The sequence below is a fragment of the Balaenoptera ricei genome, chromosome 19, assembly GCF_028023285.1.
Source record: "Balaenoptera ricei isolate mBalRic1 chromosome 19, mBalRic1.hap2, whole genome shotgun sequence".
NCBI classification, from domain to species: Eukaryota; Metazoa; Chordata; class Mammalia; order Artiodactyla; family Balaenopteridae; genus Balaenoptera; species Balaenoptera ricei.
Window position 1 is genome coordinate 4,700,894 of NC_082657.1, and position 72,089 is coordinate 4,772,982.

Below are 72,089 nucleotides of genomic sequence, written 5' to 3' on the forward strand. Positions count from 1 at the left end.
GGAGCAACTAAGCCCATGCGCCACAACTACTAAGCCTGTGCTCTAGAGCCTGCAGACCGCAACTACTGAAGCCCACACGCCTAGAGTTTGTGCTCTACAACAAGAGAAGCCACCGCAATGAGAAGCCCATGCATCACAGCAAAGAGTAGCCCCTGCTCACCACAAGGAAAAGCCCACAGTCAGCAATGTAGACTGCATGCAGGCAAAAAAAAAAAAAAAGCACTGAGCTCAAAAAGGACAAAAACATTGTATGATTTTTAAATTTTCTAATATTTTGCATGTATTTACTATATTGCTATTTTCCCATCATGTAAATCAAGGTGCATGTCATGACATTTATGTAAAGGACAAATGTGAAATTGCATGATTTTTAAATTTTTAGTATTTTGCATACACTTACTACATTCCTATTTTCTCTTCATCTAAATCAAGGTGCAGGGGGCTTCCCTGGTGGCGCAGTGGTTAAGAATCTGCCTGCCAATGCAGGGGACAGGGGTTCGAGCCCTGGTCCACATGCCGCAGAGCAACTAAGCCCGAGCATCACAACTACTGAGCCTGTGTTCTAGAGGCCTCGAGCCACAACTACTGAGCCTGAGTACCACAACTACTGAAGCCCAAGTGCCTAGAGCCTGTGCTCTGCAACAAGAGAAGCCACCGCAATGAGAAGCCTGCGCATGGCAATGAAGAGTAGCCCCCGCTCGCCGCAACTAGAGAAAGCCCGTGCGCAGCAACGAAGACCCAACAGAGCCAACAAACAAATAAATAAATAAAAAAAATTAAATCAAGGTGCATACCATGACATTTATTTAGACACATGAAAGAACAAGAAAATATATTCATATACTGCATATTCAAGAATGGGGAGCAGGTATTAAGGAGTGTTAAAAAAATAATAAAACAGTCCCAAGGTGGAGAACAGCTGTAATGTTCTGTTCAGTATGGACTGTCTTATGATTAGTGAGATGTGAGCCCCGAGTAAAGTTTTCTCTCCCATTCATAACATTTGTGAAATAATCTCTAGAATGAATTCTTCGGTGAATAAATTCCTTGTTTAAAGGACAGGACACAATAATTACATTTATCTGGTTCCTAACCATAATGAATTTTCTAATAAAGCCTAAGGTGGGGACACCTGCTAAAAGCCTTGTCACATCAAAACATTATTAAAGTCTCTCACCAATATGGATTACCTGATGGTATTAACTTAGGCTTGAAAGCACACTGAAGAATTTGCCATGCTCATTATATCTGTAAGACTGCTCCCTAGTATGTAATCTCCAATGACTTGATAGGGTTGAACTTTGACTAAAGGCTTTGCCACACTCATTACATTTGTAAGGTTTCTCTCCAGTATGAATTCGTTGATGCCTTCTAAGGGCTGGCTTCTCATGAAAGGCTCTGCCACACTCATTACATTTGTAAGGTTTCTCTCCAGTATGAATTCGTTGATGCCTTCTAAGGGCTTGCTTCTCACGAAAGGCTCTGCCACACTCATTACATTTGTAAGGTTTCTCTCCAGTATGAATTCGTTGATGCCTTCTAAGAGCTGGCTTCTCACGAAAGACTTTGCCACAGCTGTTACATGTGTAAGGTTTTTCTTCAGTATGAATTCTCTGATGAGCTGCAAGGTTTCCTTTCATACTAAAAGCCTTGCCACACTCATTACATTTGTAAGGTTTTTCTCCAGTATGAACTTGTTGATGCCTTCTAAGGGTTTGCTTCTCACGAAAGAACTTGCCACACTCATTACATTTGTGAGGTTTCTCTCCAGTATGAATTCTCTGATGATGCACAAGGACTGATTTTTGATTGAAGACTTTGCCACATACATCACATTTATATGGTTTTGCTCCTGTATGGATTATCTCATGTTTCCTGAGGCCTGTTTTAAAAAAAAAGGTTTTCCCACACAAATTACATTTGTAAGGTTTCTCTCCAGTATGAATTCTCTGGTGATATTTAAGGTATGAATTTTGACCATAGACTTTGTCACATACATCACATTTATATGCTTTTGCTCCTGGATGGATTATCTCATGTTTCCTGAGGTCTGTGCCACAATGAAAGGTTTTCCCACAAAAACTACATTTGTAAGTTTTCTCTCCAGTATGAATTCCCTGATGACGTTGAAGGGATAGATTCTGACGATAGGCTTTGCCACATGTATCACATTTATATAATTTCTCTTGAATGTGTGTTATCTGATGTCTTTTGAGGTATGAGCCGATAGGAAAGGTTCTGCCACACTCATTGCATTTGTAAGGCTTCTCTCCAGTATGAATTCTCTGGTGAACTGCAAGACTTTCTTTCTTATCAAAGACCTTTCCACACTCATTACACTTGTAAGGTTTCTCTCCAGTATGAACTCTTCGATGAATTACAAGGTATGAATTTCGGCAAAAGACCTTGTCACATACATCACATTTATGCAATTTCTTTCCTATATGGATTCTCTGATGACTCCTGAGATTTGAGACCTGATGAAAGGTTTTGTCACACTCATTACACTTGTAAGGTACTTCCCTGTGTGGGCTCTGGTCTTGTGTCAGTATTGAAGGATGCATAAAATCACTCCCATATCTATTAGAAATGTTGTTTTGGACAGGAGGAGAAATTCCTTGAAGTGGTGAAAATGAGGAACTACTGCTGATACTCTTAACAGCTTTATTAAATTCATCAATTTTCTGTTTATTTTTAAACATATGCAGTTCATCCTGAAGGCTTAACACAAGTCTATTTCCAATAGGCTTGTTTTTTGCATCCCTTCCACCATGTGGACTTCTATCAGTGACATCTTGGTGACAGGATATAGGGATATTTTTGTAACTTCTTCCATCATCTCTCCACTGAAAACCATGGTCATACATATTTTCCTGAATTTCCAGGAGGTAAAAATGTTTGATTCTCTGGTTTTCATGTCTTCCCAACATCAATGTTTGGAATACTCCACCTCTATCGGTGTTTGACTTCAGTTGTAATTTCTTGATCACATGTATATGAGAAATAGCTACAAGACATAAAGAAACATACATGACCTACTCATTACAATGCATGAGTAAATGTTTCATGTTAAATACATATTATACCAAAAGTAATACTTATAAACAGTCAGTTACGAAACTGTGCAACCATGATGTTCAAATTTTTAGAAACACTAAATAGGATTACTTACTAAAGAAAGTGATAACACGTAATTCAAATTAAGTTTAGGGTAGCCTAGGGGATTGGGACTGACATATATACACTAATACATGTAAAACAGATAAGTAATAAGAACCTGATGTATAGAAGAAAAAAAAAAAGTTTAGGGTAGCCTTATTTGAAACACACTATGACAAAACATTCAAATTGGAAAAACTTTTATGAGCTCTCAAAAAAAGTGTTTTTCCACCATGACCACAAAGAACATAGCAATTAACATTAAACACACAAATACCAGGAGTTTAGAGAAAAAACTTTTGGGGAGATGCAAGAAGAAGTGACCCATGGAACTAAAAACATTATTCACTCATCCCTACTTGAAATGGTTTCTGAGTCATCATAACTGCACATAATGATTTAGGTTGTGTCCTGAGAAAGTTGTTCAATGGATGAATGGGGATCATTTTTACAGTGTGAGTAATGAGGCAACTGAAAATACTGAAGTTAAAAGAAAAGAACTGGCCTAGCAAATAACATAATACTGCTCCATTTTTAACAGTGGGAATTAATAGTATAGGTATGGAACAGAAACCGAAGACATTTAAAAAGGGAGAAAATGAAGCATTACAGAAACAAAGCAGGGTTACATCTACCACATAGTTTCCTATGTAAGGCATAAATTGAATATTCCATAAGTCCCATTTCCATGCATATATTCACAAAGAGCACACATAATATTCCGTAAGATGTACAAGAAAGTTCTTAGCTGAAACTTGAAGGAGAAGCCAGAAGAAGGCCATCAAAAACAGATGAATGAGTTTATGCTATACACAAACATACAGATATAAAGAAATCGAAAACTATTAAAAGCTCCTCAACATATTTTAAAAAGAACAAAACTATCATATAATGCAGCAATTACAGTGTTGGCAATATATCGAAAAAAATGAAATCACTGTCTTAGAAGATACCTGCACTCCCACATTCATCAGAGCAGTAATCACAATAGCCCAAGCATCAAAACAACCTAAGTGTCCAACAGATGAATGGGGGAAAACCCTGTGAGATATACAGAATGTAGTATCATTTACCCATACAGAAGAAAAACTTCCTACTATTCTTAACAATACAGATGGACAACAAGGGTATAGACTCAGTAAAATAATCCACAAAGAATAATACTCAATAATCTCACTTATGTGTAAAACATATCAAAAAAAAAAAAAAAAAAAAAAGGCCAAACTAAGAGCCACATAGAGTAGCATAGTGATTACCAAAGGTTAGGGGTTAGTAGAATGGGAAGATATTCGTCAAAGGAGTAAATTTACCATTTTAAGTTGAAAGATTTCTACATATTTAATGTACAGTATGGTAATTATAATTATCAATACTATACTATATGCCTGAAAGTTGATAAGATGGTAGACCTTAAATGTTCTCACCACACATAAAAAACTGTAATTATGTCACAGATGAATGTATTAAGTGACCTACTAAGGTAATCATTTTGCAATATAACTGGATCAAATCATTACCCTGTACACCTTAAACTGATAAAATGATATATATTAATTAAATTTTAATAAATCGAGAAAGAGAAAATACAAATAAGTAGACAAAAAAGGTCGTGGTTTACCAAGTAAATAAATTTCAAGAAACTTAAAAAATAAATGATTTAGAAGTAGAAAATATGCCAAAACTAGCAGATGTAAAAAGCATTAGATTACAAATCAATGAAATAGAGAATAAAAACTACATAAAATCACAAGCTCACAACTTGGTTCTTACCTACATCTAGAATAACTACCAAAAGGAGTAAAGACTCAAATTACTGAAATCAGAAATGAAAGAGAGGACATTACAACTGATTCGACAACAATCAAGAAAATTAGAACAAAATATTAAGACAATTCTATTCCTAAGTATTGGATAAACTAGAAGTGAATAAATTCTTAGAAAAACAACCTATCAACGCAAACCAAAGAAGAAATTAAAATCTGTATGAACTAGTAACAGAAAAAAGATGGTCCAAAAACCACAGTTACAGAAAGATAGAGAAGATGAAAAGGCAGAGGGCTATGTCGCAGATGAAGGAACAAGATAAAACCCCAGAAAAACAACTAAATGAAGTGGAGATAGGCAACCTTCCAGAAAAAGAATTCAGAATAATGATAGTGAAGATGATCCAGGACCTTGGAATAAGAATGGAGGCAAAGATTGAGAAGATGCAAGAAATGATTAACAAAGACCTAGAAGAATTAAAGAACAAACAAACAGAGATGACCAATACAATAACTGAAATGAAAACTACACTAGAAGGAATCAATAGCAGAATAACTGAGGCAGAAGAACGGATAAGTGACCTGGAAGACAGAATGATGGAATTCACTGCCGCGGAACAGACTAAAGAAAAAAGAATGAAAAGAAATGAAGACAGCCTAAGAGACCTCTGGGAAAACATTAAACGCAACAACATTCGCATTATAGGGGTCCCAGAAGGAGAAGAGAGAGAGAAAGGACCAGAGAAAATATTTGAAGAGATTATAGTCGAAAACTTCCCTAACATGGGAAAGGAAATAGCCACCCAAGTCCAGGAAGCGCAGAGAGTCCCATACAGGATAAACCCAAGGAGAAACACGCCGAGACACATAGTAATCAAAGTGGCAAAAATTAAAGACAAAGAAAAATTATTGAAAGCAGTAAGGGAAAAACGACAAATAACATACAAGGGAACTCCCATAAGGTTAACAGCTGATTTCTCAGCAGAAACTCTGCAAGCCAGAAGGGAGTGGCATGATATACTTAAAGTGATGAAAGGGAAGAACCTACAACCAAGATTACTCTACCCAGCAAGGATCTCATTTAGATTTGATGGAGAAATCAAAAGCTTTACAGACAAGCAAAAGCTAAGAGAATTCAGCACCACCAAACCAGCTCTACAACAAATGCTAAAGGAACTTCTCTAAGTGGGAAACACAAGAGAAGAAAAGGACCTACAAAAACAAACCCAAAACAATTAAGAAAATGGTCATAGGAACATACATATCGATTATTACCTTAAACGTGAATGGATTAAATGCCCCAACCAAAAGACATAGACTGGCTGAATGGATACAAAAACAAGACCCATATATATGCTGTCTACAAGAGACCCACTTTAGACCTAGGGACACATACAGACTGAAAGTGAGGGGATGGAAAAAGATATTCCATGCAAATGGAAATCAAAAGAAAGCTGGAGTAGCTATACTCATATCAGATAAAATAGACTTTAAAATAAAGAATGTTACAAGAGACAAGGAAGGACACTACATAATGATCCAGGGATCAATCCAAGAAGAAGATATAACAATTATAAATATATATGCACCCAACATAGGAGCACCTCAATACATAAGGCAACTGCTAACAGCTATAAAAGAGGAAATCGACAGTAACACAATAATAGTGGGGGACTTTAACACCTCACTTACACCAATGGACAGATCATCCAAAATGAAAATAAATAAGGAAACAGAAGCTTTAAATGACACAATAGACCAGATAGATTTAATTGATATATATCGGACATTCCATCCAAAAACAGCAGATTACACGTTCTTCTCAAGTGCGCACGGAACATTCTCCAAGATAGATCACATCTTGGGTCACAAATCAAGCCTCAGTAAATTTAAGAAAATTGAAATCATATCAAGCATCTTTTCTGACCACAACGCTATGAGATTAGAAATGAATTACAGGGAAAAAAACGTAAAAAGGACAAACACATGGAGGCTAAACAATACGTTACTAAATAACCAAGAGATCACTGAAGAAATCAAAGAGGAAATCAAAAAATACCTAGAGACAAATGACAATGAAAACACGACGACCCAAAACCTATGGGATGCAGCAAAAGCAGTTCTAAGAGGGAAGTTTATAGCTATACAAGCCTACCTAAAGAAACAAGAAAAAGCTCAAGTAAACAATCTAACCTTACACTTAAAGAAACTAGAGAAAGAAGAACAAACAAAACCCAAAGTTAGCAGAAGGAAAGAAATCATAAAGATCAGAGCAGAAATAAATGAAATAGAAACAAAGAAAACAATAGCAAAGATCAATAAAACTAAAAGTTGGTTCTTTGAGAAGATAAACAAAATTGATAAGCCATTAGCCAGGCTCATCAAGAAAAAGAGGGAGAGGACTCAAATCAATAAAATCAGAAATGAAAAAGGAGAAGTTACAACAGACACTGCAGAAATACAAAGCATCCTAAGAGACTACTACAAGCAACTTTATGCCAATAAAATGGACAACCTGGAAGAAATGGACAAATTCTTAGAAAGGTATAACCTTCCAAGACTGAACCAGGAAGAAATAGAAAATATGAACAGACCAATCACAAGTAATGAAATTGAAACTGTGATTAAAAATCTTCCAACAAACAAAAGTCCAGGACCAGACGGCTTCACAGGTGAATTCTATCAAACATTTAGAGAAGAGCTAACACCCATCCTTCTCAAACTCTTCCAAAAAATTGCAGAGGAAGGAACACTCCCAAACTCATTCTATGAGGCCACCATCACCCTGATACCAAAACCAGACAAAGACACTACAAAAAAAGAAAATTACAGACCAATATCACTGATGAATATAGATGCAAAAATCCTCAACAAAATACTAGCAAACAGAATCCAACAACACATTAAAAGGATCATACACCACGATCAAGTGGGATTTATCCCAGGGATGCAAGGATTCTTCAATATACGCAAATCAATCAATGTGATACACCATATTAACAAATTGAAGAATAAAAACCATATGATCATCTCAATAGATGCAGAAAAAGCTTTTGACAAAATTCAACACCCATTTCTGATAAAAACTCTCCAGAAAGTGGGCATAGAGGGAAGCTACCTCAACATAATAAAGGCCATATATGACAAACCCACAGCAAACATCATTCTCAATGGTGAAAAACTGAAAGCATTTCCTCTAAGATCAGGAACGAGACAAGGATGTCCACTCTCACCACTATTATTCAACATAGTTTTGGAAGTCCTAGCCACGGCAATCAGAGAAGAAAAAGAAATAAAAGGAATACAAATTGGAAAAGAAGAAGTAAAACTGTCACTGTTTGCGGATGACATGATACTATACATAGAGAATCCTAAAACTGCCACCAGAAAACTGCTAGAGCTAATTAATGAATATGGTAAAGTTGCAGGATACAAAATTAATGCACAGAAATCTCTTGCATTCCTATACACTAATGATGAAAAATCTGAAAGAGAAATTATGGAAACACTCCCATTTACCATTGCAACAAAAAGAATAAAATACCTAGGAATAAACCTACCTAGGGAGACAAAAGACCTGTATGCAGAAAACTATAAGACACTGATGAAAGAAATTAAAGATGATACCAACAGATGGAGAGATATACCATGTTCTTGGATTGGAAGAATCAACATTGTGAAAATGAGTATACTACCCAAAGCAATCTACAGATTCAATGCAATCCCTATCAAATTACCAATGGCATTTTTTACGGAGCTAGAACAAATCATCTTAAAATTTGTATGGAGACACAAAAGACCCCGAATACGCAAAGCAGTCTTGAGGCAAAAAAATGGAGCTGGAGGAATCAGACTCCCTGACTTCAGACTATACTACAAAGCTACAGTAATCAAGACAATATGGTACTGGCACAAAAACAGAAACATAGATCAATGGAACAAGATAGAAAGCCCAGACATTAACCCACGCACCTATGGTCAACTAATCTATGACAAAGGAGGCAAAGATATACAATGGAGAAAAGACAGTCTCTTCAATAAGTGGTGCTGGGAAAACTGGACAGCTACATGTAAAAGAATGAAATTAGAATACTCCCTAACACCATACACAAAAATAAACTCAAAATGGATTAGAGACCTAAATATAAGACTGGACACTATAAAACTCTTAGAGGAAAACATAGGAAGAACACTCTTTGACATAAATCACAGCAAGATCTTTTTTGATCCACCTCCTAGAGTAATGGAAATAAAAACAAAAATAAACAAGTGGGACCTAATGAAACTTCAAAGCTTTTGCACAGCAAAGGAAACCATAAACAAGACGAAAAGACAACCCTCAGAATGGGAGAAAATATTTGCAAATGAATCAACGGACAAAGGATTAATCTCCAAAATATATAAACAGCTCATTCAGCTCAATATCAAAGAAACAAACACCCCAATCCAAAAATGGGCAGAAGACCTAAATAGACATTTCTCCAAAGAAGACATACAAATGGCCACGAAGCACATGAAAAGATGCTCAACATCACTAATTATTAGAGAAATGCAAATCAAAACTACAATGAGGTATCACCTCACTCCTGTTAGAATGGGCATCATCAGAAAATCTACAAACAACAAATGCTGGAGAGGGTGTGGTGAAAAGGGAACCCTCTTGCACTGTTGGTGGGAATGTAAATTGATACAGCCACTATGGAGAACAATATGGAGGTTCCTTAAAAAACTAAAAATAGAATTACCATATGACCCAGCAATCCCACTACTGGGCATATACCCAGGGAAAACCGTAATTCAAAAAGACACATGCACCCGAATGTTCATTGCAGCACTATTTACAATAGCCAGGTCATGGAAGCAACCTAAATGCCCATCAACAGACGAATGGATAAAGAAGATGTGGTACATATATACAATGGAATATTACTCAGCCATAAAAAGGAACGAAATTGAGTCATTTGTTGAGACGTGGATGGATCTAGAGACTGTCATACAGAGTGAAGTAAGTCAGAAAGAGAAAAACAAATATCGTATATTAATGCATGTATGCGGAACCTAGAAAAATGGTACAGATGAGCCAGTTTGCAGGGCAGAAGTTGAGACACAGATGTAGAGAATGGACATATGGACACCAAGGGGGGAAAACTGCGGTGGGGTGGGGATGGTGGTGTGCTGAATTGGGCGATTGGGATTGACATGTATACACTGATGTGTATAAAACTGATGCCTAATAAGAACCTGCAGTATAAAAAAACAAACAAAACAACTAATACTAAACTTTCATTGGGTTATTTGTATGGAAATGTTAATATAAATGTTTCAGACATTACATGAAATTTCTAAAAATCTTATATTTGTATTTGTATGGAAATATGTATGGAAATATGTTAATATAAATGTTTCAGACATTACATGAAATTTCTAAAAATCATATTTGTATTTGTATGGAAATATGTATGGGAATATGTTAATATAAATGTTTCAGACATTACATGAAATTACTAAAAATCTTATATTTGTACTTGTATGGAAATATGTATGGAAATATGTTAATATAAATGTTTCAGACATTACATGAAATTTCTAAAAATCTTATATGTTCTGGTATAATGTTATAAGTAATAATCCTAGTTATTACTTTAAAATGTATATCTCAGAAATAACTAATTTTCTTGTCAACTGCATTATTATGAACTGTCATCAAATCTTTAACTGTGGTCATTGTTAAGTCTTTTGTCATTTACAGACAGTTCTGGGTGTACTCTGATGATTTTGCAAATATGTTCCTATAAAAGGGTTTCATCTTCAAGAAATACATGGAAAAGACTCTGACAAGTACAGGTTTCTGGTAACGGACTGTACTGCTGAACTGAATGAATAAGCATTTTCAGAACTCTAATGAAAAACTGATGAACTCATAAAAGTGCTAACAAAAGATCAAGACGAAAAAAAAAAAATTAATTACATGGGACTGAGTGAACTGATGAGGATGAGTATAATTTTTGTGACTTTCTGTCTGAATTAAAAAAAAAAAAAAAAAAAAAAAAAAAAATTCCACAAGGACTCAGAGGCAAAGAATATACAAATCAATTTTCACTGCAAAGTAAAGGAGCTGTTACAGTGGAGGATTACTGGACTGAATGTCAATACTATGACATAGTATGAGTGTGTTTCATGTTTGGTAATTGCAATCATTGTTGCTTTTGTTGTGGTCATCCATGTACAATGCTTGGTGTCAGTCGATTTATCTCTTGTAAAAATAAAATACAATGTGTGTGTGAAAAAAAAAAAAAAAAGAAAAAAGATGGAATCACTAATCAAAAACCATTCAACAAGGCCAGATACATTCACTGCAGAATTCTAGACAACATTTCCAAACAATTAAGAATAATCTTCCTTAAACTCTGCCCCCAAAGAAACACAGAGAAAGGAACAGTTGCAAACTCTATGACACTAGAATTACTCTAATAGCGCCAGACATTTAAAAAAAACACAGACTAAAATCTCTATAATGAATAATGATGCAAAAAGCATCAATACAGGGGCTTCCCTGGTGGCGCAGTGGTTGAGAATCTGCCTGCCAATGCAGGGGACACGGGTTCGAGCCCTGGTCTGGGAGGATCCCACATGCCGCGAAGCGACTGGGCCCGTGAGCCACAGCTGCTGAGCCTGCGCGTCTGGAGCCTGTGCTCCGCAGCAAGAGAGGCCGCGATAGTGAGAGGCCCGCGCACCGCGATGAAGAGTGGCCCTACTTGCCGCAACTAGAGAAAGCCCTCGCACAGAAACGAAGACCCAACACAGCCATAAATAAATAAATAAATAAAATGTTATTAAAAAAAAAAAAAAAAAAAAGCATCAATACAACAATAGTAAGCTAAACTTAACACCAAATTAAAAGGATTATAAACGATAAAAAAAGAGAATACGTTCTTGAAATGTCAGGATGCTTCAACATATGAAAACATTCAGTGTAAAACAATACATTGAGAATGAAAAGGAGCAACGCGGGTCCTGGGAGCGCGGCGGGTGGCATGAGCGGGGCAGGGGGCGCGGGCTGGGCACTGGCCACGCTGCTGCTGGCTGCGTCCGTGTTGAGCGCCGCACTGCTGGCCCCCGGCGGCTCCCCGACGCCAGACTTAGGAAAAAAAAAGGCACTTAGAGCTGAAGATGGACCAGGCTTTGCTGCTCATCCATAATGAACTGCCTGGGACAAACTTGACCGTCTACTGGAATTTCGATCGCTGTTATCATTGCCTGCTCCAGGTCCTGGTCGACGTCTCCCAGAGGAGGAAACCCGGGGAGCCCAGCATTGAGGTCGTGGCTGTGAGCACCCAGCACGGATCCATCCTGCAGCTTAATGACACCGCGGAGGAGAAGCAAGTTTGTAGGCTGGAATACAAATTTGGAGAATTTGGAAACTATTCTCTCTTGGTAAAGCACACCCATGATGGAGTCAATGGAATTGTGTGTGACCTGGTCGTTAATGAGAAGCCAGTTGACAGTAACCTTCCTGTGAGTATCGCGTTCCTTGTCGGCCTGGTGCTCACCATTGTGGTGTCCTTTCTAAGGTTCTCGCTGAGGGAAATTTATTAAAGAGAAACATTGACTGAAACCATTGAACACAGGGCATAACAACACACAGAAGAACTTCTAACGGCCACCGGATCCAACAGGTCCCGGCCCCCCATCCCAGGGTCCCCAACAAGGTGCCTCTGCTGCACCCCACCGGGCGGCCCTCCATCCCCCAAGTCTCCCTTCCTCAGGGCCCCACGGGTGGCCTCTTCGCCAGGACGATGGGCGCCGGCAATGCCCGCTCCCCCCGGGGCAGCCCCTCCCCCTCTGGCCCACATGCCCGGGGCCTGGCCCTGCCCTATGGCGGGCACAGGAAGGTCCCACAGCAGGGCACGCGCCACCGAGCCGAGGACGTGGAGTCCCGAGAAACAACGGGGTGGCCCAGCAGAGCACAGGCCCCGGGGTCCTCCCGCAGACCTCCTGCAGCCCCGGTCCAGGTCTTCCTTCCCAAGGTCCCAGGTGGGCTCCCAGGTCCTGGGGTGGGCGCTGGCTGTGACCTCGTCCATCCCATCCTCCCCGCCAGCTCCTGGGACTGGGCTCGGGGTCTCCGCACCGGGCCGGGGTGGGGGGAACTGCTCAGAGGAGAGCACACGCACATTTCCACAACAAGAAGCAGCGCTGGGCCTGAATCTACGCCCAGAAAGCACACGTTGAGCTCACGACACTGGCCCACAGAGACCAGAGCCTTGGCTGGCACGTGGCGTACCACAGGGCTCCGCAGGGGGACGATGGCTAGGGTGTGAGTGTTGGGGGGAGGGGAGCGGGGGCTGGGGGGCTCCTTGACACCTGGGTCCCTCTGGGGCCTACAGGGACACATTTGGGCTTGCCAGCACAGGAAGCAGCCTGCCCCAGAGGGGGGACACTGAATAGGGGTCCCCTCTCGGGAGGGAGGCCCTGGCACCTTGAGTGGCCCCTAACGTCTCCCAGGCCAGTGTGGGTGGCAGCCATCTGCAGGTGCCCCTCACCTAGGCCGGGGCTGGCCACTCAGGGCTGCTCCCAGGTGGCAGGCTTTGGGGGCTGGCCTTGGCATTGGCAGCTGGTGAGTTGTGGTTCTCCAGGCCAGTCCCAGGTCTCCAGTGGCCATGCACAAACCTAGGGAGAACAAAACACTCCTTCCTCCCGCTAACAAATTCTCTTGGACCCTGCCCGGACCCCCCTCCTCCTCCTGCCCCTCGTCCTCTTCTCCATGTCTCCCTCCTCCGTCTCCTCCTTTGGAACAAACGCTTCCCTGCACCCCCCACTCACACCAAAGCCAGTTGTGGGGTAACTGGGTCACCAGGTACTCAGCGCCCTGCCTGCCAAGCTGAGCCGACGCTCTCGCCTGGGATCGTCTCACAGCGTTTGCTGTCCTTGTCCCTATTGCCCTTGCAGGCTGCAGGGGGAAGAGACTGCCCCCGGCCCTCACTTGCGCAGAGGCTCCAGGGGGCTGCCTTCCTGGGGCGGGGCTCCCCTCGAGCGGTGTAGATGATCCTGAAGACGGGCTGGACCCTACGGTGTCCCCTCCGGAGCACCTCCTCTCTGCCCCACAGCTCTTCCTGGCCAGCACCAGCGCTAGCGCTGGCTCCTTCCGGTAGGGGCGGCCCCGGGGGAGGCGCCTCTAGGCCCCGCGTGGCCTGGGGGCCCATCAGCATCATTAGCTCAGAGCCCACAGGGTGGGCGTCTGAGGGTGGCCGGAAGACAGGGCTGATGCCAGAGCCCCCGACTATACCTTTCTCAGCCTCTGCTGTGTTGGGGTCTCTGTCTGAGGCTCGGGGACCCCTCGTGCTGGGTATGGCGGCTCCCCGCTTGTGTCGCCGGTGCCTCCCTGAGCTGACGTTGGCTTGGTTGGTGGAGTCCCTTCCAGCTGGTGGATGCCGAGGGGGCTGGGCCTGGGCCTGGCTGCCCTGCCCCTCTGCCCCAGTCAAGGCCCCCACTGTCCCTGCGGACGGCCCCTTCCCCTCGTTAAAGTATCTGGGTTGCCTGCTAGGGCAGGGGGTGCCTGGATATCCTGAGCCTGTGCTTCCTCGGGCTTGGGGTGGCTCATGGCCCCAGCCCCCATCTCGTTTCCCAACTCCTCTGCTGCAAGCTGAGGCTTCTGCTTTGCTGGGGGCTGGTTCTCGGCCCTAGGACACGCTGCCTGGCTGTGGCCTTCCTCCCCAGTCCCGCAGAGGCACGGCACCTGCCTGCGCTTCAGTGACAGGGTAGCCCCTGTCTGGACAGTCTCAGTGCTGCTCCCACGAAACAGCCGTGCCTGCACCATGACCGGACGGGCTGGCACACTGGTTTCTGCCAGTACCTGGGGGCCAGAGGCCCTGCGGCCCCTTCCCACTTGCCTCTGCTTCTCCCTGGCCACTGCCATGGTGGTCTCCACTCCTCCTCGTCTCGAATGAGCTTCAGTAACTCCAGGAAAGTGGGCGCACACCCTCGCTGCTCCAGGAGCTTGAGCTTGCCCTGGAGGGCGGTGCTCATGGAGGCCTGAGCCAGGACGTGTTTCAGGCGAATCATGTCTGCGCTTCTCACTGACCAGGGGCTGTGCTGCAGGGCGTTCTGCAGCAGGGGCTCTAACCGTAGCAAAAAATCAGAGACTTCTCTCCGGACTTCTGGCATGTCTGGAGGAAGTTTAAATGTGAGGTTCTATAGTCCTCTTTACTCCCGAAGATCTGCTTCAGGATGTCCAGGCACTGCTCCACAGTCATGGAGTCATTGTTGGCCCGCAGCACCTGTATGAGGGACAGCGCGGGGCCCTCTAAGCTTTCCAGGAAACGCCGCTGCTTCTCTACCTCAGGCACCTGCCACATCTGCATCATCTCAGTCACCTGCTCTAGCCAGCCTTCAAAGTTCTCTTCGCCTGGGCCTGGGAATGTGCTTCCCGAAAACACCTTCAGTTTTGGGTACCACATGCTTTCTTTCAGAGGCTGCGGGACTGGTGGCTCGACTTGAGCCAAGCCTTTTGGCTCTACCTCCTCAGGGTAAGTGCTATGCTCCAGGGTACTGACCACATTTACCATTCTCCGGCCCTCATCTTTCAGGAAGTAGTTCAGTCTGTTGATACGTTCATTATCTGGGCTACGGAGCTTCACCACCACTTCCCAGGTACCTCCCCTTCCTGGGATCTGATTGGGCATCGTAGCATAATTGACCTCGTCAGCCAATTCGATGAAAACTGCCTTAGAGTTGTCTTCCCATCTGAACATTCTGCCCAGCACACTGTAGGCACACAGGGGCTGTAAGCCCGCCTTCAGGGTCTCTGTCATTTCCTCTTCACTACAGTCCACAGGGATGCCCACGATCAGCACGGCCTTCCTGGCGTCCAGGTCCAGCCCCTTGCACCAATCCTCCAACAGATGCACAGCCATTGCTCCCACTACCTATGGACTGACCTAATGCTAGGGGCAGTAATCAGCTCACAGTGTTTGACCAGGACTCAAGGAATTCTGAGTCAATGCCAAGTATGAAGGCAGAATCGTTCCAGGTTTCCACAGCCTCTGCTTGCCGTGGCCTCCTCCTCACAGTCCAAGGACTCCTCTGTGTGTATTGGAGGCGCCTGCTGGAGACGCCTGCAGGCCGGGGCGCCTGTGCACCACGCCACCGCGCGTCCATGGGCACTGCTTGCGTGGCGCATTCCCCTGTAATTGATTTCTAATCTCATAGTGCTGTGGTCAGAAAAGATGCTTGATATGATTTCAATTTTCTTAAATTTACTGAGGCTTGATTAGTGACCCAAGGTGTGATCTATCCTGGAGAATGTTCCGTGTGCACTTGAGAAGAAAGTGTAATCTGCTGATTTTGGATGGAATGTCCTATAAATATCAATTAAATCTGAAAAAAAAAAAAAAAAGAGAATGAAAAAAGGACTTCTCTGGTGGCGGAGTGGTTAAAGACTCCGCCTGCCAATGCAGGGGACACGGGTTTGATCCCTGGTCCAGGAAGATCCCACGTGCCATGGAGCAACTAAGCCTGTGCACCACAACTACAGAGCCTGCGCTCTAGAGCTTGTGAGCCACAACTACTGAGCCCGAGTGCCACAACTACTGAAGCCCACACGCCTAGAGCCCGTGATCCGCAACAAGAGAAGCCACCGCAATGAGAAGCCCACGCACCACAATGAAAAGTAGCCCCTGCTCGCCGCAACTAGAGAAAGCCCGCACACACCAATGAAGACCACACAGCCAAAAATAAAGAAATAAAATAAATAAATGTATACAAAAAAGAGAATATATTAAAAAAAATCCTACATGATGGTCTCAATCGATGCTGGCAAAGCATTTGAAAAAAGTCAACAGCCTTTCATGATAAAGATACTCAATAAACCAAAAAAGTTTTAAAAAGCTACCTCAACACAATAAAGGACACGTATTGACAGCACACAGCTAACATTATGCGCAATGGTGAAAGACTGAAAGCATTCCCTCTAAGATCAGAAACAGGACAAGGATACTTGCTCTTACTTCTAAAAACTTATTCCTGGAAATCCTAGTAGGAACAAGAACAAGTAGGCAAAAAAAAGAGATAAAAGGTATCCAAATATAAAAAGGAAACAAAATTATCTGTTTAAAACCAATATGATCTAATTTGTAGAAATCCTGAAGATTCTGGAAAAAAAACAAAAAAACAAAAAACCCTGCTAGAAATACTAAATTACCAGACATTTAATCAACATGCAAAAATCAATGTATTTCTATACAACAAAAATTCCACCATGAGGGGGCTCTTCCCCAATCAAACACTCACATGGAAAATAGAAAACAAAAACACTAATTAGTAACATCAAATACATAGACCTGATGATAAAATTAATAAAATCAAGACCACTTGTTACCCATAGAAATGTACAAAATGAAAGCAGCAGTGCTGTAAACAAAAAAATGATAGCTCACCATTGATAAAGTATCACTCCACAAACTGTCTCATTAAGACGCTTCAAAATTAGCTGTGACGGTATAATGAACAATGGCATGCACAGGCAACAAAAAATATGGCATGACAGTTGAGTCAATAGCCTAACACGAGAATGTGAACTTGGACAATGTAATCCCTAGGAGAAATTCCTATACCATTTCTTGAGGCTCAAACGATGGTAATTATTACATGTGAGCAACATTGTCACAGTGCCTTTGAGACATGTTTCGGTGATATTCCTCAAAACCAGAAAAAGAACTGCAAAGACTTATCAGGATCTTACAACATAGGAGGGAAAGTATTCTCCATCAAAAATTTTCTGTTACACAGCAAACTCATTCCACAGTATCCACCAGAAGTTGTCCATTAACTACAGGTACATTATCAAGGAAAGAAACGAGATAAAATTTCAGTCCCTAGCAGCATGTCTTTCAAAAGCAACTTTCAAAGGCAAAATCATGCAAACTTAGGAGAATATTAAATCAGAAAGAATATATATTTCCTAAGTACAGCAGTAAGAAAGGAAAAAAATATAAGATATGGGGTTCAGATATTATGGGTCCTTGACACGGAATCATGAGCTCAACCCATAGATTCCAAGATAGAGCCAGAAAGATTCATATGTTCTCCCCATGTAGGACTGGGGATTAAAACGAGGATCTCTCTGTCCACCGTCTTTAGAGTTTCCCTAAGTTACAATAACAGAAGATCTAATGCACCTCCCTATTACACACATCCCTGATGGGTGTGGCAAAGTCAGAACAGAAGAAATGGCCGACGGATCTAAACAAGCAGACAGGGCTTGAGAAAGCTCCATGCAGGTTCTGAGGTGCCAGATGGAATGAAACAGCAAGCAGTGTTTTCCCATCTTATAATTAGATCTTCTAAGAAACATCAGATGGGGGTGTAATCCAGAAAGGCCCAGGGACTGGAGTCTGGAGGCATCAGCTCTGATCTATATGGACTGAAAACTGAGCATTCAAGAGAATCAAGCCCAAAAGGAGAGATGAGAGAGCAAGAGACCCCTTTATTTTAAAAGTTTCCAGTTGGGTGTTTTAAATACTTAAGCACCGGAAAAAACTCCTGGTGTATCATGAAGTGGGCAGACCATCTAAAGAAATGGCACATTTAAACTCCTGAGACCTGAGACATCAAGGCATTGAGTTCAGTTAAGCGAGGCATGGGATTCCAAAAGGCAAATAAGGGTAAATGCAAAGATACCCTCCCAACATTTGGAAGGAAGTTATCCTCACCCACAAAGATCAGGTTCCTGTAGGTCTCCAACATCACGTCCCTGTACAAGGCCCTCTGAGCAGGGTCCAGGCATTTCCACTCCTCCTGAGAGAATGTGATGACCACATCATTCAATGTCAACTGACCCTGAAAGAAAAAACACACTTCACCAAGTGTGAAAGAGTTTATTTATGTATTCCACTAATAAAACACTGATTCAGGGGTTTCCCTGGTGGTGCAGCGGTTAAGAATCCGCCTGTCAATGCAAGGGACACGGGTTTGCGCCCTGGTCCGGGAAGATCCCACAGGCCGTGGAGCAACTAAGCCAGTGCACCACAACTACTGAGCCTGTGCTCTAGAGCCCACGAGCCACAACTACTGAGCCCGCATGCCACAACTACTGAAGCCCACACGCCTAGAGCCCGTGCTCCACAACAAGAGAAGCCACCACAATGAGAAGCTCACACACAGCAACGAAGAGTAGTCCTCGCTCACTGCGACTAGTGAAAGCCCGTGTGCAGCAACGAAGACCCAGTGTAGCCAAAAATAAATAAATAAATTTATATATATAAAAAAATACTTATTTAAAATTAGAAAAGTTATTACTATTATACATTAACAGATTAAGAAAAAAATTATCACAATAATAAAGTTTAAAACTTACTGGAAAATTAAAAACCATTAAAAAAAAAAAGGAAAAAAATATTGCAATTAAGCAAGAACATTTCACCAAACATGATGATCAGAAGGAAACACTCGGAGAGAAGTTAACGCTCTTACACTGTTGATGGGAATATAAATTGATGCAGCCATTATGGAAACCAGTGTGGATGTTCCTCAATAAATTAAAAATGGAGTTGCCATATGTTCCAGCAATTCCACTCCTGGGCATATATCCAGACAAAACTATAATTCAAAAAGATACACGATCCCCTATGTTCACATGATCATCATTTACAAAATTCAAGACATGGAAACAACCTAAATGTCCACTGACAAATCAGTGGATAAAGAAAATGTGGTGTATATATACAATGGAATATTACTCAGCCATAAAAAAGAATGAAAGAATGTCATTTGCAGCCACATGGATGGACTTAGAGATTATCATACTAAGTGAAGTAAGTAAAAAGACAAATACCATGTTATCACTTATATGTGGAATCTAAAATACGACACAAATGAACATATTTACGAAACAGAAATACTCACAGAGAACAGACTTGTAGTTGCAGGATTGTGGTGGGGGGAGGATTTCAAGTTTGGGATCAGCAGATGCAAACTAGTATATACAGGATGGAGAAACTACAAGGTCCTACCGTAGAGGACAGGGAACTATATTCAATATCCTGTGATAAACCAGAATGGAAAAGAATATATATATATGTATAATTGAGTCACTTTGCTGCACAGCAGAAATTAACACAACATTGTAAATCAACTATACTTCAATAAAATTTAAGAAAAAAAAAAACAGAAGGAAATACTCAGTGCATTCCCACTGACATTACAGTGGAGGGAAGGGGGCTGGCCAGGGCTCCTGCCTTTCACCACTGTACAGGGTGCCTGCGCAGGGACCACTAGAGGAAGTAACAGGAGGAAAACAGAGAACAAGAGCAAGACACAGAGACAGCATGTCAGAGAGTTAAAACTGTTAACATTCACAAATCTAAGGACACAGAAAAGCTAAAAGTGAAAGGATGGAAAAAGATATTACGTCCCAAAGATAGCAGGGATGACTGCATAATATCAGACAAAATGAATTAAAGAGAAAAATTGACATAAGACAGAAAGGACATTATATTATCATAAAAAAGGGTAACTCTCAAAGATATAACAATTATAAATATTTAAACACCTAACAGAGTTCCCCTCAATACCCCAGTGTTAAGTACCAGTGGAAGCAAAGAGAAGACCAAAAGGAAACAGAGCACCTGAACAACACTATAGACTCACAAGACCACAGAGATCACCCCATCAAACAAAAGCAGAAAACACATGCTTCTCAAGCACACATGAAACATTCTCCATCACAGACTACATGTTAGGCCACAAAGCAAATCTTAGCAAATTCAAGAAGACTCAGATCATAAAATGTATTTCTCCAAACATAATGAAACCAAACTTCAAAAAGCCAGCAGAAGGAAAACAGAAAAATTTCAAAAATGTAGAAATGAAACAATTCATTTTTAAACCAATACTTGAAAGAAGACAAGGAAACTTTTAAAATATCTAAATGAAAGTAACAACACAACATACTAAAAATTATACCGTCAAGCAGTACAAAAAGGAAAGTCTACACTGCTAAACATCTACAACAAAAAAGAGAAGAGAACACAAATCAGGAATATATTCACTACAAGGAAGGAGAGAAAAAGAAAAAACTAAACAAAAAGTTACTAGAAAGAAACAGAGAAGAAAGGTTAGTTGAGAGATAAATGAAACAGAATGTAGGAAAACAAAATAAAAATCAAACAACCAAGAGTTGGTGTTTTAACACTAGGCAGGAAACAGATTGCAACTGGTGTCACAGAAATGTTTTTTAAAGGAAGATAAGGGAGAACTATGAACAGTAATGCCTACAAATTACATAATCTAGAAGATACAGGTAAGTTCTTACAAACGTCAAACCTAACCAGGCCTAATCATTACAAAATAAAAAATTTGAATAGAATTATAACTGGGAGATTCAAGCAGTAATCAAAAATCTCAAACAAGGAAAAACCCAGGACAAGATAGCCTCCCTACTGAATTGTACCAAACATGTGCAGAAGAATTGCCTGTAATCCTGCTAAAATCTTCTTGAATAGTCTCAGAGGGAACACTAGCAAATTCCTTCTACGGAGCCTGCTTAACTCTGATACCAAAGCCAGAAAAAGATGCAAGAAAAGAAAACTACAAATCCAATATCCCCCACACATACTGATGCAAAATCCTTAACAAAATACTACAAAATCAAATTCAACAGCACGTGAAAATGTATTCAAATCAACACCAAGTACATTTTATTCCTATAATGCAAGGCTGACTCAACATAGAAAAGTCAATTAATGTGATATAACATGTTGACAGAATAAAGGAAAAAACACATATGATCGTCTCAATTGATGCAGAAATAACCCACTTAACAAAATGCAGCAACCTTTCAAGATATAAACCCTCAACAAACCAGAAACAGTAAACTATCTCGACATAATAAACACCAAATATGAAAAGAACACAGCTAACATTATACTCTACAAAGACTAAAAGGTTTTCCTCTCACATCAGGAGGAAGGCAAGCGTGCACACTCTCTGCTATGCACACTTACTACTATTCAACAAAGTACTGAAAATCCTACCAAAGCCATTAAATGGAAAAAGAAATCAAAGATACTCAAACTAAAAAAGAATTATCTTTTTTTGTGGGTGACAAGTTTTATACGGACAAACCACAAAGACACTACAAGAAAACAACTATGTCGGGACTTCCCTGGTGGCGCAGTGCTTAAGAATCCACCTGCCAACGCAGGGGACACGGGTTCGAGCCCTGGTCCGGGAAGATCCCACATGCCGTGGAGCAACTAAGCCCGTGAGCCACAACTACTGAGCCTGTGCTCTAGACCCTGCGAGCCACAACTACTGAGCCTGTGTGCCACAGCTACTGAAGCCTGCGCGCTCTAGAGCCCGTGCTCCACAACAAGAGAAGCCATCGCAGTGAGAAGCCCAAGCACCTCAAGGAAGAGTAGCCCCTGCTCGCTGCAACTAGAGAAAGCCCATGCACAGCAACGAAGACCCAACACAGCCCAAAATAAATAAATAAATAAATAAATTTTTAAAAAGAAAAAGAAAACCCAACTATGTCAAAAAATTTTTTCAGAAAACTTGGATAAAAAAATTAACATGCAAAAATCAGTCAAATTTCTATATGGAATGAAAAATGTCAAAAAAAATTAAGAAAACAATCCCATTAACTACAGCATTAAAAAGTACAGAATACTTAGGAATAAATTAGCCAAGGAGGTGAAACACTTGTACACTGAAAACTACAAAACTTGTTAAAAGTAATCCAAGGAGATACACACAAATAGAAAGATATCCTGTACGCATGCACTGGAAGACTTAATATTCTTAAAATGACCACAGTCCCAAAGTGTTCTATAGATACAACAGAATCCCTGTCAAAATTCCAATGGCAATATTTGCAGTGACAGAAGAAACATGGTAAAAAAAACATGCTTTGCAGTAATACAAAAAAACATGGTAAAAAAACATGCTAAGAGAATCTCAAAGGACCCAAAATGGCCCAAATACTCTTGAAACAGGAGGGAGATGGAGAAGGCCCTTTTTGAATATCAAAACATATTACATACAAATTAATCAAGACGGTGTGGTACTGGCATGAACACAGACACATAAAGCAAAGGAACAGAACAGAATGCTCACAAATAATCCTTGGCATGTATGTAAAATGTACTCACAAGGGTGGTAATACTACTACACAACGGAAAAAGGACAGTCTCAGTAACAGATGCTGCTGGGAAACTGGATATCTACCAGCAAAAGAATAAAGTAGGGACCTTACTTGCATAAAGCAGAAAAACTTCTCTGTCATGAAAAAGGCAATCAACAGAGTGTAAAGACAACCCCTGAGAAATGGAGGGGAAGAAAATGACTTGAAGAATCCAGAGAATTTTGTTGATTTCATAGTTTAAAATCGATGATGGAATAAAACACCCTCTATCACTGATGTCTCTTTCTGGACTTTCCATTCCATTTTCCAATCACTCAGATTTTGAACTCAGTGACTCACTCATTTAGCTTCTAGTGTATTATAAAAAAAAATCAGAACAAATTTCTTGTTATTGTTCAGTTTTCCAGAATTTACTAAGTATTGTGCATATTCAGATGACTTCCACGAACAGGATAGGTCACAGAATTTACAGAGAGTGGACAGTGCATTCAGACGAAGCCCTTTAACAATACCTGCTGCCCAACAGCACTGAGACCCCATCCACAATCCATAGGTGTGAAGCCCTGCCTAAGACAATGTCCACTGGAACCTCAGGGGAGATGAAATCTAAGTGGACAGGACAGGGACTGAGGGAAGGCACTAGATAAAGGTGAATGTACAGGTGTCAGGAAGGATACCTCAGAGTGAGACAAGATTAGCAAGTCCAATTGAGGGCACTTCAGAAAGGAAAGACTGAAGAATCAACTGAGAATATGACTTTACCTCAGAAAGAGCCATTCCTGACTCCTTTTCTCTTCCCTCTCTTAAGGGCTTCTTTGTTAGACAACAGGACTCTTTAGAGGTCTATCCTGAGAGTTGGAAACAGGCTGTTTAATGCTTAGAATCAACACAGCCCCTTCCTGAGTCACCACCACGCACACAGGGAAGACCTCAGCATGTAGAACAGACAGTCCCCTGCTGCCCACTGTCCCAGGAGGGGCTCAGGACAGTAAACTTCCACACAGAGACCAACCAGGGAGCTTCCCCACACTTTCCTTCAGATCTCGCTCCCCTCCTGGTGAGGCCCCCACGTACACAGCAGCAGTGGGCACCTCAGCTGGACCCGACGACCCCCTGCAGGTCACAGACCAGCCCTGATCCATCCCCACGCAGAGCAGAGCCCCTCAGCCTCAGCCCAGATCTCAGCCCTCAGGAACGGGGGGACCCGGAGTCACAATGCTCAGTGAGGGATCCAGATTGGAACATCCTGGGGAACCTTAAGGATTACTGATGTTGGGCGCCATCCATACTACTGGAAAGCAAACCTCTTGTTGTATGAAGGGGATATATGACGATGCCTTACTCAAATCCATGTGAAGTCTGGGTGGAGCCCAGCACACCTCCCACGTTCTTTTTTTCCCAAGCTCTATTAACGTATAACTGATGAATAAACATGGTGTACATATAAGATAGACAATGTGATTATTTGGCAGATATATACACTGTGTAATAATTATCACAAAAATTACATGTGAAGACACCCAAGGACCCACTAAACCTAAGATACCATACTTTCATTTACAATGATTCCAGCCCCAACACTGTCATCTCCAAAACCTACTAATTAAAAAAGAGACATATGCAATAATGCACGTGCCACAGTCAGACCACAACCTCTCCCAATGAAATGGCCCAAATTCTCCACTGGATCTTTCAAAGTGTATCTGAAATGGTCTTCACTTACACAATAAAATGCTCAAAAATACCAAAGGTAACCCATAAAATATCTCTAAAATTTTCTGTGTATCACTTTAAGGGTTGCATGATGATTCTTCCACTCTCAAAAGACCCAACATGAGTCAATGTACAGAGTGGATTCTGTGGTGCACCCTGTAGATCCAGTCCCTCAGGACCATGGCGCCCATCCACCTGTACCCAGAGCGTGCTGTTCGCACAGCTCAGGTCATATCTCTAAGGGCACGGGAGGAAAACGTTTGTCTTTCTAAATCCTTCATCGCCTTCATTCGTACTCAGGTGTGACCATGAGTTATTCAATGTAACCAATGCATGCAATCCTCAGTCTCAGCATCTATGTCCCGGGGAACCTGAGCTAGGACTTTATGGCAATTCAGTTCGTGTAACGCAGCCCACAACTACACATACCACCTCCAGGTGCTCCGACCACAATTAAGACATTCCTTTCAAATAGGTCTCCAGATGCCTTGACCCCAAAAGGGACAGGTGCCCACACCATTCACCTGGCTCACCCTGAAGCCCACACTGGCTGCCACATCCCTCCTGAAGACCCCTACAGGCTGCCCTCCAGCTTCCCAACTGTTCTGCCTCTCCTCCACGCACTCATGGGCAGACAGGGCTAAAAGGCACAAGGACCTCTCAGCAAAGCCATCGCAACAGGAATACACACAAGCTGCCACCCAAAGGACACTGGCCATTCAGTATGAAGGTCAAGAAGTCGGCCATCCTGGGAAAACTGACCAACAATTGGGAACGTCATGAAGTCCAGTTACAAAGGCATGTGAGTTCATTTACGGAGACTCAAAGCAGACAGTCCCCGAGTTTCTTGACTCCTGTTCTACCCACTCACAGGTAATTAAAGGATACCCTAGCTCTTTGAGGGAGGCCTCCTTCATGCCCCACTGGGTTCTGGACTTCTGCTCACCCTTAGCAGAGTGAAATCACTAACCCTGACTCTGTGCAGATGACCTGCCGGAAGGCAAAGCTCCTGTCCAAGGGGGCAGCTGGTCACCTGACGCACACAGCCTGGAACACCTGGGGGCTACAGCAGAGCACTGACACAGCAGACTAAACGTGGGGACACGTCACCCACTGCTTGAGGACACCAGCTGTATAGGACTTTTTAGGCCTCCCTACATCTTTTTGCTCTTGAGTAATTAAACAGACACATAAGGTAAGGATCGATTAGAGTGGAAATGTCCAAAACAAGTGTGAGAACCATCCTCATTACCTGCCCTGGCACCTTGGTATTTCCTGAGGAGTACTCAGCCCAATCAACAATCCTAGCCTTGAAAACATCCCCAGAGTGAGGTGTTGCAGTGACCCTGGGAAGATGAGGAACACTGTATCCTTTGATGGAGGTTAAGCAGTAAAGACTAAAAATAATCAATACACAAGTACATTTCTGTTGAGGGTGACTGATACAGAGGCAATAAAACCTGGGTAATTTCACAGAGATTATCGGAGGAAGGGGAAGGGGACACATCTCTGAAGTAAGATGTGGAGGACAAGGGGCCTGAGCCATGGTGACTTAAAGGCCAACGGTAAGAACAGGAACTAAGATCTGAGACAGAAAACGTGTTGGGGTTTGGGAACAGAAAAAGGTGAATGTGTCCGGGGCAGAGTGAACCATGAGGAAACGGTCACTTCCCAAGATGAGGCTGGAGACACTGGCAGGGCCCTGAGCATGATACAGGGCTGTGTAGACACAGTGAGGAGACTGGACTTTGTCGTAAAGACAAATAACAGCCCGTGGAGATATGAGTGCCAGGACTGACATAAACTCTCTTCAAATTTAAACTTTCTGCAGAGAAATACATCTCACTATGGTCACTTTAACTCTGAGCCTATGTTCTTGTCTCCCTTCTAGGGTTTGTTTTACTTTTACATTCTGGGATGACTGTGACCCATTTAAATTTCTAAATACAACTAGACACTCTCTTCAAAAATAATTGCCACACACGGTGGGTGGGGGTGGGAGGTGGGGAGGGATGATGGGAGATTCAGATTGCCATATACACACTACAATGTATAAAATAGATAACTAATGAGAACATACTGTATAGCACCGGGAAGGCTATACAGTATGTTCTCAATACTCTGTGGTGACCCAAATGGGAAGGAAATCCAAAAAAGAGGGGATATGTATACATATGGCTGATTCACTTTGATGTACATCAGAATATGACAGTACAGCAATGTAAAGAAACTATACTCCAAATAAAAAGTGCTACTTATACTTTTTATTAAAACTTTATCCATAAATTAAGACTATAATGATATATACTAAAAGATTAATACCATCTTTTTTGAGTGGGATCAGAAATGATTTCCATTTTCTTCTTTTTGTCTGTATTTTCACATGGGCTTGATATTACCTTTGCAATAAATATATACTCAAAAAAAAAAGAACTGCCACACACAGACACACACCCAATTTCGCCAATGAATTCAGGGGTGAAGTGTTGCTCAGACTGAGAATTTCTGGTCTAGTCTCTCATCTCTATGTTACAAGTGGGCTCTCTGAGGCCCAGAGGGGGCACGTTTCGGAGAAGGTCTGAATTGACTGAACAGAATCAGGTGGAAATGAATTCCGAAAAGGTCACCCGAAGGGCCTCTTCCTTTCAAGAGGTACCATGTGCTGACAGTTATTTCTTACCCAGTCCTCTACCCCCTGACAAGAAATGTAAGAGGGTGAAGGACAACTGTCTGAGTCAAGTCACTGCCCCATGGCTGAACAGGAACTGGATATGGAAGTCATCTTATGATTCAAATAATTACAAAATGCACAAACCTTACAGCCAGTTTTTCAATTCTGATCCTTGTCTATGTAAGTCAAACAAACAAAATTTACATTCATTAGATTTTAAAGCCAGAAATCAATATATCACGACTTAATTGTCCACATCCAAAGAACTCACCACACATCTGGACCCCATTTCTCCCTTGTACCTGCACTACTACATCTTTACATTTCATTAGGTTTATCTGTCTCCCTATTTCTTTCTCTGTGTCCATCTTTTTCTTCCCTTCTGCTCTGCTGCTGTTCCTGCCCTCCTCTCTGTTTCCTTCCTCACGCCTGTGCTGCCCCACTCTGCGACCTGCTTCCCCTCTTGTTGCTCTCTCCGCCCAACCTTTCTGACTGTCCTGAATATCCGTATCTTTCTGCATCTTTCTTCCCGATCTCGGCCCCCTCTCTCATCCCCTGGTTACGGCGTTTCCATCCCGGCCACAGTCCCTTCCGCCCCACTCTGTGGCACCACCAGGTGGCTGTACTTCCCATCGGCTCGCTCTTCCTCTGCTCTTCTAGTTCCTAGTTGTTCCTCTCTTGCTCTCCCAGAGCCACGTGGCTCTGAAGGCCAAGGTTCAAACTCCATTCTCTCCGGCCACTCTCTGCGTGAAGCGCCTCGCCACTGTATTGTCCTCCATTCTACTGGTGATCCAGGGCCCCTCTTCCCACGCTGCTATGCCATGGGTTCTCCCCCATTCCTTCAACATCTCAGTTATTCCTACTTCTCTGTCAGTCGCTCCGTCTCTACTCCTCCTACTTCCCATCGCCCACGTGTCTCCAGAAATGGCGGCTGAGTAACATACCCGCCTACCGGAAAAGAGATATTTTCCAGCGGGTGGAATTCGGGAAGAAACAACACTGGGTGTCACACGTCTGGCCCAGGTCACCTCCCCCTACGCGGGGTGAGGAGAAGGGCTGACTACGAAGGGGAGGCCGGGGGAGCTGAAGGACCGGCCTGGAGACGCGAGGACAGAGGGGCGGGGAGGGAGGGAGGGGGTCTCAGGAGAGGGGCGGGCTCTCCAGAACCCCAGGACCGGGGAGAGGAGGCGGCCTCTCCGGGAGCGGGACGGCCGGCGCTGCCCTCCAGGGGCCGAGGGGGCGAGACTGGGGGCGCGAATCCACCTCAAGGAAGAGGACGCTACGCGGTGGGCCACTGAAGGTTTGAAGCAGGAAAACGGCGCTAAAGACCGTGTCCACGTGGACTGAAGGCCGTAAAGCGAAGGGCAGGGACCTCAAAGAGATTTCAAACCCAAAGGAAAACATACCCGACCTCTAACGGCGACGTCTGGATCTATTAGGTAGGAGGCCGGATGCTGGGATTTACGGTTCATCGTAACTCCGAAGCCAGTAGGTTTCAGTACGAGGAGCAGCGAAGCACAGATCTTCACTAGCGAAGCGCAGCTTACCTCTGCGTCTTACCTCGTACCGTGACCTTCGAAACATGGCCCCTGTTTCCGGTTCCGCAGGTAACTACTAATTCGGGGGAGAGGCGGGGCTTCCGGGGCGGGGCCTGCGCGGAGCGCTGTGTGCGAGGGGCGGGGCGAGGAGGGAGCCCAGACGCTCGGATGGCCGGAGGGCGGGCAGTCACTTTCCTCAAGAACTAAGACGTTTCCTCTTAACTTAAAAACGGTTTAAATAAAAAGCTCCGCCCCGCCCCTCCCCGCCTCACAACAGGTTGCTCTAAAGTCCCGTTAGTGAGGCTGAAGCAATTCAGAGCTCTGGAAACTTGGGTCTCCGAGTGGTAGCTGTGGGGCGGTGATTGGAGCCTGGAACATTTCCTGCAGTTAGAACTAATAAAAGCAATTCAGGAAACAAGAGCTGGACTTGTCTTTCTATTACAAACTAGAATGACAGAATTACAAAACTCTGGGTAGGATGGGCTTTTTCACACTGAAAACTCTACAGAACAGACATTGTTTCTATTCCCTGCTCACTCAGGAGGCCAAACTCAACGCTCTGCTCATTTCCAGACAATCAGGGACTAGACCTGAGGTCTGAGCCTGGTGAACTAAAGCATGTGATAATTCAGGGCACTAACCGTTGCTATAAAAAGAGCAGTAAAAAAAAAAAAAAAAAAAAAAAGAGCAGTAGGGGCTTCCCTGGTGGCGCCGTGGTTGAGAATCTGCCTGCCAATGCAGGGGACATGGGTTCGAGCCCTGGTCCGGGAAGATCCCACATGCCGCGGAGCAACTAGGCCCGTGAGCCACAACTACTGAGCCTGCGCATCTGGAGCCTGTGCTCTGCAACAAGAGAGGCCACGACAGTGAGAAGCCCCGCGCACCGCGATGAAGAGTGGCCCCCACTTGCCGCAACTGGAGAAAGCCCTCGCACAGAAACGAAGACCCAACACAGCCATAAATAAATAAATAAATAAGGTTAAGAAAAATATATTTTAAAAAAAAGCAATAAATTGTAGTATTCTTTTTTAGGTAAATTATTTTTTGATTGTTTTGCTTCTTTTTGCCTTTTAAAACCTGCTTTCCCCCGGAGTATGATAGAGAAATACTTGAGATACATCACTATTCAGTAAAGGTGTACCACAGAATTCTCTGACTGAACGTATCTTGTGAAATGATTAGGGCAGTAAGTTTAGTTAGCCTCCAGCACTTCATATAGATACAATAAAAAGAGAAAGAAAAAAGAGAAACGTTGTATTCCTTTGATGAGAAGGCATTATTCTTTAAAATACTTCTCCTATTCTACACTTAATAATTGCCTTCAAATATCTTCGAGAAAAACTTCTTTATATCATAGTACACTTAAGTCAAACATAACTAAAAATAATGTAATTGTAATTAGAAAGTTTTTTATTTTGAAATTGTAACATATTTTAGCTCTGTTTCTTTTTTTTTTAATATTTATTTTTTAAACCTTACTTTATTTTTTTATTTTTGGCTGCATTGCATCTTCATGGCTGCACGCGGGCTTTCTCTAGCTGATGCAAGCGGGGTCTACTCTTCGTTGCGATGTGCAGGCTTCTCACTGCAGTGGCTTCTCTTGTTGCGGAGCACGGGCTCTAGGCGCACAGGCTCAGTAGTTGTGGCTCACGGGCTCTAGAACCCAGGCTCAGTAGATGTGGCATGTGGGCTCAGTAGCTGTGTCTCGCAGGCTCTAGAGCACAGGCTCAGTAGTTGTGGCACATGGGCTTAGCTGCTCCGTGGCATGTGGGATCTTCCCAGACCAGGGATCAAACCTGTGTCTCCTGCATTGGCAGGCAGATTCTTTTTTTTTTTTTTTTCCACTGTTCAAGGTTTATTTATTGTTTTCGTTGGTATAACACTTAAGAGAGTTGGCTGAATTATTTGTCGATTTTTCTTTTTTACATTACATGGCAATGTATACTATTCTGATACATATAGTACATAAAATAAGATTCTTTAGAACAGTTATGCACAAGACATACAATACTGGATTTATAATCAATCCCAGAATGTGATTAATTGGAGGAAAAAAAGTTGGACTAGGCATCTTGGCTAAAGGAACCGGAAGTTATATAACACAGAGTTAAATACACATCTGGTTTGAAGGGCAACTGCAGCATCTGCAACATTGTCAGTGGTACCTCTTGAGGAAGTAGAACTATTTTACACGAACCAATTTAGGACCACACAAGATAAGTGCCATGCAGCAGCAGGATACAGCTGCAGGGTTTTATGAACCATTCCTATTGCTAATGTTAGGAAACTGATGTTTTTCAGAGGCTGTCTTAACATTACTGCTTTAGTCACAGATCAGATATAAAGGACAGTATGCAACAACCTCCAGCTAAAATCCTGTTGTAGCCTAGACAGTGAAGTGGTATGATATTAGACTTTAAAACTGCAGCTCTTTCTGGATCCCCCAAAGTGTATCTGCACTCTTCTTCAAACAGGCCTGTTCCTCAGGAGTCAGAGTCACTTTCACAACATCTGAGATTCCATTCTGTCCCAAGATGCAAGGAACACTAAGGAAGACATCCTCTTTCATTCCACAGAAAGCCTTAATCATGGTGGAAATCGGATGCACCTGCCTAAGGTTCTTCATTATACTTTCTGCCAAATCTGCCACAGATAGTCCAATGGCCCAGGATGTGTATGTAGCCTTTCAGTCTGATCACCTCAAAAGCACTGTCAACCACCTGTTTGTGAACTGCCTTCCACTGCTCCTTACCTGCATCAGTGCCTAATTCGGGGTGCAGATTCTTCAGCGAGACACCAGCAACATTCACTCCACTCCATACAGGCACACTAGAGTCTCCATGCTCCCCAAGGATCCACCCATGACAGCTTAATGGGTGAACTCCCAGCCTTTCCCCCATGAGGTAACGGAACCGCGCTGAATCCAAATTGCAACCGCTTCCAATAACATGGTTTTTGGGAAAGCTGCTTATCTTCCAAGCCACACGGGTCAAGATAGCCACTGGATTGGAAACAACAAGCAACTTGCAGTTTGGGCTGTATTTTACAGTATTAGGAATGATGAATTTAAAGATGTTCACATTACACTGGACCAAATTAAGACAGCTTTCTCCCTCTTCAGCCTGGAGTTTGCTGTCACATTATAGTCTTTGCCAGAGACGATTTCTGGTGTTCTAAGGAAAAGGCTGCCATGTTGGAGATCCATCATCTCTCCCTTCAGTTTCTCTTCTACCAAGTCCTTCATTAAGATACTGATAGCAGGGCTTCCCTGGTGGCGCAGTGGTTGAGAATCTGCCTGCCAATGCAGGGGACACGGGTTCGAGCCCTGGTCTGGGAAGATCCCACATGCCGCGGAGCAACTAGGCCCGTGAGCCACAACTACTGAGCCTGCGCGTCTGGAGCCTGTGTTCCGCAACAACAGAGGCCGCAATAGTGAGAGGCCCGCGCACCGCGATGAAGAGTGGCCCCCGCTTGCCGCAACTGGAGAAAGCCCTCGCACAGAAACGAAGACCCAACACAGCCAAAAATAAATAAATAAATTTAAAAAAAAATCTGAAATTAAAAAAAAAAAAAAGATACTGATGGCACAGGCCATGCCAACAGCACCAACACCAACCACTGTAATCTTATTCTGGGGGACATGTTCTTCCTTAAGAAGATTCCGAATCAGCTGATCCTTGAGAGTTGCCATATTGGACTTAGAACCGAAAGGAATCGGGAGTGCACATTGGGCAGGCGGGCAGGCAAGTGGCGCTGGACCCGGAATTGGCGGTAGCTGCTCGGGTACTCCGAGTGGGGAGCAGGAGGGGCCTTAAATAGAACCGCGAGGCTGACGTCAGGGGGGGAGCCGGGCGGACGTGCAGGAACCCACCGGCAGGCGGATTCTTAACCACTGCGCCACCAGGGAAGCCCTAATATTGACTGATTGATTGATTGATTGATTGATTTGGTTGTGCAAGGTCTTTAGTTGCAGCAACTCCTTAATTGCGGCTTGCAGGCTCCTTAGTTGCAGCATGCATGTGGGATCTAGTTCCCTGAGCAGGGATCGAACCCGGCCGCCTGCATTGGAAGCGCAGAGTATTAACCACTCCGCCACCAAGGAAGTCCCTAGGTCTTTGTTTCTACTTCTGAAAGTTCTGTGATGTGTGGATGAGAAAGCCTGTAAAGTATACAGGCTTCAGAGGAAATTAAGATTAGTTTCATCTAAAGAATAATCATTTTTACAGTGTTTTAAGGGTATTTTATAGGGAGATATATTCTCTTTAATACAAACCCTAAAGAAATTAAAACTAGGTTATCAGCTATGCAAAAACTTCATTTCAACCCTCAATATATTTATGGAAATATCTGTTCGATAACACCTACAATGTATGTTTTATCATATGCCTACATGATGATATTTACATAGGGAAATAACCTAATTACAATATTTTCAGGTAAACGAATAACCTGCCACAATTCACCCTTGTGAAACAGATCATTTGAGTAAATACTTTGAATTACAGACTACATTTTTAATTTGAAAATCGCCACCACCCAGAAAACAAATCTAAAATCACAGATGGTGGCCATGAGAGGCTAGGTGAAGTACTCCATAATGTGGTGATCTCAGCATTTATTTGGTGTAGGCAACTGGCCAACAGGGATCTTGATCTGACTCGAGCCTTTCCCCTGACAACACGTCCTATGGAACAGCCCACAGAGTCACAGCAAGTTTAAGTTCCTGTTATGACTGACTCCCCCAACTGCCCTTGTGATAACCATTTTCCCCTGTCACCCAAGGCTTTCGCCTGGTTCTTCTTTGGATGAGACATGCTTCCAACAAGGAAGCCTACCCATTCCTGTTTTTTTCGGTTTGCACTGACAAATGCAGCCTGAACCCAAGAAGCCAAAACATTTCATCCATGGACCCTAATGAAGGCACATGCCTCAGGGCATGCCCCATGCTCTCTGCCTGCACCCCTCCTTGAATTCTGACGTGTTCCCTCCAGCTGTATCCTGTACCTCCTCCAGAACCTGTGAGTAATAAACACCTCCACTTCACGTTCCCATGCAGTCTTTTACTGAGTTGTGGCTCAACAATCGGTATCAAGAGGCTCTAGTTAACAAATGTTAAATTTAAAAAGTCACAAGAGTGATATTAGACAATTGTATCAAATGTATGAAGAATAATTAACAGTAATTCTATACAATTATATTGTTCCTTGTTCTCTGTCGTGTGTGTGTGTGTGTGTGTGTACACTCGGAGGTTTGACACAGGGAGGGAGAGGACAGTAGGAGAACCAGCACTGACCTGGCAGTAAGAAAGTAGCAACTACAGCTTCCCAAAGATGAGCCTCTGGGCTGCAGGTCACTGTACTGTTGCTGGCCCTCGGATTTTTGGAATAAATTTCCCTACCTCCACGAAGTTACTGGCCTCTCTCAAATTGTGCCCACAGACACATACCTACCAGAATCTACCTAATGAAAACATTCTGCCATTTGAAGTTTATACTCATAATTTCCGCTCAGGATTCAAATGAACTTACAAACTCTCATGGGGTCCAACACAGCCTCCATGCAACCCGTAATGATCCGCTCATCCTGCTATAAAATACCAGAAAACATTCCAAACTCTAATAAATCATGCCTGAGGGAAAAATACGTATGAAGACACCCAAGGAAACACTACATGCAAAACACCATATTTTCATTCATAGTGACCACAGACCAAACACCGTCATCTCCAAAAACTACATAAAAGAGATGTATCTAGTGATGCACATGCCACACAGAGACCCCACCGTTTCCCAAGGAAACACTCCAAATTCTCTCTTTCTTATCTTTTGTATCAGTGCATCTGAAACTTTATTTGCAACACAAAATACTAAAAAATACAAAAGGTAACCCACAAAATGATCTCTGAACTTCTCCCTGTATTACTCTAAAAATAGCACAGTGATTCCCTCCCCAGGCCCCCCCTGGACAAGGAAGGATTTATTACTTGCAGCAATTAATAAGAACACCAGAGTTCTTTCCCAAAGCAGTGTCCCTGCACAATGATCCTTGACCTCCCAAAAGACCGACACAAGTCACTTGTGGAGTGGATGCGGTAGGGCACCCTCTAGCTCCATCGCCTGAGGACAAGGCACCCATCCTCCTGCACTGAAGGATTCCTGCAGGCTCAGCTCAGGGAACACATCTGACATTGGAGAAAAAATGTTTTTCTCTGCCTAAATCCACTGCCTTCTTTCTTCCCAAGATATGACCATGAACTATCCGAATAAACAAATGCAATGGAAACCTCAGTGTCAGCAGCTAGGTCCCAGGGAACCTGAGCTAAGACACTATGGCACCTCAAACCATGCAACGCACTCCACATCTATCCATAAACCTAATTCCAGGTGCTCCAGCCAGAAGTGAGACACCCTTCGCCAACAGCTCCACACACCCTTTGAGCCCACAAGGGACGGGTGCACACATCTTGATGCCCCGACTTGCGGCCATGTCTCTGCTGCAGAGCCCTACAGGCTTCCCTCCGATTTCCCCAATTTTCTACCTGTTCCCAAACCACTCATGGGCAAACAAGGCTGAAAGACACAAGGACCTCTCAGTAAAGCCATCACAACAGGAATACACACAAGCTGCCACCTAAAGGACACTGGCCATTCAGTATGAAGGTTAAGAAGTTGGCCCTCCTGGGAGAACTGACCAGCAACTGGGGTTGTTATGAAGTCCAGTTACAAGGGCATTTGAGTATAGTGAGGAAATCTCCAAGACAGATGGTTCCCAGGGTTTTTATCTCCTGTTCTCCCCACTCACAGGTAATTAAAAGATACCCTAGCTCATTGGGGGGGGGGCCTCCTACATGCCCCCTTAGGTTCCCAACATCTGCACCCTCAGAACAGTGAAATCACTATCCCTGACTCTGAGCAGATGAGCTACTGTTAAATCAAGGCTCTTGTCCAAGGTGGTGCCTGGCCCCTGGATGGGCACAGCCTGGAACACCTGGGGGCTACAGCGGGGCAGTGACACGGCACACTAACCATGGGGACAGCTCAGGACACTACACGAGGACACCAGTTCTGTAGGGCTTTTTAGGACTTCCTACATCTTTTCCTCCCATCCTGGGAGGAAGAGAAACACGCTGCGCCCTTCAACGAACGGAAAAGGGGAAAGACTCCAAATGATCAATGGAGAAAGGCATTTCTGATGAGGGGGGTTGATACGGAGGCAATAAACCCTGGTGAATGTGACAGAGACTGGCTGGAGGGGATGGTGGGGCCCTCTCAGAGCCTAGAACTGAAGGAGGACAAAGGCCTGAGCCATGGTGACTTAAAGGCAAAAGGTTAAAACAGGAACTAAGATCTGACACAGAAAAGCCACCCCAGGAAGGACCCTGAGTCAGACCAAAAATGGACCAAGCAAGATGACTGGCCAGAGACAACCCGGAAACTAACCCCATGACCATCAACCTGAGACTGCGAGCCACGTGACAGAGCCGTTCTCCTGGGTTCCCTTACCCTGCTGCTCTTCGCCCAGGCGCCCCTTCCCAATAAAGTCTTTTGCTTTGTCAGTATGTGTGTCTCCTCGGACAATTCGTTTCTGAGTGTTAGACAAGGGCCCACTCTTGGGTCCTGGAAGGGGTCTTCCTTCCTGCATCAAAAGTATGAACGCTACACATGCACATTTTTACCAAGTGGGTTGAACAAACTAAAATTAATCCAGAATTACATTGGCCATTATGAGTATCATTCCATCTCCCAAAACTCGTTTTCCTTAAGACTAAATTTGAAGACTGCAGTTCTACAATTAAACAAGACGAATGGTATATTTATTTTCATGGGTACCTGGAAGCTTCCAAACAGGAACAAAATTCTAAAATTGCCTCTTTGCGAAACACTTTCTGAACTGACCAAACCAACCAAAAAGCCAGAAATGAACAAAATAGCTTCTGAAGCCTTATGCTACTAATGTTTTCCTCCCCCAACTTGACAACCTGTGTGTTTTCTCAGAACCCTTTGTTTCAGACTCCACCATACAACGGTGGGAACCTTAGCAGGGCAGGAAGGATTGAACACAGTAAACTCTTACACAGAGACCAGCAAGGCAGTTTTCCCACACTTTCCTGCAAGTCACTGTGCTCTCTGGTGAGACCCTCAGGTGGACCCGACGACCCCCTTCAGGTCACAGACCAGCCCTGATCCATCCCCACGCAGAGCAGAACCCCTCAGCCTCAGCCCAGATCTCAGCCCTCAGGAATGGGGGGACTCAGTCAGGATGCTCAATGGTACATACAGATTAGAACATACTGGAGATCCTTAAATATTATTCATTAAAGTTGGGCCCCACCCTGATAGCATGAAAGAGGATCTCTGGTCAGGGGGCACACATGTATTTACAAAATGCCTCATCCATCTAATGTGAAGACTGCACTGAGCACCACTGATGGACAAACTGATCATGAAAATGTGGTGTGTATATATATAGAATGCAATATTGCTCAGAAATGTTGCCATTTGCAACAACATAGATGGCTCTAGAACGTACTAAGTGAAAAAAGTCAGACAAAAACAAATACCACATGGTTTCACTTATATATGGCATTTTTTTTAAAAAAGTGAAATACAGTGAAGAGAGACTGGTAAAACAAACATATGATTTCGAGAAAGGGGTAAAGGGGTGAGATAAGAGGGGCATATTTCAGGGACTTCCCTGGTGGTTCAGCGGCTAAGACTCCGTGCTTCCACTGCAGGGGGTTCGGTTTAGATCTCTGGTCAGGGAACTAAGATCCCACATGCCAGGCGGTACGGCCAAAAGAAAAAAAAGTTAAGAGGGTCACATTTAAAACTGCACAATAGATAGGTCACAGTGATGTAATATACAGCATAAAGAATATGGTCAATAACATCATAATTTGTTTGGGGACAAGAAGGCTACTAGACTCATTGTGGTGATCATTTCATAATGTATACAAATATTAAAAGTGTAGGGCTTCCCTGGTGGCGCAGTGGTTGAGAATCTGCCTGCCAATGCAGGGGACACGGGTTCAAGCCGTGGTCTGGGAAGATCCCACATGCCGCGGAGCAACCAGGCCCGTGAGCCACAACTACTGAGCCTGCGCTTCTGGAGTGTGTGCTCCGCAACAAGAGAGGCCGCGATAGTGAGAGGCCCGCGCACCGTGATGAAGAGTGGCCCCCGCTTGCCACAACCAGAGAAAGCCCTCGCACAGAAACGAAGACCCAACACAGCAAAAAATAAATAAATAAATAAAAATTTTTTTAAAAGTGTATAGTGCACCTGAAACATTATATTGTACATCACTTATATTCCAATTAAAAATAAAAAGAGGGAATTCCCTGGCAGTCCAGTGATTAGGACTCGGGCTTTCACTGCTGAGGGCCCAGGTTCAATACCCGGTTGGGGAACTAAGATCCCACAGACCATGCAGTATGGCCAAAAAAACAAAAAAAAATTTTTTTAAATAAAAACAAACTCCATTGTGGAGAGATACCATATAAAACTAATGTATGTGGCAAAGCCAGGAACCAGGGCTCATACCTCACTTGGTATCAGAATATACATTTTTGAGAAAAAACACACAAATATATGGCAAAGCTGATCCAAATTTTAAGCCTTCTGGAACATAACAGAATTCTTTCCAGAAATTTGACAAATGTAATGAGTGTGATCAACTTTGTAAACAATACACAGTTTTGTGGTCATGAAAGTATTCATATAATATGGAAACGGTACAAGTGAGTCAAGGTCTTTCAGCAATTACCTCAGCACACACCACGAAGAATTCATACTAGACAGAAATGACAAATGTAATGGAGATAAATGTTCAAACAACGCTCTCAATGGACTTAACGATAAGAAAATTTACACTCAGGGGAACTAGGTTCATTACTTATGAAGATCAACCAAGATCAGATAGGACTCGGCATTTCACTGCCATTGCCTGGGTTCAATCCCTGGTCAGGGAACTAAGATCCTGCAAGCAGCATGGAAGAACAGGAAGAAAAAAAAGAAAGGCTACTTAAAAAAAAAAACAAAAAACTAGAGACTGTCATACAGAGTGAAGTCAGTCAAAAAGAGAAAAACAAATACCGTATATTAACGCATATATGTGGAACCTAGAAAAATGGTACAGATGAATCCATTTGCAGGGCAGAGATAGAGACAGAGATGTAGAAAACAAATGTATGGACACCAAGGGGGGAAAGTGGTGGTGGGGTGGGGTTGGTGGTGTGATGAATTGGGAGATTGGGATTGACATGTATACACTAATATGTATAAAATGGACGACTAATAAGAACCTGCTGTATAAAAAAAAAACAACTCATGAGATGGTGTCTATCAATGAAGCAAGGATACCTGTGGAAAAACCTAATTATCTGCATATTATTAAATGTTTTTATTCAATTATTTGAAGTTTCTTGAAAACGGTGTATTCTTATTAACGACCTATAACCTGAAGTTTGAAATCTGCTGTTATTCTTTCGTTACTTGCTATTCTTTTATCACCATGATGGTCTTAGGGAAGGGATGGGTAAGATGAAAGGACCTACTTCATTAGGTGGGATTTATTCATATCCAGCTTACTGTGAAAAACTAGGACACTCATTTTAAGGTGCAATGTTATAAATAAACTTGACAGCATGGGGAGGGGCAGAGTATAGATATAAAACTATTATCTAAAATATAGTGGTTTTTGTGGTCATTGCCCCTTCTCTAGATTTGCTATGACTGAGGGCTATTGCTGATGATTATAGGAAAGAGTTACTCTACCAGATGATTGTGAAACACAGTACAACTGGACACTGAGAGAATGAAGTTTTCATGAGTATCATGATGGTAGAAAAAATGGAGGGGAACAATGTTCTTCTGTCCTCTTAAAAAGGAATAGCTGTTGTATATCATTTATTAATGAAAATTAGTATTATTTCTAGACACTGAAGACACAGTGTTACAGAAGTTTAATGAAAGGAACTAGAGTAAAGCATGCTTGTAAGGGATTCAAAAATTAATGTAATGTAATGTAATCTTTCCTTTATAATCCTGAATGAGTCATAAGCTTTCTATTGACCCCAGTGTATCCCACCTCTTTGGGGCACTTCATAATACATAATACATCGTTAGGCTCTCTAGGTTGAGGGGCATCTAAACAATTTCTTTCCACGTTATATACAAAACGACGTTCAACTTTGGAAATATATGTTCATAATCTGCATTTGACTTATGAACTCCAAAGTGTATCCCTGATTATTTCTGGGGCTACTATGAAAATATCAAGTCACTGGAACTTCAGATTCAAGCTCCCTACAAACTGCCTCTCCTTACCTGAATATACACAAGATTATATTTCTACACGTTTTTTTTAGTGCTGAAGTTAGACCCATGGTTTGCATATCTACATGAAATGAAAACAGAAATATAGTAAGCATATAAAAACTATGAGGAAATAAAAGAACATTTCATAAATAAGGATTAAAAGGACACAATCTATCATTTGTGCTTGCAGTGCTCAGAGAAATAACTGGAAAAGATCAAGGTTCATGAGTTTCCTCTAAGAATGAACAAACACAATGGGATTTATAAACTAGAAATTTCACGTATGCACTCTCCAAAATATTTGTTGGGTTTTTTTTTAGGTTTAAAAAAAAAAATACATTTATTTATTTATTTTTGACTGTGTTGGGTCTTCCTTGCTGCGCACGGGCTTCTCATTGTGGTGGCTTCTCTTGTTGTGGAGCATTGGCTCTAGGCACGCGGGCTTCAGTAGTTGTGGTGCACAGGCTTAGTAGTTGTGGCTCGCAGGCTTTAGAGCACAGGCTCAGTAGTTCAGGTGCACGGGATTAGTTGTTCTGCGGAATGTGGGATCTTCCCAGACCAGGGCTCGAACCCATGTCCCCTACACTGGCAGGCGGATTCTTAACCACTGAGCCACCAGGGAAGCCCTATTTGTTGTTAATTTGTACTTTTGCTTTTTTTTTTTATTAATGAATTTATTTATTTATTTTTGGCTGCGATGGGTCTTCACTGCTGTGTGGCTTTCTCTAGTTGCTGAGTGGGGGCTACTCTTCGTTGCGGTGCGCAGGCTTCTCACTGCGGTTGCTTCTCTTGTTGCAGAGCTCCGGCTCTAGGCACGCAGGCTTCAGTAGTTGAGGCTTGTGGGCTCTAGAGCGCAGGCTCAGTGGCTGTGGCTCACGGGCCCAGTTGCTCTGCGGCATGTGGGATCTTCCTGGACCAGGGTTCGAACCCGTGTCCCCTGCATTGGCAGGCGGATTCCTAACCACTGCGCCACCAGGGAAGTCCCTGTACTTTTGCTTTTTCTGCTGGAAGAAGATGGAACCCCACACAAAGTTTAGTTTGGAGGGCTTTCTGGGGAGACCAGGGTGGACCAAGTTGTTCCCAAAATGGCTAGAGAAAGCAGAGAATGGTGATGTTCTTGCGTTACGGTGGATACAAGACTGGGCTGTGGTGATGGTATTTGCTTGTGGTGTGAACCTACAAGTCCTGCCAAGGGATGGAGCGCTCAGGCTTTATTATCAGCCTGCCCTGATAACATGCACAGAAGAGGAAGAGCTTGTACCGAGTCTTAAAGGTGTCTGTAGTCAGACCTCAAAAATGGAGTCAGACTCACAATGTTTTGGATTCATTTTGTACCTCTGCCCTCCAGAAAAACAAGAGCATAAATCTATGTTGATTTAAGGCATTTAGTTTGTGGTAAGTTGTTACAGCAGAAATAGAAATTTTAAAGAAATGGTGTATATGGAAAATCAAAAGAATCTACAGAAATTTCTAGAAAAAGTATACAATGCAAGGTGTCAGGATACAAGTACCCCACTCAAAAATTTATTGAAATTTTATATAGTAGCAATTTACAAATGAATACTGAAATAAAAAATGTAATATCTTCTTTAAATGCTCAGAAAAGTAAAACTAGAAGAAAAATGTGTAAATCTAACAAAACATGGACTTTTATATGGAAAACTACAGTAGTCTGAAAGAAATCAAAGATGACATTTCATTTAGGTCATTTTAGAGAAACATACCACAGTCAATGAATTGCTAGAGAAACATACCATATTCATTGAAGGTAAGACACAACGTAGAAATGATGACAAATCACCTCAAACTGACATACAGGTTTAACGCATTTCCAAACAAAATTTTTGAAGATACAAACAAGATTTTTCTAAAATAAATATGGAAAGGCAAAAGAAATAGAAGAGCTGATATATCTGAAAAATACTGAAGTGGTTGGAATCACTCCACACGATAAGATTTATAATACAGTGACAGTAATCAAGACTGTGTGGGATTTCTCGAGTGACAGACACATAGACCAACAGAACAGAATGAGGAAACCAGAAACAGCCCCACAGGAGTACAGTGTACCCTTGAACAACACGGGTTTAAGCTGTGTGGATTCACTTATACATGCATGTTTCCCAAAACACACTATCACAGTACTACAACGTCACAACTCAGTTGAATCCAAGGATGCAGAACCACGGATATGGACAGCCAATATTAAGTTATACGTGGATTTTTGACTACTCGGGACTCAACACCTCTAACTCACTGCACTGTTCAAGGGCCACTGTACTTCCAACAGATTTTTGACTAAGGTACCAAGGCAATTCAATGAATGAAGGATTTTCAAAAACTGGTAGTAATCAATAACATGTTCACAATGGGGGAGAAAACTCCATTTAAACTTCACACCTGTACAAATATTAGCTCAAAGGTAATCACTGGTTTAAAGGTAAAATTATAAAACAACAAGACATTTAGTAAAAACACTGCAGAATAAAATTTTGATACCCTATGGATAACTGCTCTTCTAAAAAACTGCTTACATATATTATCTGGTAAACATTTCCAAACATTAATTTTTTTACTGAAGTATAGTTGATTTACAACGTTCTGTTAGTTTCTGCTGTACAGCAAAGTGACTCAATTATACACATATATACACTCTTTTTTTTTTTTTTTAATGAGTATAGACAAACATTCTATTTCTGTTTAAAATCTTCACATTTTGATTGTGGGGTTTTTTTTTGGTTTTTTTTGTTTGTTTTTATTGAGGGGAGAATTTCTTATATTTATTTATTTATTTATTTATTTATGGCTGTGTTGGGTCTTCGTTTCTGTGCAAGGGCTTTCTCTAGTTGCAGTGAGCGGGGGCCACTCTTCATTGCGGTGCGCGGGCCTCTCACTGTCGCGGCCTCTCCCGTTGCGGAGCACAGGCTCCAGACGCGCAGGCTCAGTAGTTGTGGCTCACGGGCCTAGTTGCTCCGCGGCATGTGGGATCTTCCCAGACCAGGGCTCGAACCCATGTCCCCTGCATTGGCAGGCAGATTCTCAACCACTGCGCCACCAGGGAAGCCTACACTCTTTTTTATATTCTTTTCCATTATGGTTTATGCCAGGAGACTGGATATAATTCCTTGTCCAAACATTAATTTTTATTAGCCTAGGGTAAAAACACCTTGGGCAATTTATTTAAAGTGTTTTACAAGCATTTTCAAAAACCATATTGCACAATGGAACATACGTGTGCCACAGGTAAAGAAATGTAATAAATTATTAGCATGAAGAAAACTGTATTGTTTCCTAATCAAGAAATCAGGAGTTTCAAGAGTAAACATTCGCTGTTTTGTTCAACAGTCTGAATCCATTTTATGATGTTTGACTACTGACAGCTTTAGGCAGCAGGACAACCTCTTCCTATTCTACCTATGTGGGCAAACTAATTTAAAAACAACAACAACAAAAAAAAACCTGAGGACTCCCTCCTTTGATACAAACTGAAAATTCAAATCTCATCAAGTGATCTCCTTAACACAAGAAGCCATTGACCATTCCCTGTTCTCTTAAACCATTTTTTGAACACCTTGGAAGTCTCCACCCTTCCCATAGAAAGCTGAATTATATAACAAACATTCTCATAACACTTCAACATAAATATCAGTCTCAATAATCAAACCAAATTCTGTGTGGGGTTCCACCCTATTCCAGTGAATGGTCACAAGTGCAAACCAGCAACAACAAAAATATGTCTTAAGGGTGAATACATGAAATTTCTAGTTTATCCACCAAACAAAAATGTCCCCATTGTATGTGGTTCATTTTGAAGAGAAGACTCATGAACATAGAGCCCAAAAATTATTTCACTGAGCACAATAAAGGACAAATATGATACTGATTTTTAAATTTTTCTATTTTGTATATGATTACTATTTTCCTACTTTCTCTTCATCTAAATCAAGGTGCATACCATGACGTTTATTTAGACACATAAAAGAACAAGAAAAAATACATTCATATACTGCATACTCAAGAATGGGGAGCAGGTATTAAGGAGTGTTTAAAAAAATAGCATTCCCAAGGTAGAGTAATGCTGTAATGTTCTGTTCAGTATGGACTGTCTGATGATAAGTAGGATGTGAGCCCCGAGTGAAGGTTTTTCGCATTCATACATTCATGAGGTAATCTCCAGAATGAATTCTTTGGTGAATACATTCCTTGTCAAAAGGCCAGGCCACAATAATTACAATTACTGGTTTCAATCAGGAATGAAATTTCTAATAAAGCATAAGATGGGGACACCTGCTAAAAGCCTTGTCACATCACTACATTATTAAAGTCTCTCACCTATATGGATTGCCTGATGGCATTAAGTCAGGCTTGAAAGCACACTGAAGAATTTGACATGCTCATTACATGTCTAAGACTGCTCACCATTATGAATTCTCCGAAGACTTGAAAGGGTTGAACTCTGACGAAAGACCTTGCCACGCTCATTGCATTTGTAAGCCTTCTCACCATTATGAATTCTCTGATGACGTACAAGGTTTGCATTTTGACTAAACACTTTGCCACAATCATTACTCTTTTTTTTTTTTATTACTCTTGTAATTTGCTCCATTATGTATTTTCCAATGAATTCGAAGTTGGAGGTTTTGACTAAAGACCTTGGCACACGCATTACATTTGTAAGGTTTCTCTGCAATATGAATTTCTTGATGCCTTGTTAAGGGTTGTCTTCTCACAAAAGACTTTGCCACACTCATGACATTTGTAAGGTTTCTCTCCAGTAAGAATTCTCTGAAGAAGAATGCAAGGACTGAATTTCGATTAAAGACTCTGCCACACATGTCACATTTATATGGTTTGGATCCTGTATGGATTATTTGATGATGCCAGAGAGTTGAGCCATGATGAAAAGTTTTGCCACACACATTACGTTTGTAAGGTTTCTCTTCAGTATGAATTCTCCGATGAATTGCAAGGTATGAATTTTAAACAAAGACCTTGCCACATACATCACAATTGTGTAATTTCTCTCCTGTATGGGTTATCTGATGCCTACTGAGGTATGAGCCCTGATGAGCAGTTTTAGCCACACTCATTACATTTGTAAGATTACTCACTATTATGAATTGTTGGATGACTCGCAAGGTTTGTGTTCTGACTAAAGACTGTGACACACTCATTACATGTCTAAGGTTTCTCTCTAGTATGAATTTCCTGATGAAGTCCAAGGACTGCATTTTGATGACTGACTCTGTCACATACATCATATTTATATGGTTTTGCTACTCTATGGATTATGTCATGCCTACTGACGCCAGAGGAAGAAAGAAAGGTTTTCCCACAGACACTACATTTTTAAGGGTTCTCCACAGTATGAATTCTCTGATGAGTTACAAGGTCTGGATTTTGACTAAAGACCTTGGCACACACATCACATTTATGTAATTTCTCTCCTGTATGGATTATCCGATGTCGACTGAGGGTTGAGCTCTGATTAAAGGTTTTACCACAGTCATTACATTTGTAAGGTTTCTCTCCAGTATGAATTCTCTGATGAACTGAAAGCTTTCTTTTCTGACTAAAGACCTTGCCACACTCATTACATTCGTAAGGTTTCTCTCCAGTATGAACTCTTTGATGAATTACAAGGTCTGAATTTTGACTAAAGACCTTGTCACATACATCACATTTATGTAATTTCTCTCCTGTATGGATTATCCAATGTCGAGTGAGGATTGATCTCTGATTAAAGGTTTTACCACACTCATTACATTTGTAAGGTTTCTCTCCAGTATGAATTCTCTGATGAACTGAAAGCTTTCCTTTTGTACTAAAGACCTTGCCACACTCATTACATTTGTAAGGTTTCTCTCCAGTATGAATTCTTTGATGAATTACAAGATCTGAATTTCGGCTAAAGACCTTGTCACATACATCACATTTATGTAATTTCTCTCCTATATGGATTCTCTGATGACTCCTGAGATTTGAGCCCTGATGAAACGTTTTGCCATACTCATTACATTTGCAAGGTATTTCCCTGTGTGGGCTCTGGTCTTGTGTCAGTATTGAAGGATGTATAAAATATATATTAGAAATGTTGGTTTGGACAGGAGGAGAAATTCCTTCAACTGGTGAAAATGAGGAAGTACTGTTGATACTCTTATTAGCTTTATTAAAATCATCAATTTTCTGTTTACTTTTAAACACATGCAGTTCATCCTGAAGGCTTAACACAAGTCTATTTCCAATATGGTTGTTTCCCGCATCCCTTCCACCATGTTGACTTCTTCTATCAGTGACATTTTGGTTATGGGATGTAGGGATATTTCTGTAATTTCTTTCATCATGTCTCCACTGAAATCCAAAGTCAAACATATTCTCCTGTATTTCCGAGAGGTAAAAAGGCTTGATTTCCTGGATTTCATGTCTTCCCAAAATCACTGTTTGGAATACTCCTCCTCTATCAATGTTTGATTTTAGTTGTAATTTCCTTATCACGTGTATATGAGAAATATCTACAAGATATAAAGAACCATACATTTCCTATTCATTACACTGCATGAATAAATGTTTCATGTTGAATATATGATATTAAACAAAAGTAACACTTTTATCAAACAGAGTTATGAAACTTTTCAACCATGATGTTAAATTTTTGAAGAACAGTAAAGAATAGGATTCTTCACTACAGAAAGAGTGATTACACGTAATTCAAATTAAGTTCAGCGTAGCATCGTTTCAAACACCGTGACAAAAACATTCAAATGGAAAAACTTACATTAGCTCTCAAAAACGGGTATTTTCCACTGTGACCACAAAGCACATACCAACTAACAGTAAATATACCAAGATCAGAAGTTTAAAAAGGAAATCTTAAGGGAGATGCAAGAAGAAGTGAGCTGTGTAACTAATACTGCTATTCAAGCATCCCTGCTGGAAATGGTTTCTGAGTCATCACGGCTGCACATTTTGATTTAGGTCATCTACTGAAAAAGTTTTTCAATGGATGAAAGGGAATCATTTTTACAGTGTGAGTAATGAGGAAGGTGGAGGGATGGATGATGAAGTGCTGTGGAAACTGGGGAGATCAGGAGAACAACTTAAATACGTGACCAAACGACAGTGATTCTAACCACATCAAGAGACAATGTAAATGGACTTCCCTGGCGGTCCAGTGGTTAAGACTCTGCGCTTCCAAAGCAGGGGGTGCGGGTTCCATCTCAGGTCAGGGAACTAAGATCCCACATGCTACGGGGTGTGGCCAAAAATAAGTAAATAAATAATACAAAAAGAGAGAGAGAGAGAGAGAGACCATGTAAAGAAAGACCAGGACTGATACCAGGACTGAGTGGAGGAGAGGGAATAATAAACATGGGGTATCATAGCTTGTGATTGCATATATGTGTGAATAAAACTGTACGAGGCAACTAAAAATAATGAGGTTAAAAGAAAAGAAGAGGACTTCCCTGGTGGTGCAGTGGTTAAGAATCCACCTGCCAATGGAGGGGACATGGGTTCGAGCCCTGGTCCAGGAAGATCCCACATGCCGCGGAGCAACTAGGCCCGTGCGCCGGAACTACCGAGCCTGCACTCTACAGCCCGCGAGCCACAACTACTGAAGCCCACGCGCCTAGAGCCCGTGCTCTGCAACAAGAGAAGCCACCGCAATGAGAAGCCCGTGCACCACAAGGAAGAGTAGCCCCTGCTCGCCGCAACTAGAGAAAGCCCACGCGCAGCAACAAAGACCCAACGCAGCCAAAAATAAATAAAGTAAATAAATTTATTAAAAAAAAAAAAAAAGATACCTGCACTCCCACGTGCATAACAGCAGTAATCACAATGGCCCAGGCATTGAAACAACCTAACTGTCCAACAGATGGATGGGGAACAAATCTGGGAGATACACAGAATGCAATTTCATTTACACATAAAGAAGAAAAAAATCCAGCTATTTTTAACAGCACAGATGGACAATGAGGGTATATACTCAGTAAAATTATTCAGAGAAAAAATAATACTGAATGATCCCATTTATGTGCAAAATATATTTTTTTAAAAAGAGGCATGCTGGGACTTCCCTGGTGGTCCAGTGGTTAAGAATTCGCCTTCCATTGCAAGGGACGCGGGTCCGCTCCCTGGCTGGGGAACTAAGATCCCACATGCCAAGAGGCAAATAAGCCCAAGCGCTGCCTCAACTGCGCCCGCGAGCTCTGGAGCCTGCCCGCCACAACTAGAGAAGCCTGCGCGCCACAATGAAGACCCAGTGCAGCCAACAAAAAAATAAACACATAAATAAAGTAAAATTTAAAAAAGGGGCATACTAAGAGCAACTTAGAGTAGAACAGCTGTTACCAAACTCTGGTAGCAGAATGGGGAGATATTAGTCAAAGGAGTAAATGGCTGAGGTAGCAAAACAAGCAGACAGGGCTTCAGACAGCTCCTTGCAGGTTCTGAGGTGCCAGATGGAATGAAAGAGCAGCCAGTGTTTTCCCATCTCCTGATTAGGTCTTCAAAGAACACAAGATGGGGGTGGAACCCAGAAAGGCTCAGGGGCTGGAGTCTGGAGGCATCAGCTCTGATCTATATGGACTGAGAACGGAGCATCCAAGGGAATCAAGTCCAAAAGGAGAGCTGAGGGAGCAACAGACCCCTTTAAAACAACCCTGTTTACGCTCCTCAAAATCAAGCAGCAACAAGTTCACAGGGGCCAGATAGCCGAGTGCTGTATATCATGATAAAGACTTTGCCTTTGTCTTTGGTGGAGCTCCCACACCACTGGAGGGGGAAAGAATACATTTTACATGTTGAGGGACCGAGTGATAACTAAGGGAGAAGAAAAATTTCCTCTCAGACTTGACAACGAATAGATTTCTGTTTTCGCAAACAACTCTCCCATTTGGTAGAGTTTCCCAAACACTACTAATGCTGCAGTGGGTCTGGAAACATATTTCAGAAACTCATCCACCGCGTGCCTCCTTCTCAATGCAGAGGGAACAATGAAATATGCAGACGTCTAACTCTCTTCCAATAGGTACTGAATCAAAAGCACAGAGGTAGAGCACAGGGAATGAAATATTTTAAAAGTTTCTGCTTGGGCATTAGACACACTTAATCACTTAAAAAACTCCTGGTGTACCGCGAAGTGGCCAGATCATCTGAAGAAAGGGCATGTTTAAACTCCTGATGCTAAATCAAGAAGCTTTTCATGCCTCAGTCAACATGGCTTTGAGCTCAGTTAACCAAGGCAGGGGATTCCAAAAGGGAAACAGGGGAAAATGCAAAGATACCCTCCCGACCTTTGGAGGGAAGTTATCCTCACCCACAGAGAGCAGGTTCCTGCAGGTCTCCAACATCACGTCCCTGTACAAGGCCCTCTGAGCAGGGTCCAGGCATTTCCACTCTTCTGGAGAGAATTCGATGACCACATCATTCAATGTCAACTGTCCCTTAAAGAAAAAAACATTTCACCAAGAGGACATGAGGAGAGTTCTTATTTCCGTACAAAATGAGTAGAGGTAAAAGATCAATTAGATTGAAGTATGTATTCTGACAGATCCATGGAAAGGTATTTGAAGCTAATTGGGTGTCTAATTTTAACTTCTTATGCTTTGTCATAGAGATTACAATATCCTTCAAATAGATTTACCCTTCTCATTTTTGTGGGCAATACATGAAATACAAACAAATAAAAATTCAACACCGGGCTGTCCATGTGGAAGTGTTAGATATTATGTTCTATACACTGGGGGATAATCCTCCTCCTGGATGTTGAGGAGCATGAGTGGTGTCTTCAGAGATGACAGAGTCCACAGTGGCTTTATAAAGAAAGCTCAAAACCTCCAATTATGATGACGATAACAGCAGCAAAGAGGAACATTATATGAACACTTCCTATATGCTATGCATTACTCTAAATGTTTTACATGTATTAACTTGTTAGCAACATCAAAGCTCATTAAAGAAAGATCTTTTCCCAACTTACAGAGGAGAAAACTGTGTCAGAGACACTCTGAAAAACTCGACTGAGTTCAGGAATCTAAGGAATCATACAGTAAGCACATGAACTTGGTTGGGCTATACCATGGTTGGGCTCTGGAACTGAAGCTTAAAAATCACAGAGTTAAGTAACACATAGAGCATTAAAACTTCACTGACAGATGATTATCTGAGAAAACTTTAAAGAAGTTCAAGGTAAACAACATGGAACAGCCTAAAAGTTCATTATATACGTGTACACGCACACATACACACAAAACGTTAGTAATCTTATTACTATTTAAACCATGAACATGATACTGTAGAAAAAGTTCAAGGCCAGGGAATATATTAAAGATATAATATGAACTGCAAAAAGATATCTATAGATTTAAAATCATGATGTCTTTTATCTAAACCATGGACTTGCACATCCATGCACGTATACACACGTCAGTGATAAATTAACTGGAACGAGAGTGGTCTCCTGACAGATTTTCAGACTATTTTTTCATTATCATATCTATTCACGTGTATTTCAGGATATTTCTTACAGAAATGAAAATGTACAAACTGTACTAAACTGAGCTTCTCAACATAATTCTATAGTAGTCTGCTAAAAAAGAAAATAGTACAGACATTAAAAAAAAAATGAGAATACTTTAACTCCAATTTCAATAACTATATTCAAAAATATAAATATAAATCTGTCCATTTGAATTTATACAGATAGGCATTAACAAAGGCCAAAAAGGGTTTCTTTGTTTTTCCACTAATAAAACATTGATTCAAAATTAGAAAAATTTTTTTTAAAAATTAGAAAAGTTATTACTATTATACGCTATTTTAACAGATTAAGAATAAAATTCTCACAATGGTAAAGTAAAAAGTTTCTGGGAGAATTATAAAACATAACAAAAAGGAATATGGAAAAAATATATTGTTATTAAGAAAGAACGTTTCACCAATGTCATGGTCAGAAGGAAAGGGTCGATGCATTCCCGCTGGAGTTACAGTGGCGTGAAGGGGGCTGGCCAGGGCTCCTGCCGTTCACCACGGTACAGGGTGCCTGAGCAGGGACCACTAGAGGAAGTAACAGGGGGAAAACAGAGAGCTAGAGCGAAAGACACATCTAAGGACAGGAAAGGCAAACAGCAAAAGGAAGGAAAAAGACATCCCACCCCACAGACAGCAAGAGTGACTGCACAATATCGGACAAAGTAAACAGAAAATCTGACATAAGAGACAAAGGACATTACGTAATCATAAAAGGGTCAATTCTCCAAGAAGATATAACAATTATAAACACGTACTGAGGGACGGCACTAGGTAAGGACGAATGCACAGGTGTCAGGAACAACACCTCAGAGTCAGAGAGGATCAGCGTGTCCAAAGAAGGGAATTTCAGGACAGATACACTGAAGAATCAACTGAGAACATGACTTCACCTGAGAAAGAGCCATTTCTTACTCCTTCTCTTTCCTCTTCCTCCTCTTCTTATGGGCTTCTTCCTCAGACCATGTGAGCCTTTAGAGGTCGATCTTCAAAGTTGAAAACAAGCTGTTTAATGCTTAGAATCAACACACCCCCTTCCTGAGTCACCACCACACACACAGGGAAGACCTCAGCATGTGGAACAGACAGCCCCCTGCTGCCCACTGTCCCAGGAGGGGCTCAGGACAGTAAACTCCCACACAGAGACCAACAGGAGAGTTTTCCCACCCTTTCTTCAGATCAGGCTCCCCTCCTGGTGAGGCCCTCACGTACACAGCAGCAGCGGGCACCTCAGCTGGACCCGACGACCCCCTGCAGGTCACAGACCAGCCCTGATCCATCCCCACGCAGAGCAGAGCCCCTCAGCCTCAGCCCAGATCCCAGCCCTCAGGAACGGGGGGACCCAGAGTCACGATGCTCAGTGAGGGATCCAGATTGGAACATCCTGGGGAACCTTAAGTATTATTCATGTTGGGCCCCAACCCAGCTACTTTAAAAGGCATCTCTGGTCAGGGGGTATAAAACATATAAAGATGCCTTACTCAAATCAACGTGAAGCCTGGGTTGAGCACCATCTAGAGGAGGTGAGCCCAACACACCTCACGCTTTCTTTTTCTTTTCAAGCACTACTGAGGTATAATTGATGAATAAAAATGGCGTAGATATAAGCTGTACAACGTGATTATTTGGCAGATGTACACAATGTACAATAATTATCAGCATCAAGTAATTTACACTTCCACTAACTCACAGTTACCATTTTGTGTCTGTGTAGTGAGAACACTAAAATTTTACTCCCTCAACAATTCTCCAGTATATAGTAACACACTATGATCAACCGTAGTCAGCATAGTACACAGAGATCCCCAGAACTTACTCATTTTACAAATGAAAGTTTCTAACCCTTGGGCAACATCGCCCCATTTTCTCCACCACCCAGCCCCTGGTAACAACCTTTCTACTCTACAGCTCTATGAGTTTTACATTTCTAGTTTCCACACAGAATTTATCTTTTTCTGTCAGGCTTATTTCACTGAGCATATTCATTCTAGGTTCGTTCATTCTGTTACAAATGATAGGCTCCTTCATTTTTATGGCTGAATTTTGTGTGTGTGTGTATATATATATACATACATACATATATATATATATATATATATTTATATATATAAAATCTCTTCATTATTCATTCATCAACATTATGGTTCTTTCTACAACTTGGCTGTTGTGAATAATGCATTAATGCTCATTGGAGGGCAGATATTGCGCTCAATATACTGATTTCATTTCCTTTGGATATCGAGCCAGAGGTGGGTTTGACAGATTGTGTCTGTTCTACATTAAATTTACTGAGAAACCACCATATTGTTTTCCATAATAGCCGTATCATTTACATTCCCACCAACAGGGCATTAAGTGTGCTCTGTTCTCTGTATTGGGCCTGTGTGTGTGTGTGTGTGTGTGTGTGTGTGTGTGTGTGTGTGTGTGTCTGTGTCTGTGTGTTGAGACAGATAAAGACAGGATAGTGCAGAAACAAGTATGAGCCTGGCAGCAGAAAGTTAACAGCTATTTCTTCCCAAGGATGAGCCTCTAGACTTTAGATCACTGTGGTGTTGGGGCCCTTTGATTCTTGAAACAATCTTTCCAAACATGACAGGACTTTATGACCCGGGCTAGACACATACCTAGCAAAAGCTTCCTGCTCAAAACATTCTGCCATCTGACACAGAACTCATAATTTCCCATACGGACACAAATAAACAAACTCTTATGGGGTCCAACACAGTCTCCAGACACTCTCTTAATGATCCTCATAGAAAATACCAAACAACAAACCAAGCTCTTCATAACTCATGCATCAGGAAAAAACACATATGGAGACACCCAAGGATCAGCAGACCCAAAAGCCCATATTTTCATTTACAATGATTCCAGCACAAACACTGTCGTCTCCAAAACCTACCTATTAAAAAGATGTCTCCAATAATACACATGCCTCAGTGAGACCCCAACATCCCCAATGAAGTGCTCTCTTTTGTATCTTCCATAGCGCATCTGAAATATTCTTCACTCACAACCCAAAATGCTCAAAAATAGCAAAGGTAATGCGAAAAATGATCTCTGAGACTTTCCCTGTATTACTTGGAGGTTTACACGATGCTTCTTACCCTCCCAAAAAAGCCAACACACGTCACGGCTTAGAGTGGATTCTATAGGGCGCCGTCTAGATCCATTCCTGCGGTACCGTGGCAGCCGTCCTCCTCTACCCAGAGCTCCCTATGGGTGTATCTCAGGCCACAGCTCTAACAATACTGGGGGAAAATGGTTCTCTCTTTCTAAATCCACTGTCTTCATTCCTCCTCAGGAATGAAGGTGTGACCCAATGTAACCAATACATGCAAGCCTCAGTCTCAGCATCTATGCTACAGGGAAGCTGAGCTAGGAGCCTATGGCGCCTCAAACCCACAACCACCCATAAACCCATGTCACGATGCTCCAGACAGAATTAAGACATCCCTTGCCAATACCTCCCCACATCCCTTGATCCCACAAGGCACAGGTGCACACATTCACTGGGCTCAAGTTGATGCCCACACCTGCGGCCATATCCCTCATGCAGACCCATACAGGCTCTGCTTCCCTTTCCCGACTTCTCTACCGCTCCTCCATGCGAACACGAGGAAACGTGATAAATGGCACAAAGACCTCTCAGCAAGGATCTTGCAACCAGAACACAGACGCTCCCACCCAAAGGACACTGGGCGTTCAGTATGAAGAGCAAACAGCTGGCCCCCTGGAGGATACTTGCCAGCAACCGGGGACGCTACAGAGTGCACTTACACGGGCATTCGAGTTCAGTGAGACAGTTACAAAGGGAGAGCGTCCTGAAGTTTCTTGTCTCCTGTTCTCCCCACTCACATCTAATTGGAAAACACATTCCCTATTTAGGGCGCTCTCCTTCACATCCCCTTAGGTTCTGGACTTCTGCCCACCCTTAGCATCGTAAAATCACTACCCCTGACTCTGAGCGGATGAACTGCTGGAAGGCAAAGCACTTGTCAAGGTGGCAGCTGGTCCCCAGATGTGCACAGCCTGCAACACCTGTAGCTATAGTAGAGCAGTAACGCAGCAGAATAAACATGAGGACACCTGACAACACTGCAAGAGGAAACCAGCTGTACAGGGCTCCTTAGGCCTCCCTACAGCTTTTTGCTCTGGAGTAATTAAGGAGGCACACCAGGTAAAGATCAATAAGCGCTGAAATATCCAGAACAAATATGGGAACCATCCTCATCACCTACCCTGTTACCTTCGTATTCCCTGAGGAGTACTCAGCCCAATGGAAATTCCTAGCATCTGAAAACATCCCACGAGTGAGGCGTTGCAGTGACCCTGGGAAAAAGACGAACACCGTGTCCTTCGGTGGACGTTAAAGACAAGAGACTCAAAATAATCAATGGAGAAGTGCGTTTCTGTTGAGGGTGACTGATACTGAGGCAATAAAATCTGGTTAACGTCACGGAGATTGTCGGGGGGTGGATGGCGAGCCATCTCTGAACTAAGACTTGAAGGAGGGTGTACGGCCAGGATCATGCTGATTCAAAAGAAAAAGGTAAGAGGAGCAACTAAGATCTGAAACATGAAAGGTGTTGGTGTTTGGGAACAGAGAAAAGATGAATGTGACCAGGACAGAGCGAACCAAGAGAACAGGGTCAGCTCCCAGGATGAGGCTGGAGACACCGGCAGGGCCCTGAGGATGACACAGGTCTGTGTAGCTACAGGAAGGAAACTGGATTTTGTCCCAAGGACAAAAAAAACCCAGTGGAGGTCTGAAGCCCAGGGGTTGACATAAACTACTTTCAGATTTACATTTAATGCAGAGAAATATGTCTGACTATGGTTTCTCAAACTATGAGGCTATGTTCCATTCTCAATCCTAGCACTTTTGCTTTTCATTCTAGGATGACTGGGAACCGTGAAAAATTCTAAATAACACAGGACACTCTCACTAGAAAGAATTCCCACACACAGACAAACACACAATTTGGCCAATCACTTCAGGAGTCAATATTCCTCAGACTCACAGTTTCTGAGTCTAGACTCTCATCTCCATATTACAAGTGGGCTCCCTGAGGAGGCCCAGAGGGGAGACATGTCTGAGAAAGCCCAGGTTGAATCCAGAGAATCAGGTGGAACTAAAGTCTGAAATGGGATCCTGAAGGGCCAGTGGGCAGACTTTGTCCTCATCGCCTGTCGAATTTAAAACACCAGAACCAACCTTCATGTTCCTGACCAAAGGAAATTTCTCTTTCAAGGTCTGATCACACAGATATAATACTGAGTATTCAATTCTTCTTTCCAGAAGATCTCAGTAAAATATTTAAACATGCAGATTTGCAAAAATATAGCCACTGGTGAAGAAAACATTGTAAGGGGTCAGCTGAAAAATAAACTGTGAGCAAACTTCTTCATCATGAATAGATGGCTCTGTTGGAGGAAGGTTCCAAGCCAATCCAACGCATCCTTCATCATTTGCAAAGAACACTAAAGAGGGACCTGAGCGAAACATCTTCCTGTCATCTCACAGCTATTTTAACAGACCAAATAAAAGAGGAAAAAAACAAATATTAGACTAACTGGTTAAATTAGGTTTTGACTGTTAATGTAAAAGACCAATGACCTCTTTACCAAATACTAATCAAAATAGTCTAAAATTATTTACTAGTTATCAAAGAAGTTTTCCAATATATAAGATGAAGAGGAAAAGCACTCAGGCCTCGTATAAACCTGAATCAATAAAAAGAAATAATCTGTGAATTATTTTTAATCTAAAAATGCTGGTGTCGAAGTTTTTCAAAAATTGAGGCTTTACCTTATTTAGAAAAGAATGACATGAGTAGACTACCTAAGGGAACCAAACTTATTCCAGAAGTTAATAATTACCTACAGGAAAGTAGAAATTGAATGGACTAAGATTTATTCCAAGCCACACAAAGAATTAAACGTAAAGAAACCAGAAAGAAAGAAGAAAATTCATTACAAAATCCAAAACTTTTAATGTTCCTTTAAAGAGGCACCACGTGGTGACAAAGCTAGTCATTTCTTGTGCCACTAGTCTCTCGCCTCTCCTCTCCTCTACCTCATGCCAGGAAAATGGAAGGGGGTGACCCACAACTGTCTGGGTCAAGTCACTGCGCCTTGGCCGAACAGGAACTGCAAATGGAAGTTATCTTCTCTTACAAATACTTACAAAATACACAAACCTTTCACTTTTTGCACTTCCCATCCTCATCTGTCTAATTTAAGCAAATAAATTTTAATTCATTAGATTCTAAAGCTACAAATCAACATATCACAACATAATCATCTGTATCCAAACAACTCACCGCCCATCTGGACCCAGTTTCTCACCTCTACCTGCACTACTATGTGTTTCCATTTCATTCTGCTTATCTGTCTCCTATTTCATCTCTGTCTTTTTGTTCCCCTCTACTCTCCTGCTGTTTCTCCCCTCCTACTTCTCCCTCACCCTTGTCCTGCCCCACCCTGCGACTTCTTCCCCTTCTTGCTGCTTTCTCCCCAACCTGTATGATTGTCCTAAATATCCATGTGTTTCTCCATCTTTATTCCCAAACTCAGCTCCCTCTCCGATCTCCAGGTTACATTCTTTCTGTAACTGCTACAATGCCTTAGTCTGCACTCTCTGGCACCCCAGGTGGCTATGCCTCCTTCCTGCTTTCTCTCTTGTGCTCTTCTAGTCACTAGTTTTCCTCTTTCTCTCCCAGCACCACGGTCCTCTGAAGGGCATGGTTGCAACTCTTATGCTCTCCGCCCACTCCCTGTGTGAAGTGCCTCCCTCCTGCCGGTGATACAAGGCCCCTCTCCCTATGTTACTATCCCATCGGTTCTCTCTCATTCCTTCCTCCTTCTCAGTTTTTCTGCTTCTCTCCCAGTCGCTCTGTCTCTGCTTCTCCTGATCCCCCTCGCCCACGAATTTACAGGGATGGTGACTGAATAAGATGCCGCCCTACCGGAAGAGACTATTTTCCAGCGGGGTGGAAACTGGGGACAGACATACACTGGGTGTCACAAGGCTGGCCCAGGTCACCTCCCCCTATGCGGGGTGAGGGGAAGGGCTGACTACGAAGGGGAGGCCGGGGGAGCCGAAGGACCGGCCTGAGAAGACGCGAGGACAGACGGGCTGGGAGGGAGGGAGGGGGTCTCCGGAGAGGGGCGGGCTCTGCAGAATCCCGGCACCGGGGAGAGGACGCGGCCTGTCCGGGAGCGGGGCGGCCGGCGCTGCCCTCCAGGGGCCGAGAAGGCCAGGATGGGGGCGCGAATCCACCTCGCGGAAGAAGACTTTACACGGCGAGGGCGAGACATTGACAGGTTTGAAGCAGGGAAATGTTGCGAAAGGCGGTGTCTGCGTGGACAAGGTAAAAAAGCCAAGGTCAGGGACCAGCCTCAGAGCGAATTCAAACCCAAAGGAAAAGACACCCGTCCTGTGACGGCGACGTCTGGATTTACTTGGGGTGGAGGGCCGGCTGCTGTGATTTTACGTCCATAGTGACTCCGAGACCCCGAGGATGGAGTAAGCGGGACCGCGCGGCACATATACACTACGAAGAAAAAACTTACGGTCAGCCGCACGACGTTCACCTCGCGCTCACCGCTTCTACTTCCGTAGGAAACCGCGGACACGCAGAGAGAAGAGGCGGGGCTTCCGGGGCGGGGCCTGGGCGGAGCGCTACGTGCGAGGGGCGGGGCGGGTCTGCGGAGAGAGCGCGGGAGTGCGGCGCAGGGGCCGAGGTTCCCCTACCTTGACCTGCTTAGTTAACTGTCCATAATACTTTTAAGGTAAAAGCGTACAATTGTATGGGCCGGTTTTGCAAAAACTAAGAAGATTCCTCTTAAGTTAAAAACAGATTAAATAAAAAGCTTTTTTTTGCCAGCAGATTTCTGGCACGTCCCGCTCGTGAGGCTGAAGCAATTCAGAGCTCTGGAAACTTGGGTCTCCAAGTGGTAGCTGTGGGGCGGTGATTGGAGCCTGGAACATTTGCTGCACTTACAATTAATATAAGCACTTTAAGGAAATAAAAACTGGATTTTTCTTTGCATTACAAACGAGAATGTGCATTAAAAAAAAAACTCTAGCTATGTAGAATGGTCTATTTCATACTGAAACCCTAAAGAACGGATATTCTGACCTTTCAGCCTCCGCGGCAGCCTTGGAGCCCCTGAAAAAGCTTGTGGGGGGCAATTAAAAAACCAAAAGAAGCAGGTCCTGAAGTTTACTCTTGACTGTACCCATGCTGTACAAGATGTAATCACGGATGCTGACAATTTTGAGCAGGTTCTTCAGGAGAGAATCAAACTGAACGGAAAAGCTGGGAATCTTAGTGGAGGCGTTGTAACAATCAAAAGAAGCAAAAGCAAGATTACCGCAACTTCTGAGGTGTCTTTTTCCAAAAGGTATTTGAAATATCTCACCAAAAAATATCTGAAGAAGACTAATCTCCGAGATTGGTTACGTAGGTTAGGTAGGTGCTATCACCAAAGAAAGTTACAAATTGCATTACTTCCAGATTAATCAAGATGAATAAGGGGAGAAAGATGAGGATTAAAAGGCAATTATCTGGGAACTTCCCTGGTGGTCCAGTAGCTAAGACTCTCCACTCCCAATACAGGGGGCCCGGGTTCAATTTCTGGTCAGGGAACTAGATCCCACATGCTGCAGCTAAAAGATCCCACATACCGCAACCAAGACACAGCACAGCCAAATAAATAAAATAAAAATTATTTTTTTAAAAACCTCAATTACCTGGAATAGTCTGTATGAGTTCTAGAATAAAACATAGGAACCAAACCAAAAACGGATATTCTGTTTCTGTTCCTGATTGACTCAACAATCTGCTCGGTTCCAGAGACTCAGGGACCAGACCTGGGGTCTGAGACTGGAGGACTAAGTCACCTTAGCTAGCCACAATATTGTGCAATAATTTCAGAAGCTGGTATCGTTTTACACTTGTTCCTGCCTAAAGGGAAAATGTGTACTTTTTTTTTTCTTTTTTTTTTTTTTATATTATAGCTGTAAGTTTTCCTCTAAATATTGCTTTAGCTGCCATTAGTTTTGTTATCTGTGTCTTTTAAATATTTTATTTATTTATTTATTTTTGGCTGCGTTGGGTCTTCGTTTCTGTGCGAGGGCTTTCTCTAGTTGCGGCAAGCGGGGCCACTCTTCATCGCGGTGCGCGGGCCTCTCACTGTCGCGGCCTCTCTTGTTGCGGAGCACAGGCTCCAGACGCGCAGGCTCAGTAGTTGTGGCTCACGGGCCTAGTTGCTCCGCGGCATGTGGGATCTTCCCAGACCAGGGCTCGAACCCGTGTCCCCTGCACTAGCAGGCAAATTCTCAACCACTGCGCCACCAGGGAAGCCCGAAAATGTGTCTTTTCTATCCATCATAATTGTGAGCCATTTTTCCTCAATAAATACAACTTCATCTTGGATACTTTTTCTTGTAGAATTATGTGATAATCAGTGTACCTGCATCTTATTTAAATACTCATTCTTTGGTAATATTTGCCTATGAAATAAATCTACACACATAGTTTGGAGATATTGCAAATTCGGTTCCAGAGCACCTCAATAAATCAAACTTAACAATAAAGTGGGTCACTCCAATTTTTTATATTCACAGTGCATATAAAAGTTATTCTGTAGACTATAAAGTGTGCAATAGGATTATGTCTAAAACAAGTTTAAATACATTAACTAAAATAAACATCATTTCTGCTTTCTCTTCAAGGAGTTGGTCTAGTAGACGTAGAGATGCAGACCTTCGTGAAAGCCCTGGGGGCATCTTACCTGACCAGCAGCATTTAATTTCTGTGGGCAAAGAGGTGGAGGCCGCAACTAAAAAGATCCCGGGTGCAGCAACTAAGACCCAGCCCAGCCAAATAAAGAAATAAATAAGTATTAAAAAAAAAGATCACTGGTCAGACACAACATAAGATTTATTAACAAAGGAAAAGTTTGAAATATTGTGAGAATAACCAAAATGTGACACAGAGACACAAAGTGACCAAATGTTGTTGGAAAAATGGTGCCAAAGACTTTCTCCACCCACCGTGGCCACAAACCTTCAATTTGTAAAAAAAAACACAGTATCTCTGCAGCACAATAAAATAAAGGGCAGGGACTTCCCTGGTGGCGCAGTGCTTAAGAATCCACCTACCAACGCAGCAGACACCGGTTTGATCCCTGGTCCGGGAAGATTCCACATGCTGGAGAACAACTAAGCTCATGTGCCACGACTACTGAGCCTGCGCTCTAGACCCCATGAGCTACAGCTAAGGAAGCCCATGGGCTCTAGAGCCCGCGTGATGCAACTACTGAGCCCGCGTGCTGCAACTACTGAAGCCTGCACACCTAGAGCCCATGCTCCACAAGAGAAGCCACCGCAATGAGAAGCTGGTACACCGCAACAAAGAGTAGCCCACGCTCGCCACAACTAGAGAAAGCCCACGCACAGCAAAGAAGACCCAACGCAGCCAAAAATAAAAAAATAATTTAAAAAATAAAATAAAGGGCACTAAAATGAGGTATGCCTGTATAGATGTTATAGAACACTATCATAACCACAATTATATTTGCAGTTAAGTCATTTAAAAGAGTCAACAGATACTAACAAATTAAGTACAGATGTTGAGTTGTGGAAGGATAGAAATAATTAGTCTTGTTAGTGTAGCAACATAATTAAGCAATTTGTCACTGAAACCAGACAACCTGGATTCAATTCCCGATTCTGCCACTTGCTGGGATGCAAATGAATGGGTCTAAATCTGTGTCTGTCCTAAAATCCTTCATTTGTGAAATGAGAATAAATATCAGTGCTTTTCTGAGAGATGAAAATTTAGTAAGTTATTAGGCATAAACCCTTAATAACAATAACTCTTCCCTGAAGTGGGATAATGACGAAATATAATATAAATCAGACTGAAGATCACTTTTCCAAAGAAAATATTTTCTTTTTGCTCAGGATCAAGTTCTAAGTGGAGGATATTGGGTGTCAGTTGTCATGCTATATATACGTAGCACAAATCTTATTTTCTCTGCAAAATGCACTGGCCCTGAATGTGAGTACCATCCACTGAGAAGTGGCAGAATGGCTTCCAGGCATTTTGGCAATGGAGGCTGTCTCACTGTCACAAACTATACTTGGAATCGTGGGGTCTTTTCTACCTTATTCATCCTTATAATCTCATTCAGTTCCCTGCATCCTTGTTCATTCCCACCATCTTGATTTTCAAGCACTTTACCATACCAATTCCCAAATTAAAACATGTCGTCTCACCATCTCCCCATTCCAGTTCTTTCATTAAATTGATCGCCTAGAGGAATGCTCTTCTATCATGTTTATAGTGCACCTACTTTATATAACTCACTGAGTTATGTACGTATTCATGTCACAAGAATCGGAAAACAACTCACTGATTTATACATCCCTTGACGTAAAAATGGAAGATGTGGACTAACTGGTGGCACAGTGGTTAAGAACCCGCCTGCCGATGCAGGGGACACGGGTTTGATCCCTGCTCCGGGAAGATGCCACATGTAGCGGAGCAACAAAGCCCAGGTGCCACAACTACTGAGCCTGCGCTCTAGAGCGCACGAGCCACAACTACTGAGCCCGTGAGCCTAGAGCCGGTGCTCCGCAACAAGAGAAGCCACCGCAGTGAGAAGCCCGCGCACCGCAACGAAGAGTAGCCCTGCTCACCACAACTAGAGAAAGCCCGCAGGCAGCAACAAAGACCCAACGCAGCCAAAAATAAATAAATAAATAAAATAAATTTATTTTTCAAAAAAGCAATACATTTTTAAAAAATGGAATATGTCTGGAAGGAAAAAATAATGCTAAGGAAAAAGTGTATTTACAAAAAAACAACAGTTACTCAGGCATAAAAAGAAACGAAATTGAGTTATCTGTAGTGGGGTGGATGGACCTAGAGTCTGTCATACAGAGTGAAGTCAGTCAGAAAGAGAAAAACAAATACCGTATGCTAACACATATATATGGAACCTAAAAAAAAAAAAAAAAAATGGTTCTGAAGAACCTAAGGGCAGGACAGGAATAAAGACGCAGACCTACTAGAGAATGGACTTGAGGGCACGGGGCGGGGGAAGGGCAAGCTGGGACAAAGTGAGAGTGGCCTGGACATATATACACTACCAAACGTAAAATAGATAGCTAGTGGGAAGCAGCCGCATAGCACAGGGAGATCAGCTCGGTGCTTTGTGACCACCTAGAGGGGTGGGATAGGGAGAGTGGGAGGGAGACGCAAGAGGGAAGAGATATGGGGATATATGTATATGTATAGCTGATTCACTTTGTTATAAAGCAGAAACTAACAGACCATTGTAAAGCAATTATACTCCAATAAAGATGTTAAAAAAAAAAAAACAGGGACTTCGCTGGTGGTCCAGTGGTTAAGACTCTGCACTCCCAATGCAGGGGGCCCGGGTTCGATCCCTGGTCAGGGAACTAGATCCCGCATGCAGGCTGCAACTAAGAGTCCACATGCTGCAACTAAGAACCCGCGTACCACAGCTAAAAGATCCCACATGCTGCAACGAAGATCCTCCGTGCCTCAGCTAACACTCAGCACACCAAATAAATAAATATTTTTAGAAAAATAAAAAAATAAAAAAACAAATGTATTACAGTAGAAAATAAACCATGTAACATATTGCTTAGTAACGTTATTTTAAATTAAAATTTTAATAGCCCTTGGATAATTGCTCTTCTACTAAATTGCCTAGTTATACTATCCAATAAACAGTTCCACACATTAATTTTTATTAAACAGGGTAAACGTATTTAGCCAATTTTTTAAAATAGTATTTTACAAGCATTTTCAACAACCCAATTGAACAATATGTCTGCTGCAGGAGCAAAAAAAAAATGTAATAAAATTATTAGCATGAAGAAGCACATGGTGTGTCCTAACCAAGAAATCAGGAGGTTCAAGAGTAACTATTGCATTTAGTTAAACAATCTGACTCCAGTTTTTGATGTTTCACTACTGACACCGAATAAGTCACAACCTCTTCCTATCCAGCCTATGTGGGCAAGCTGATAAAGAAGCCTGATGGCTCCGTCCTGTGATACAAACTGAAAGTTCAAACCGTAAGTGTATCCTCCATCAAGCCTCACCTGGTAATCACATTAACACACCAAGCCAGTCACCATTCCCTGTTCTCTCAAACCATTTTCAAACACCTTGGTAGCCTCCCCTGTCCCCCTAGACAGCTGAAGTATGTAACAAATATTCGCATAACACTTTAATGTTAGCACCAGCCTCAATGACAAAACAACACTTTGGATGGGGTTCCACCCTATTCCAGTGAATGGTTACAAGTGCACATTACCAAAAATAAAGAATGTTTGGGTAGTGAATGTATGAAATTTCTACTTTATCTCTCGAAGGAAAAAGTTCCTCTTGTATATTGTTCGCTTTTAAAACTCATGAACATCTATATTTTCGAATTAGTTCCCTGAGCGATTCAAGCATAAGAGATCGTATGATTTTAAAATTTTCTAATATTTCGCATGTGCTTACATATTCCTATTTTCCCATAATGTAAATCAAGGTGCATGCCATGTACTGCATATTCATGAATGGGGAACAGGTTTTAGGGAGTGTTGAAAAAAATAAAACAGTCCCGAAGTGGTCATTTGCCCCAAAGACAGCAAAACAAGACTTTATTGCAGTTACACCCCTCCCAGGAATGTGACCTTAAACCAACCACTCTGGAATTTCATGAATGATACCACTGAGGTAAACAACAGGATAAGACCTTTACCATACCTCCCCCAGAAAAATGTAATCTCGACGAAAAAATTTTTCTTCTCTTCGCAATAAAAATATTTTTTTAATTATATGTCCTGGAATTATCTCCAAGATATATACTAATGAAAAATTTAAGTATAAAACAGTGTGCATAGTATGCTGTCATTTGCATCTATTTTTTTGAACTTCATTTTATTTTTTATACAGCAAGTTCTTATTAGTTACCCATTTTATACATACTAGTATATATATGTCAATCCCAATCTCCCAGTTCATCCCACCACCACCCCCCCCTTCCCCCCTTGGTGTCCATATGTTTGTTCTCTGCATCTGTGTCTCTATTTCTTTCTTGCAAACCGGTTCATCTGTACCTTTTCTAGATTCCACATATATGCATTAATATACGATATTTTTCTCTTTCTGACTTACTTCACTCTCTATGACAGTCTCTAGGTCCATCCACGTCTCTACAAATAACCCAATTTCGTTCCTTTTTATGGCTAATACTCCATTGTATATATGTAGCACATCTTCTTTATCCATTCGTCTGTTGATGGGCATTTAGGTTGCTTCCATGACCTGGCTATTGTAAATGGTGCTGCAATGAACATTGGGGTGCATGTGTCTTGTTGAATTATGGTTTTCTCTGGGTATATGCCCAGTAGTGGGATTGCTGGGTCTTCGCAATAAAAGTCTTATGCTGCCTAGCTTCTATCTATAGAAGCTTTCCAGCTTGTACAGCTTTGACCACCACTTTATCATCTAGATGTGATGCCGAAAACTCAGCCTCTGCGCAACGGTCCCAAATCAAATCTCAGAGACAGAGCTTTGAGTGAAGTAGAAAAAAACAGCTTTATTGCTTTGCCAACCAAAGGGGGACACAGCAGGCTCATGCCCTTCAAAACTGTGTGTCCCAACCCGAGGCGGGGGAGGGGGATATGGTGAGGAGTTTTATAGCACTGGTTCAAGGGCAGGGTTGTTGATAAGTATCAGGGTGTGTGCAGGGCCTGCTTCCTTTAATCTGGCCTCAGGTGATCTCCTGACGTTTCTGGAATGAAGAATGCTTCATCAAATTTTGTTCTGCAGAAAAGCTCTAAGATATTGTTATGTGTATCCCTTGAGGCAGAAGCAGGATCCTATGCCAAGGATGCACTATTATTTGACGGCCCTTCTTTTGTCTCTGTATCCTGATTAGCAACTGTTTCCACCTGCCCTTTGAAACTCAGGGAAGATCATGGAGGCTGAAGCCTATTCCCTACAAACAGGAAACAGGAGACACGGAAAGGCTTCCATGTCCAGGAGGCCCTCCGGGTCCTGCTCGGTTTCAAATGGGATGCACCCCAATTCGTGAAGCACTCAAGAAACCCAATTTACTTGGTTCAATTTTTGTACTTTAATAGAAGGCAGAGCCTTAAATGCACTCCTATGGTATTTTCATTATACCCGCATATTCTGGAGCAGAGTTTACAGAGAATAAGTTGGGTACAAATTATGAATATATAATTCGTAAACTGTATGTTGTTTGATTCCACCACGGAAAGAAATTGTTACAGATTCTTTCAACCCTAAGAGCCTAATGGTGCTTCTGTTATAAAGCACTGAGGTGGAACAAAACTGTGCTGGCCGAAGAAACATGATTCACCCAGGGTTATGAAAACGGACTGAATTTCATTAATTAAAACAGGATACTCATTTTAATTATTCAGAATTAAACTACAGCAAAATGTAATGGCAGCAGTTAAATGTGAATCATACACATATAAATACTATTTTGATTCTTTTGATTAATTGTTCCATTCACAATTACTGGTAGTAAAGGGTTTTACGATGGAAAATGTCATAAAAGGCTCTCCGTGGACCAAAGGCAGAGAAGCGAAGGGAAGAGAGCAGCCTCAGCGCGATTTCAAACCCAAATAAAAAGATACAGGACTTGTAATGGGGATCTGAGGATTTGGCAGGCAGAGGGCCGGGTGATGGGATATCAGGTCTACAGTCACTCCCAACACCCTGAGGACTGAATAAGGGGGACAGCACAGCACAGGGTCCCACCAGTAAAGAGAAACATATACTCTGCAGAGTGACCTCGCCGTGTATTGTTTCTGCTTCTGGAGGGAAGTGTGCCTGAAGGGAACAGGCAGGGCTTGACGGGCTGTACCTGGACCGTGCTACTGTTGAGGGGCGGGGTGAGGAAGGAGCCCAGGTGGGAGCAAAGAGCCAGGGAGGGCGGCTGGTGAAGCTGCTTCCCTGTACCTTGACCTGCTTACTTTAAGTGACTATCTGTAACAGCTTTAAAGTGAAAGCTTAACATTGTGTGGGCCAGTTATTCCAGCACTTCGAAAACTAAGATGTTTCCGATTAAGATGAAAATGGTTTCAATAAAAAGCCGTTTTTATAGCCGGTTGCTCGCATGTCCGGATCATGAGGCTCAAACAATTCACAGGCCTGGAAACTTGGGTCTCCAAGTGTTTGCAGTGGGGCAGCGGTTAGATCCAGAAACATTTTCTACAATTTGAATCAATTTATGCAGTTTAAAGAAATAATAGCTGTTCTTGTCTCTGTATTAGAAACTAGCACGACAAATACAAAACTTATCCAGAGTAGTAAGGGCTATTTCACATCATACTCTCATCCTACAGATCACCTTTTCTGTTTCTATTCACATTCAAGCAGGAGGCCAAACTCAGCTCCAGAGAATCAGGGACAAGACCTGGGGTCTGAGACTGGAGGACTCAGGCATGTAAAATTCATCCCCCTATCACAGAAATAAGCTGGTAAGTCAGAAGCTACTCTTTACTGAAGTGATTCTGAAGGGTCTTCTGTTTTCTGTGACCTGGGAAAGAGAACTACACCTGAATTGTCAATTGCATTGGGCATATAGACAATCCACATACATGGATGAGCTGGGTATTATGTTAAAACTCTTCTTATGCAGACCAACCTGATGGTAGGTCTTCATGTAATCCTACAGTGAGGACCTATTCAGGATGTAGTGAATCTAAATTAGTAAACAATAACTGAGCTAATTATCCAAGACATGTTAGTATCAGTCTCACTAACCAAACCAAACTCCGGGTGGGGTTCCATCCTACTCCACTGAATGGTCACAAGTACAAACTAGCAAAAACTTAAAAAAAAAAATGTTTTAAAAGGGAATATATGAAATTTCCAGTTTATCTATCAAGCAAAAATGTTCCCATTGTATAGTGTTCATTTTAAAGAGAAAACTCATGAATATTGATCCTTTAAAATTACTGCACTGAGCACAGAAAGGACAAAAGAGACACTGTATGATTTTAAAATTTTGTTAATATTTTGTATGTGCTTACTATACCCCTATTTTACCATCATGTAAATCAAGATGCATGTCATGACATTTATTTAGACACAAAAAAGGACATGAAGGGGACTTCCCTGGTGGCACAGTGGTTGAGAATCCGCCTGCCAATGCAGGGGACACGGGTTCGAGCCCTGGTCTGGGAAGATCCCACATGACGCGGAGCAACTAGGCCCGTGCGCCACAACTACTGAGCCTGTGCTCTAGAGCCCGCGAGCCACAACTACTGAGCCCTCGTGCCACAACTACTGAAACCCGTGCGCCTAGAGCCCGTGCTCCGCAACAAGAGAAGCCACCACAATGAGAAGCCCATGCACAGCAACGAAGACCTAACACAGCCATAAATAAATGAATAAATAAATAAAAAATAAAAAATAAAAAAGGACATGAAGAAATAGTCATATACTGCATATTCCAGAACGGGGAGCACGTTTTAAGGAGTGTTTAAAAAAAAAAGTTTGAAGATGGGAGAACCTCTGTAATGTTATGCTCATTACGGCGTGCCTGAAGATTGACTGGTGAGATGTGAGCTCCGAATAAAGGTTTGTCCAATTCGTAACATTACTTTCTCTCCAGTATGAATACCCTGGTGGGTCATAAGGTTAGAGTTAGGGTTGAGACACATTTAGAGAGTCATTATACTTGGAAGGTTTCTTTTAATTATAAAATATCTCACAGTAATTGAGGCTGAATGCAAAAAGCATTCAGTGGGGGTCGAGACCTGAGTAAAGGCTTCGCCACACCCCATAGGAAGGCCTTCTTTACAAAATGTATTCTCCAGTGACTTGTAAGGTGTGAATTGTGACTGAAGACCTTGCCACACTAACAGTATTTGAAAGGTTTCTATCCATTTCGTGTTCTCTGATGAATCCGTAGATGTTGTTTATGTCTAAAGACTTTGCAACACGCATTACATTTCTAAGGCTTCTCTCCAGTATGAATGATGAACTGCAAGCTTTCCCTTCTGATTAAAGGTCTTGCCACACTCGTTACATTTGTAAGGTTTCTCTACAGCATGAATTCTTTGATGAATTACAAGGCCTGAATTTCCACTACAGACCTTCCCACATAAATCACATTCATGTACTTTCTCTCCTGTATGAGCTAACTGATGTCTCCTGAGGTGTGAGCTGCGATGAAAGGTTTTCCCACACTCATTACATCTGTAAGGTTTCTCTCTAGTATGAATTCTTTGATGAATGACGAGGCCTGAATTTCGACTAAAGTCCTTCCCACATAAATCACATTCATGTAATTTCTCTTCTCTATGAGTTATGTGATGTCTATTGAGGTATGACCTGAGATGAAAAGCTGTCCCAAACTCATTACATTTGTAAGGTCTTTCCCTCTGGGCTTTCTGTCTTGTGTCAATATTAAAGGATGCATAAAATCACCCCCATATATATCACAAATTGTGGTTGGGACAGGAGGAGAAATTTCTTGACATGGTGAAAATGAGGCACTACTGTTGATACTCTTATCAGTTTGATTAAACTCATCAATTTTCTGTTCACTTTTAAAAATATGCAGTTCATCATGAAAGCTTAACGCAAGCCTATTTCCAATAGGCTTCTTTCCTGCATCCCTTTCAACATATCGACTTCTTTCATTAGTGACATCTTTGTTATGGGATGCAGGGATATTTTTGTAATTTCTTTCATCATCTCTCCACTGACACCCAAAATCATACATATTCTCCTGCAGGTAAAAATGTTTGATTTCACAGCTTCCAGGTCTTCCCAACACCACTGTTTGGAATACTTCTCCTATATCTGTGTTTGATTTTACTTGTAATTTCTTTATCACGTGTATATGACAGATATCTACAAATTAAAAAGGACCATAGACATACTGTTCATTACAATGCATGAGTAAATGTTTCATGTTGAATATACGGTATTACACCAAAATTAAGACTTTTATCAAACAGAGTTATGAAACTTCACAACCATGACGTAAGCTTTTTGAGAAACACTAAAAAGGACAGCGTTTCTATCTGCATCAAGGGACCATATAAAGAAAGACCAGGACTGATAAAGGGACTGACTGGACACAGGGAATAATAAACATGGGGTATCACTGCTTTTCATTTCATATATGAGTGAATGAACTTTTTTCTTAAAAGAAAAGAAGAACTGGCTTAGCAAGTAACATTATACTGTTCCATTTTTTAACTGTGAGAATTATACTATTGATATGGGACAGAAATGAAAGAGATTTTAAAGGGGAAAGAATAGGATGTTGTACAGACAAAGCAGGTTTACACTTATTACATTATTTGCTGTGTAAGGTATCATACTGAATACTCCATAAGTCCCATTTCCATGCATATATTCACAAAGAACACACATAATATTCCGGGAGATGTGTAAGATGTTGTTACCTGAAACCTGAAGGTAAGTTGGAAGAGGCCATCGAATGGAGATGGATTAATTTATCCCATACACAAACATACAGATACAAAAAATCAAATAGGATAAAACTTCTTCAAAAAAAAAAAACAAAAAACTTCTTCAAACGATTTTAAAAAGAACAAAGTTATTATATAGTGCAGAAATTACACTATTGGGAAGATATCAAATGAAAAAAATCTAGCAGATACACGGAATGTAGTATCATTTACCCAGGAAGAAGAAAAAAATCCTGCTATTTTTAACAACACAGAGGGACAATGAGGTTATATGCTCCGTAAAATAATTTACAGAGAATGAATAGATAGTACTGAATGTTGTAACTCATGTGTAAAAAGAAAAAAAAGAAAAAAAAAAAAAAGAACCAAAGAGCAACATAGACAAAAATAGTGGTTGTCAAATCCTGGGACTTGGTAGAATGGGGAGATATTAGTCAAAGGAATACATTTCCTGCTGTGAGTTGAAAGTTCTAGAAATTTAATGTACACCGTGGTACTTACAGTTATCAACACTATACTATATGCTTGAAAGTCAGTAAGATAGTAGACCTTACATGTTCCCAAGACACATAAAAAAATTGTAATTACGTCACAGGTGAATGTAGTACAGACCCCACTGAGGTACTTATTTTGCAAGAAAAGTTCACACTATAACCTTAAATTTATACAATGATATATATTAATTAAATTTCAATAAGTAAGGGAAAGAGAAAATGTTAAAAGTACACAGAAAAGGTGTGGTTTATCAAGTGTATGAAAACCAATTTCAAAAAAAAAAACCCAAAACAAAATAAAAGATCTTACAAGTACAAAATATGCATAAGCTAGCAGAAGGTAGAAAAAAGAATTAGATTAGAGATCAATAAAATAGGGGAAAAAAAACTACATAAAATCACAACACCACAAGTTGGTTATTTGAAGAGAATAACAAAACTGACAAACCCATATCTAGAATAACTAACAAAAGAGCGAAGACTCAAATTACTGAAATCAGAAATGAAAGAGCGGACATTACAAATAATCTCAACTGATTCAACAGAAATCAAGAAAATTAGAAGAAGATACTATGACAAATCTATCCCTAAGTATTGGATAAACTAGAAGAAATGAATAAATTCCTAGAGAAACATTAACTACCAAGACAGAACCATGAAGAAATTAAAACCTGTACAAACAAGTAACTGGAAAGGAGATGGAATCACTAATCAAAAACAATTCAACAAAGGAAAGCCATATATATTCACTTCAGAATTCAAGACAACATTTCAAAACCATTAAGAACAAATTTACTTAAACTATTCCCTCAAAAAATGAAGAAAAAGGAACAGTTTCAAACTCTATGAGGCCAGAATTACTCTACTACCAATGCCAGTCAAAGACACTACAAGAGAGCTTCCCCGGTGGCACAGTGGTTAAGAATCCGCCTGCCAATGCAGGGGGCACAGGTTCGAGCCCTGGTCCGGGAAGATCCCACATGCTGCGGAGCAACTAAGCCTGTGCACCACAACTACTGAGCCTGCACTCTAGAGCCCGTGAGCCACAACTACTGAAGCCCACACGGCTAGAGCCCGTGCTCTGCAAGGAGAAGCCACTGCAATGAGAAGCCCGTGCACCGCAACGAAGAGTAGCCCCCACGCACTGCAACTAGAGAAAGCCCGCAGGCAGCAACAAAGACCCAATGCAGCCAAAAATAAATTAATTAATTTTTTTAAAAAATTCAACATACCAG

General features: G+C 42.1%; 2 protein-coding genes and 2 pseudogenes across 3 annotated transcripts; 1 reads left to right on the forward strand and 3 right to left on the reverse strand.

Moving 5' to 3' along the window:
* Window positions 1-848: 848 nt before the first annotated feature.
* Window positions 849-44,858, reverse strand: LOC132354078 (zinc finger protein 347-like). 2 transcript variants are annotated; one of them, XM_059905689.1, is made up of 3 exons: window positions 44,719-44,858; window positions 18,629-18,755; window positions 849-3,007 (listed from the first exon to the last, which is right to left on the reverse strand). In XM_059905689.1, exons 1-3 carry the CDS (start codon window positions 44,836-44,838, stop codon window positions 1,200-1,202), a joined length of 2,055 nt encoding a protein of 684 aa, XP_059761672.1. In that variant the 5' UTR covers window positions 44,839-44,858; the 3' UTR covers window positions 849-1,199. The 2 variants fall into 2 exon arrangements, 1 of the variants encoding a protein (XP_059761672.1); XR_009499170.1 differs by lacking the exons at window positions 849-3,007; window positions 44,719-44,858 and adding an exon at window positions 16,010-16,295 and having other exon boundaries at window positions 18,629-18,714.
* Window positions 11,915-12,518, forward strand: LOC132353838 (heparan-alpha-glucosaminide N-acetyltransferase-like; annotated as a pseudogene).
* LOC132352930 (L-lactate dehydrogenase A chain-like) lies at window positions 31,372-32,674 on the reverse strand (annotated as a pseudogene).
* Window positions 44,859-44,860: 2 nt separating the features above from the next.
* Window positions 44,861-58,451, reverse strand: LOC132354098 (zinc finger protein 836-like). Its single transcript, XM_059905734.1, has 4 exons — window positions 58,405-58,451; window positions 51,720-51,812; window positions 49,616-49,742; window positions 44,861-46,811 (listed from the first exon to the last, which is right to left on the reverse strand). The coding sequence occupies exons 2-4, from the start codon at window positions 51,732-51,734 to the stop codon at window positions 45,649-45,651; spliced, it is 1,305 nt and encodes a 434-aa protein (XP_059761717.1). The 5' UTR covers window positions 51,735-51,812; window positions 58,405-58,451; the 3' UTR covers window positions 44,861-45,648.
* Between the last annotated feature and the right edge of the window lie 13,638 nt (window positions 58,452-72,089).

Bases quoted from the DNA above. Each gene is read 5' to 3' on its own strand.
- LOC132354078 (XM_059905689.1), bottom strand. From the start codon at position 44,838: ATGCAAACCTTGTACGTCATCAGAGAATTCATAATGGTGAGAAGGCTT. The intron at 18,756-44,718 runs GTGAGCAGTCTT...TTTTTCTTTCAG, and splicing joins TCTTCGGAGAATTCATAATG to GGTCAGTTGACATTGAATGA. The intron at 3,008-18,628 runs GTGAGGATAACT...TATGTCTTGTAG, and splicing joins CAGGAACCTGATCTTTGTGG to CTATTTCTCATATACATGTG.
- LOC132354098 (XM_059905734.1), bottom strand. The intron at 46,812-49,615 runs GTGAGGATAACT...TATATCTTGTAG, and splicing joins CAGGAACCTGCTCTCTGTGG to ATATTTCTCATATACACGTG.